This window comes from Phyllobates terribilis, unplaced genomic scaffold (assembly GCF_046119375.1).
Source record: "Phyllobates terribilis strain yellow unplaced genomic scaffold, ASM4611937v1 Scaffold_13__5_contigs__length_258822181, whole genome shotgun sequence".
Lineage (NCBI taxonomy): Eukaryota > Metazoa > Chordata > Amphibia > Anura > Dendrobatidae > Phyllobates > Phyllobates terribilis.
In genome coordinates this window covers 137,584,421-137,656,509 of record NW_027362773.1, presented here as the reverse complement: position 1 = coordinate 137,656,509, position 72,089 = coordinate 137,584,421, and positions in this window count along the sequence as shown.

The window sequence follows — 72,089 nt, the reverse complement described above, 5'->3', positions numbered from 1 at the left end:
CATGGGATTACCCTGTATTCCCACCGTGTGAAGGACAGGCGCTCCGTGACGTTCAATCCCTTGCCCCACTACAACTGGGCGGAGACGCAAGACAGTGATCCTGCAGTCCGTTTGGTGAAGGAAATGCTGACCCAGGCCGATGCCAGTCTTGACCCAGACGCTCCGGAGGAGACCAAGCAACTGTGGAAGGAGAAAAGTAAGCTGTTCCTCTACAGGGAGAAGCTGTGTCGGAGAATGGTTAACTCTCGAACACATGAGTTGACCTGGCAGGTAGTGGTCCCAAGACGAGACGCGGCTATGATTCTGGAGGCATACCACAATGGAGCGGGGCATTTCGGATGGAAGAAGCTGGAGTTTTTGTTGCGTGAACGGTTCTACTGGGTAGGCATGAGAGGAGCCATCGAGAGGCGGTGCAGAGACTGTGGCCCGTGCCACCTGAGAAGAAAGGACCGTGCCAGCCAGAAGACTCCCTTGCAGCCCATCATCACCAGACAGCCACTGGAACTGGTAGCCCTGGACCATGTGAAGCTGGCTCCAAGCAGATCAGGGTATGTCTACGCCCTCACAGTCGTAGATCATTACTCCCGGTTCCTGGTGGTGGTCCCGGTCAAGGACTTAACGGCTCAAACAGCAGCTAGAGCCTTCCAGCAGCACTTCTGCCGTCCACACGGGTACCCGGACCAAGTGCTGACAGACCAAGGGCCAGCCTTCGAAGCGGAAGTCTTCCAGGAGTTCTGCAACCTGTATGGCTGCACGAAGATAAGAACAACGCCCTATCACCCACAAACTAATGGACTCTGCGAGAAGATGAACCAGGTGGTGATAGACCTCCTGAAAATATTGCCCCTGGAAGAACGTAGTCTGTGGCCTGAGAAGCTGCCTGATCTGGTGGACCTATACAACCACATCCCTGTAGGTTCTACCAACTGTACCCCGGCTTACCTAATGAGAGCGAGACCTGGTAAGCTGCCTATCGACCTGGATATGGGAGTCCTGACGCCCGAGGACACCTCGCCAGAGGCAGACTGGGATACAGGACGGCAGCAGCAGTATCGGAAAGTGCAGGAGAGCGTGGAGCAAAGTCTGTCTCAAGCTAGAGAAAGGCAAGAGAGGGCTTATAATCAGTATGCTCCCGCTGTTCCCCTGGTACCTGGAGAGCAGGTCTTGAAGAGGAAAAGACGGCTCCACAAGTTGGACGACCAGTGGGAGAAGGACCCGTACACCGTGCTGCCATCAAGCCATGAGAACCCAAAGGTTTGCGTGATTAGTAAGGATGGAGGAGAAACCACAGCCGTTGTCTCCAGAGACCACCTGAAGAAGTGTCCCGAGCAGTTGCAAAACCCTGAAGAAGATCAAGAAAACCCTCGACCCGCAGAGGAAAGGGAAGAAATGATCAGGACTGTACTCGGAGACTTTCCCCGGTCTTGGACACAAGTAAACGGTGCTGTCGTGGTACCCGTCCTCACCTTTCTCCAGCCAGCCCCGTAAGTGCCTACAGAGGAATCGGTAGAGCTGGAAGAGCAGCCGGCCCAAGAGGCAGAAGAGTCCATGCCAGCAGTACAGGAGGAACAACCCTCTGCTAGTAGTGAGCCTGCCGTGCCCCTAGTGAGCCAAAGAGTGCGCAGAAAGCTGCCCAGCTTGCCATAACACCTCCTACACCCCGTAGTGCAGAACCAGTGAGTGAGCTCCGTAGGTCCACTTGGGTTACCAGAGGCCAGATGCCCGTACGTTGGAGAATCTAAGTTGACTAATTGCTTTAACTATTTTATGTTTACCTGTTTTGTTGTAGCCGTTGCTAATTATGTTTTTTCAGTTACAGATTTCTTTATATGGACTGACAGGTTATGGACAGTGAGTAACCGGAATTCTTTGTATATATGTTTGGAGCGTAACCCAGGAATGGACTAAGACTGCTAAAGACTCGGGGTAGGACAGACCCCCCACCTGGTTACGGCTCCCTGTTCTTTGGTGAAATGGACACCTTTATTGTTTCAGAAAATGCACCCGGTTGCGGACACGCCGTGACCATCTAATGTATTTTATTGTTATTGTTATACCCTGTTATGTTTTTCAAAAATATGTTTAGTCCGGGAGTACTAAATTTCACTAGGGGGGAATGTGGCACCCCAGGGGTCTGGTTTCCACAGTAATAGCAATATTACGTCTGAGAGCAAGTGGGAGGTCTCCTGGTCAGGAACCCTAAGCATACCACACCTCCTGCCCAGTCCTGGGAGGGGAAGAACTTCCCCTATATAAAACTGGGGCTAAGGCAGGGTTAGTGAGTTAAGAAGGAGAGTGAAGAAGAAGAAGAGGAGTTCCAGACTGAGACGGAGTCTGGTCTGGACACGCAGAAACAGGGACAGAGAGACATCAGGAGCTCTGTAGGAGCCAAGGAGAAGTGCCAGAGGCTGGAGCTGTGCAGAGCTCGCTCTGGGAGAAGGTACTAAAACCGGACACAGGAGTCCGAGGCTGTGGGGACTAAGATATACCCAGCAGCAGAATCCATCCGGCAGGGGATTCCAGGTCCTCTGGCCATAAAAGCCCGGAGGCTCAGTCACAACGAAGGGACCAGCACCGCCATCCCGGAGCGGAGGCTAACAGGAGGCCCCAGGTCACCAGCCATACGGGTGAGCACCATACGGTATACCCAGGGACGTGGGCTACTTGTAACCGCCAAAAGCAGGGTAGCCAGGAAGGGTACAGACTAACGGGAAGGCCTACAACTCCACCTGGCCAGGGAAACTCCGGCTTACTCGCAGACTAACCAGGTCCCAACTACTAGCCAGTACTCCCGGGAGGGTCTGCCTTGTACCATCAGTAAAGACCCTGAACTGTACCTTCACGTCTCCGTGCTTTCTTGTCGCATCATCCGTACTGGGACATCCACACCATCACTCCCATCATCATCCCCGCACCTGCTGCCCTGAGGCTATACCTCTCCCGTTGGGGGTTATTTCATCTTCGCTGCATACACATAACATCAGCCTCAGCGGACTGTTTGGCAGCGGCGGTCTCGTACCGCAATCAACGGGTGGCGTAGTCATAACAACATTACAAATAGACTGCCGTCAGTTTGACCACCCTGGGCACGGACCGGGTCCCCGCCACTCGGAGACTACAACCCCCATCGGATCCGGCTCCCGGTATTCCGCCGCGCACATATGCGCTGCACTACAGCACTGGCCCAGGGGGCGCGTCAGTTGCACTCACTGCATACCCTATAACTGAATAGCAGACCCGCTCCTTTCTAATGGGAACACGTTGTACTCATTAATGTGGCCAGCTCTATGTGTCTTTAAATTGTTATTGGGGTTTTTCCTAAATTTGGGCAGCCCTTGCAGTCACAGCATGGGCATTACAACTATAGGAGACCCGCTCCTTTTTAATGGGATGATTTTTTTACTGAGACCCTCCTCTATGTCTCTTCAAAGGGATATTGGGTTGCGTCCAAATTTTTGGCAGCCCTTGCAGTCACTGCATACACAATAACAGTATAGGAGACCCACTCGTTAATAATGGGAACAATAAAGCATAGCCAGTTGATGACGCTCTAACAATAGCGAGGACTTATAAGAATAGAAAGGACCGTCTGATGGCCCTATAAAAATAGGTTTTTTGACTTTCAGAGTCCCTCCATCATAAATGAAATGTGTCTGATGATGTGTCACACACCACATGACCAGATAAGGTTATAAAATGTTAAAATGACATTTCCTGGTGAATGCATTTGTCTTGGTTGAAAGCAATGCACAAGTGCAAAAACGCATCAAAAACAAAAAAAAGTATTTTTGTTTTTGCATATTTATTTTGCCTTATACATAAGTCATTACCCTGGAAAGGATGTTCCTTAACATATTTCCCAGGAAAATCCATTTTGGTTTTGCTTTCGTATGTTTTATTTTGAGTCCGTAAAAGTGGCGTAATACCTCTTACATCATTATTAACAGAATTGACCTGGTAGTCAGAAATGCTTCCAGGGTTCTTCCTCATGTTGTTCCCATGTCATTTGAGCACTGTTCCCACCGATTTGGGCAACTTTTAGGCCCTCTGCAGACCGCTGGGGGGAGCCGCTGGTAAAATGCTTGAGTTTCCCATAGACTTACATTGGGCTCGTTACTCGGACTGAGCACTCGAGCATTCCAATTTGCTCGACTCGAACAACGAGTACCCGAGCATTTTACTGCTCGCTCATCACTATTCTCTACGCCTTTGAGGTCCTGCCCTACCGCTAGCGTTTTGTCAGAGCAGGTTTTTAGTGCTGCTGGTGGAATTATAACTTGACAGGTGCATATGTAAGGGTGTGACCGAATGGTCATGTTCCTCCCCTCTGCTGTCTGCACATTATAAAATGCTCTGTTGAATATATATTGATGATCATTCATGTGACAATTGACAGACATGTTAGTTATAGGGATAGTACATGATAGGTATAAGTAGTATAGAGGTGGGCACTTTAACATATAGGTATGTTGTTTAGTCAGGAAATAGTTAAAGCATTAGGAGCTGCTCCAGTGTGGGAGGAGCAGGACAGTAGGGACTGAAGGAAGTGACTGTGTGAGGGCAATGGCTGCAGGATCAGGGAGGCAGTAATAGCATGGCCGGCTCAGCAGCAGAGATCCGTTGGTCTGTAAATCTGACACAGACTTTCCCGTACAGTGTCCATTTTAGGACATGATCAGATATCAAAATCAAACATCAGATTGATGTCAGTTTGAGGCTAAATACCTTGTCTGAGTACTGATTTTGATAAGTGATTCTGACAAATGATTCTGACAAGTGATTTTGATGAGTGATTCTGACAAGTGATTTTGACGAGTGATTTTGATGAGTGATTCTGACAAGTGATTTTGACGAGTGATTCTGACAAGTGATTTTGACAAGTGATTTTGATGAGTGATTCTGACAAGTAATTTTGACAGTTATTCTGATGAGTGATTCTGACAAGTGATTCTGACAAATGATTCTGACAAGTGACTTTTACAACTGTAATAATAAAAAAAAAAAAAAAAAAAGGTAACTGTTCGCTGATGGGACTTGAACCCAAAACTCTGTGTCCCAAAGCCAGTGCATTAACCACTGAGCTATAAACTCAGTTGTAAAAACCTATGAGTTCTATTTGGTTATATGGTTTTCAGTGCAAACTTGTCTAAAACTCATTGGGACTTATGCACAGACTGCAAGCAAGCCAAATTCAAATGATGTTTGATTTTGATGTGTGAGTTTGATGTATGACTGTCTTCAAACATCAGAATCACAATGACTTTTAGTCACCCTGAGTATTTTCATGGTTGATCTCATAAGACAAGAAAAGCTATTAGTTAGTTTCACTTGACTGGAAAGCTTAATGGTAAGGCATCAGTCTCTGAAACTTTGTGTGCTTAGTAGCCATAATAAAAGAAAAATCTTATTCCTATCAGGATTTGAACTCTTAACACTGTAGTTTCAGAAGCTGATTCCTTACCATTAGGCTATCCAATCAAGTAATACTAACTAGTGTTGAGCGAGCATGCTCGACACTGCTCGGTACTCACCCGAGCATCTCACTACTCGGGATGTTCGGCGAGCACCGAGCATTTCCGGGTTCCTCTTGCAGGAGCTAGGGTCTCCGCCCTGCATGTTTGGCGCTCTTTACAGAGCCAATGAACATGCAGGGATTGCCAGCCAGTCACTGGAATGCCGCAGCCATGTTGTTTGTGGGCATTACAGTGATTGGCTGGCCGCACAGCGTCATCTCGAGTATTTAAGACCGGGCGCCGCCATCTTGAACACAGTTGCCCGCATCAGACAGTGTAGGGTCAGTGCTGCTGAGTTAGGGAGAGATATATAGTGGGAAATAGGTAGTGTAGGGTCTCTAAAGCCTGCCAAATCAAACAAACAGTCCTTCTCAGGACTAATATCCATCCCAGATATCAGGCAGGCAAGCTATAAAGGAGACGCAGTGGTTATACCAACAAACAGTGTATTACAGTCCTGTGTGCTCCTGCTGGTCAAATTGCTAGACTTATCCCCCGGTCTCAGGGGCCAGGAAAAATCCTTTTTTTTTTTCATCTAAATCTTGTATTTTTTTTCCCTCAGTCAGCCTGTACAAATACACGTCTTATTAACCTATTGATATCCCCTCCTCCAGCCAAAAAAAAAAATTCAGTGTGTCTGTGACTGTTCAGACACCAAAATATCTGTTTTAAAAGATTCTGGTGTAGGCCACATAACTATAACTGTGGTTTTGCAGTTCCACACTTCAAATCTCTGTATTATCCAGCTTTTGGCCTTTTTTCCATAAAAAAGCAGTAATAGTGTCTCCCTGACTGTTCAGACACAAATATATCAGTTTAAAAGATTCTGGTGTAGGCCAGATAACTAGAACTGTGGTTTTGCAGTTCCACGGTTCAAATCTCAGTATTATCCAGCTTTTGCCCTTTTTTCCGTAAAATAAAACAGTAATATTGTCTCCCTGACTGTTCAGACACAAATATATCTGTTTAAAAGATTCTGGAGTAGGCTGTACGGTAACATCCCTGCCGGCGTGCTTGCATGGCTTACCATCTCCCACCATGCAAGACCGCAATCTTACCTTTCAGGCGAGGCTGCACACTTTTGCTCCAGTACCCGTTGCTTGTATGTCTCTTGTCTGCTGGCTTAGGGCGTCGGCGCTGTTGCTTTCTGATTCTTTAAGCTACAGTGTGCGTAGTCCTAATGCGTCCCCAGCCTATTGCTGTGAGTCACTGGATACTTAAACCTCCTCCACCAGTAGGAGGTGCCTGAGCAACACTTTCTTAAAGTCTATTCTGTGCAACTGTGAGTTTCCAGGTCCTGTCCTGACTCTAGTCGGTCTGCCACCCTGGGGGCTGAGTACCCAGGGCCTCTACCTGTGCCTGTGTCTTCTAGTCAGTTTCTGCCACCCTGGGGGTTGAGTTCCCAGGCTCGTTCCTGTATCTTGTTCCTGGTTCAGATCCTGTCTGAACAGTTTCCTAGTCCTTTACTTGTTTGTCTCTATGTCTGTATCTTCCCTCTTTCCTGCAGTATCTGAACCTGCACCTAACTCCAACTCGTTGTCTCTGTACTTCTATTTTGAGTATTGTGTTCACTCTCTACTTCATTGTAAGTACCTTGTGTGTATCTCGTTCTGCTCGTTCTGTTTCCCTCCCTGCTCTGCTTTCTCATCGCATCTGCGGTTTTGCTCTGCTTTCTCACCGCATCTGCGGTTTTGCCCTGCTTTGCTTGTACACCGCATCTGCGGGTTTTGCTCTGCTTTGCTTGTTCACCGCATCTGTGGTTTTGCTCTGCTTTGCTTGTTCACCGCATCTGCGGGTTTTTCTCTGCTTTGCTTGTTCACCACATATGCGGTTTTGCTCTGCTTTGCTTGTTTACCGCATCTGTGGTTATTGCTCTGCTTTGCTTGTTCACCGCATCTGAGGGTTTTGCCCTGCTTTGCTTGTTCACCGCATCTGGGGGTTTTGCTCTGCTTTGCTTGTTCACCGCATCTGCGGGTTTTGCTCCGTTCTGCTTGTCTACCGCACCTGCGGCTCTGTTCCTGTATCCCAGTTTGTACTGGTCCCTCTGCTCGATTCCTCCCTGGTTCACGGAGTCGACTGAGCCTCCGTGTGACCTTGGTTGGATCGGGTTGATACTTAGTTACGCCCCTCCAGGTACTCCTCGATTCATGGTACAGTGGGATCACTAATCACGCTCACGCTAGTCTGCCCGGGCTTGTGCGTAACAGTTTGCTCAGGCCATGGTTCCCGTTGAGCCCCACGGCCCTTCGCTCTCAGAGACATTTGAATCCTTGTCTGGCGAATATGTGCATTAAGGAAAATTTATTTTGCATGCTGAGGCCCAGGTGATTTACGCACCAGCCCAAATGGATCTATCAGCACTCGTTCCTGCGGATCCACCACGGTACTATGGGGATCCAAAACGAAGCCGTGCATTTGTGGAGCAATGCATGCTGCATTTCAAATTCTATGCTCACTATTTTTCTACCGATCTGGTTAAAGTAGCATTCATAATGTCCTACTGTCGAGATCACTCACTATGATTTATAGGAGGATCGATATTTCTTGGGGAGAGACAAGGCGAACCTCAAATATGGCGGGCAACCAGAAAGTAGACACAGACACAATGCTGTATGTTTCAATCTCGAGAGAGCCCCAGGAGCGTCCGTCCAACAGGATGCTGTCCCATTCTTTATATAGTAAAATATAGGGTCTGTACAGACATGCGTAAAAGGCTTCTTCTGTTATACATTAGTGAAATTGCTACACGTACGCACATTATATACCAAGAACATCTGGATCTTTAGCTGAAATATGTGAGCATGATAATGCCATATAAGGCATTGTAAGCATCGAGTCTTTTATTAACTCATTCTAATCCTCTCATTCCCCCCTTTGACATCTTCATCCATCGAGCAAGTAAGCAAAAGGCTGTGTCCTCTGGTTGTGGCTGATAGCAGGACGTTCCCTAGGTACTATCTCAGACCGACGAGTTGCCTGAGGGAGAACAGGTATCTTCTTTTACCATCTCCATCCCCCGGGTACTTATCCCGCGTCCACTCTCAGAAGAGCCCTTCCCATCCAGATGTGATGGTGAGATGTCAACCTCGGAAACAGAGAGAGAAAAAAAGTTTATTTATAATATAGTTTATCGTTGAACTTACGCATTGTCTTTCTCATGTGCCTGTATGTACATATGTTAACACAGGTGAGGATAACTATAAGGATCACTAGTATCACTATCGGATAACAAAATGCCAAAAGTATCTGTTTTCCTGTAGGTGACCACCCTAAAAAGATATCATACCAATGGTGTTCAGTTTCAGATTTTATGGCCGAAGCTAAAGATATCAATTTTCCTTTTTCTATATATGCAGTAAGCAAGCTTGTTTGTAATGTATGATTATATATTTGAACATGTTTGCGTACATGTTCAGAATCCTTTAAAAGACCCTGTAGTGGGGTAAGATCAAAAGTATGCCCTGTTACTTCTTGGAATGCACTTAAATTCAACTGGTACCCTATCTCCAATACAACATCTGGCTCTAATAAAAATGTTTCATTCTTCCAGTCTAACACATGTAAGTCCTTGATACATCCTGCAAAGGGAGCAGTCCTACCTAGTGGACGCAAAGTGTCATCATTATTGGTGATAAGGCACACATGTTGTGTTCCTATTTCTATAAACCTGTTACCTACAGTAACTGGAGTCCTCAGTAATTTGCACATATTTGAGGTATGTTGTAATAAACAAGGTTCATACTGCTGCGTACCTTCTCCACAGACCAGTCCTTTATTCGTATGAGTACACAAGGACAAGTCATGTATTTGGTTCATGGAATCAATATATTTACCATAGATTTGAGGATACCAGAATTCAGCTTGACCTTCAATTTTGTCTACCACCACCGGGAGCACAAAGATTTTACACATTATTTTCGTTTTGTTCGGCTTTAGGTGGTAAACCCCAAAGTTTCCTACATAGTATTTCTCTGTGCATTCTACAGCAGTTCCTGTAGTAGTAAACCAGACATCACTGGTACCTAGGTTGAAATACTTCTCCCATACTTTATAGTTTCCTGTCATCAGCTGGGTTTGGGCCTTGGTTTTTTGAATATGGTAATACAGCATATCAAATCCACACTGAGTTTGGTTTAATACATAACTCATATTTTCCCACAATGCTAAACTTTCCAGTATACTTCTATTAAACATATCATTCAAGTGATCTTCTATTTTTAACGGGATTTCATGCATAGATATACTGGTGGGTAGCCATCTTCCCGTAATTTTAACGGCTTCTGAAAGATCAGATCCTGCTCTACTCCATTTATTATTCATTATCTCCATCTGAGCTGAATTTAGCACTCCCATCCCTGTCCCCACCCCTCCCAAGAGGGTGTCATACCATGCTCTTTTTACCCTCTTATTCCAACACCTAGGGAGTTCAGGAAAGGTGAGATTAAAAATAATTTTTACTTTCTGTTGAGTTGTAGACACATTAGTACATGTGTTAGGGACTGGGATTAGGCAAGAATTTGTAAATGTGGGCCGCTGAGGTTTGTATATAAATATGCCAAAAGTCACCCAAGACCAATTATCTTTTGTCTGATTAGTACAAAGGTATGAACCTTCTTTCGTCAATGATGTATAGTTCGAAGAATTGGACCACTTTATCCAATCTAAACCAGTTGGAGGGTTTTGTCCATTGAGGAAGAGAGGGAGGGTATAAGGTCCCTTTCCTTCTTCAATATTCAATTTATAACAAGCAACGGCCGTGACATTAGGGTGATGAGAAAAGGTTACGTTTACTGTGTCCTGAATTACTACCAAATATCGAGCTGGTCTTACTAAATAAAGGGACACATTTCCTGAGAAAGTAATATTTCCAAGCACACAGTGCTGGTTCGTGGGACAAGTATAATTATCCTGTCTCCTTTCCTCGGTACTATTCCTTATTCCATAGGGAACCTGTGTCCTGGAAAGTGGCCTTATCTTATACCCTGGTGTCCAAGCAATAGACAGGCAGTAACTCAAAATAACACACAAAATTCTAAACAGTAGAGCAGGATTCATTTTACTTTCTTGCAATGGCTAGCATGTATCCACGTGGGTCTTCCTTCAAGCTTAACTGAAGTAGGCGTTGTCAGCAACACTTGATAAGGACCCTGGAATCGTGGCTGGAGAGTTCTCCTGGTGTGAATTTTCACATAGACTTGGTCTCCAGGTTTCAACGAATGGGTTCCTTCAATGCTGTCTGGATCTGGAATGGAAGAGAGAACTAGAGAATGCATGTGAGTTAATTGTTTCTGTAACCCTTGCACATAGCTAGCTAGTCCTTCAGCATTGAGCACTAGTTGTTGTGGAAAATACAGTCCAGTATTAGGTGGTCTACCAAACAGAATCTCGAAAGGTGACAACTTTAGCCTTCCTCTAGGGGTGTTTCTGACTGAAAATAAGGCAAGAGGCAGGCAGTCAGGCCAAGATTTCCCTGTCTCTTCCATTGCTTTCTGGATTTTTAGTTTTAACGTTCCATTCATTCGCTCTACCTTTCCTGAACTTTGAGGATGATATGGTGTATGTGTGGCACCCCAGGGGTCTGGTTTTCCACAGTAATGTAATGTTATGTCTGAGAGCAGGTGGGAGGTCCTTTGGTCAGGGATCCTGTGCATGCCACACCTCCTGCCCAGTCTTGGGAGGGGAAGAACTTCCCCTGTATAAACCCGGGGCTGAGGCAGGGTGAGTCAGACGAGGAGAGTGGAGACAAGAAGCAGCATAGGAAACAGCAGAGTTACAAGGAGTCAGGGGCTGGCAGCTACAGAGCTCGCCCTGACTAAGAAGATTCTTTACCGGACCCGGAGTCCGAGGCTGTGGGGACTAACTCCTACCCAGCAGCAGAATCCGTCAGGCAGGGGATTTCAGGTCCTCTGGCCCAGAAGCCCGAAGGCACGGTCACACGCGTGGGACCAGCACCGCCATCGTGGAGCGGAAGCCATTAGAAGGCCCCGAGTCACCGGCCATACGGGTGAGCACCACACGGTACACTCAGGGACGTGGGCTACTTACATCAGCTTCTAGCAAGGTAGCCAGAAGAGTACAGTCAGTTTGGGAGGCCTACAACTACGCCTGGCCAGGGGAGATCCCATCTGCTCAAAGACTGACCAGGCCCCGTTTGCTAGCAAGTACTCCGGGAGGGTCTGTCGTTGTTACCAGTAAAGACCCTGAACTACACCGTACCGTCTCTGAGTGGTTCCTGCTACCCCCATCATCCACGTCGGCTGCCCTGAGGCCATACCCCTCCCGTTGGGGGTTATACTATCACGCTGCACAATCCTACCACCAGCCTCAGCGGTCTGCCCTGCAGCAGCAGCTTCCTGGCTGCACTCAACGGGTGGCGTAGTCATCAACTATTTACTACTAATAGACTGCCGTCTAGTTTGACTCCCTGGGCACGGACCGGGTCACCGCCACGAGATTACAACCCTCCACGGATCCGGCTCCGGGTAAGCTCCCGCGTGCGCACCGCAGCGCGACACAGGCCCAGGGGCGCGTCAACTTTGGCGTAGTCGGCAGGATTTCGTGCGCGCAACCACCGGGTACTGCGTGCCTGAAAAGCAAAGACTGTTCAAACTTACCAGTGGTGAAGGTTTCCCGCCATCCGGCGCCATCTTCTACCTTCTTCCCGCCATCCGCGAAGTTTTCCCGCCATCCGGCGCCATCTTCGACCTTCTTCCCGCCATCCGTGGAGTTTTCCCGCCATTGGACGCCATCTTGAGGACGCCGCGCGGGAAGAAGAGGGGCGTGGACTCCGAAAGCGCGCGAGAACTGAAGCCCCGCCTCACGTCCGGACGTTGCGTAAGGTCCTGGAAGGAGCCCAGCAGACGCCGACGTCACAGGAGCGCGACGGAAGGTCCTCAACCCTGACGATCCACTGCGGAGCCGCGGCCTACGGAAGAGGATCATCGCAAGGTAGGCCACGGTCCACTAGGGGGGAGGAAGATGTCGGATACGGAGGAGAGCTTCACTGCCTCAACCCCCGCCAGCGCTACCGCTGCTGCAGTTATGCCCTTCACCATGCCCTATATCCCGGGAGCAGCTTGGCTGCCCCAGTACTCAGGGGAGTCACATACCCTGCATGACTTTAGAGAAAAGCTGGATAGCCTCTTCCAGGTGTACCCCCTCACAGAAGAGCAAAAAGTGAGCATCCTGGTGGCCCAACTAACCGGGGCAGCCAAAAGGGAAGTAAAATCCTGGCCACCTGGGAGGAAGACTGTCGCAGGGATACTAACCCGGCTGAAGGACACCTTTGATACCCGCACCTCAGCCGAGATTAAGCTTAGATTCTACGGGTGCAAGCAGCGAGCGCATGAGAGTATAAGGGACTATGCACTAAACCTACAAGAGGCCCTGAGGGCCATAAAGCAGACCGACCCTGATGGGGTGGGAAACGAGGACAGGCTATTGACTGAACAATTTATAGAGGGTTTATATTGCAATGCCCACCGAACCCAGTTGCGGGCAATGGCCTTACAGGATCCCCATCTGGACTTTGCACAGTTCAAGGATAGAGCTATCCGGGTGCTCCGAGAACCAGCACCGGGTGGCGTTGTTACCCACAGGCGCCCAGCTATCACTTACCACCAGGAGTCGGCGCCCTTGTCGGCAGGGCCTGTGGGAGCTGATGCGCAGGCATTGGACAATGACCCGGCTCCAGACCTACGCCATCAGGTCCAAGAGCTAGCTAAGAGCGTTGCTGCGCTAACCCGAACTGTGCAGTCTTTACAGGTTTCCACCCCAGGGAAGATCCAGCTGGCATCCGGACCGGAGGACATCCCGTGGCGTCGACCAAGGAGGACCCCACCGGCCAGAGGAAGACCCAGTGACCGATACAGCGAGGACGGACGACCCATCTGCCGCCGCTGCAATCAACCCGGACATATGGAAAGGTACTGTTCTTTAAACGGGCACAACCTGGGGTAGAGGGCCAACCCCCAGGAAAAAGATCACCAGGCCCATCGAACTGGCGCGACAGATATGTGGGAGGACGTCCAGTCTTGCCTGTGGTACTGGATGGCATTCCCATGAGTGCCCTACTGGATACCGGGTCACAGGTTCCCACCATCCCGTACGTGCTCTTCAAGCAGTACTGGAATGACTCGGATATTACCCGCTACCTTGACGACGACTTGAGTATCATCGCCAGCAATGGTCAGCCCGTGCCACAGATCGGATTTAAAGAGGTGACCCTCAAAATCGGTAGAGTCGAACTGGCCGCACAGGGACTGATCTTTGTAGATATTGATATACATGAGAGTCACCCAAAAATAACTCTAGGAACTAACGTAATTGAAAATTGTCTTGCAGAGGTGATTTTCCTTTTACAGCAGGTTGCCAAGAACGCCAGCTCCGGCGAGCAGCGGGTGCTCCAGAAAGAGATCCGGGCACTGATGCAACGGCAACAAGTGGAACTCTCCGGCGGTGAGATTGGTAGCGTAAGAATGTGTGACCCTTTTCCTATTGCCATGCCCCCAAAAAGTGAAATGATGATTTGGTGCCGGGCAGCTATTGGTCTGAGAGGTAGAGATTACCAGGCAATGGTAGAACCAGTTTACTCAGACAGTAGGCCCACCATTTTGACAGCACGGGGGGTGGTCAATGTACGCCATGGGAGGGTGCCCATTCGCATAATAAATATCGGGGAGAGGGAAGTGTACCTGCCCCGGTATGCCACGCTAGCCAAATTATATACCACTAATCAAAATTCTATACAATCTGTGGAACCCTTGCCTCCATCTCACCCGGAGGAAGGTAACGGCTCTAAGAAAGACATGGAGGACTGGTGTCAGCAACTACATTTGGGTACTGATTCCACTCCCTCACATCAGAAACAAGGAGTCTATCGGGTGGTTCAAGAGTATGAGAGAGTGTTTAGTAAACACCCGTTAGACTTCGGGCGAGTCAAGGGGGTAGAACACCGCATCCCCACGGGAGATCATCCTCCCATAAAAGAGAGGTATCGACCCGTACCCCCTGCACATTACCAACACGCCAAGGGGATGCTTAGAGACATGAAGGAGGCTGGGGTAATCCGGGATAGCTGTAGCCCCTGGGCAGCCCCACTAGTTTTAGTCAAAAAGAAAGACAACACCATGAGGATGTGTGTAGATTACCGGAAAATCAACCGTATCACACACAAGGATGCGTACCCCTTACCAAGGATAGAGGAGTCATTGGCTGCTTTAAGATCTGCTAACTTCTTCTCTACCTTGGATCTCACTAGCGGGTACTGGCAGGTTCCTGTAGCAGAGGCGGACCGGGAGAAGACCGCATTCACCACCCCGATGGGACTTAGCGAGTTCACCTGCATGCCGTTCGGACTCTGCAACGCCCCAGGAACCTTCCAACGATTAATGGAGTGCTGTCTGGGCCACAGAAACTTCGAGACGGTCCTGTTGTACCTGGACGATGTCATCGTATACTCCAAAACTTATGAGGACCACCTGAAACACCTGGCGGAGGTGTTCGAAGCTCTGGCGAGTTACGGCCTAAAGGTGAAACTCTCCAAGTGTCACCTCCTGAAACCAAAGGTGCAATACCTGGGACACGTGGTTAGCGCTGACGGAGTGGCTCCCGACCCCAATAAGATCACCGCAATTAAGGGATGGCCAAGACCCTCCAGCGTAAAAGAAGTGCGGCAGTTCCTAGGGTTGGTAGGCTACTACCGAAGGTTTATTCCCGGTTTCACCAAAAAGGCAGCGCCTATGCAGGACCTCCTGATAGGCCAGTCCCGAAAGGCCAAGAACCAGAAGCCGCCCTTCAAATGGGAAGAGCTAGAAGAAGAGTCCTTCCGCCAGCTGAAGATGGCCCTCACGGGGGATGAAATCTTGGCGTACCCGGACTATAGCCAGCCCTTCATCCTCTACACTGACGCCAGTAACATCGGGCTAGGAGCCGTACTGTCCCAGATTCAGCAGGGGAGAGAACGAGTAATCTCCTATGCCAGCCGAAAACTGCGACCCACCGAAAGGAACCCCGAGAATTACAGCTCATTTAAGCTAGAGTTCCTGGCCGTGGTATGGGCAGTCACCGAGCGCTTTAGGCATTACGTCGCTTCTTCCCGGTTCACCGTATACACGGATAACAACCCGTTGACACACCTGGACACGGCAAGACTCGGTGCCCTGGAGCAGAGGTGGATGGCCCGTCTGTCCAACTACGAGTTCACAATCAAATACCGGGCAGGACGCTCCAATACTAACGCGGATGCCCTGTCCAGGATGCCCAACCTGCCGGACGAAGGAGAAGATCCGGAGGGACTGGAAGAAGTTGAACTCCCTGCGTTCCACCGTCATGGGACTATCCAGTATTCCCACCGGGTAAGGGGTAAGCAGGCTGCTACGTTGAACCCCTTACCCCACTACAACTGGGCGGAAACGCAAGACAGCGACCCTGCCGTCCGACTGGTGAAGGAGATGCTGACTCGGCCGGAGGCTCGCCTTGAACCAGACGCTCCGGAGGAAGCCAAACAACTATGGGCGGAGAAGAGTCGACTATTCCTTTACAAGGGGAAGTTGTGCCGCAGAATGGTCAACTCCCGGACGCATGAACTACTCTGGCAAGTAGTGGTGCCACGAAGAGACGCAGCCATGGTGATGGAGGCATACCACGACGGAGCTGGACACTTCGGGTGGAAAAAGCTGGAGTTCCTGCTGCGCGAGCGGTTCCACTGGGTAGGCATGAGGGGAACCATCGAGAAGTGGTGCAGAGACTGTGGCCCGTGCAATCTGAGAAGGAAGGACCGGGCCAGCCAGAAGACTCTCCTGCAGTCCATCGTCACCCGGCAACCGTTGGAACTGGTAGCCTTGGATCATGTAAAACTGACCCCAAGCAGAAGTGGCTACGTCTACGCGTTAACCATCGTGGATCATTACTCCCGGTTCTTGGTTGTCGTCCCCGTCAAGGACTTAACGGCTCAAACAGCAGCTAGAGCCTTCCAGCAGCACTTCTGCCGTCCAAACGGGTACCCGGACCAAGTGCTGACGGACCAGGGACCTGCCTTTGAAGCGGAGGTCTTCCAGGAATTCTGCAATCTGTATGGCTGCCGGAAGATAAGGACGACACCCTACCATCCGCAAACTAATGGACTTTGTGAAAAAATGAACCAGGTGGTAATGGATCTTCTAAAAACATTGCCCCTGGAAGAACGCAGTCTGTGGCCTGAGAAGTTGCCCGATCTGGTGGACCTATACAACCACATCCCGGTAGGTTCCACCAACTGTACCCCGGCTTACCTAATGAGGGCGAGACCTGGTAAGTTACCTGTTGACCTGGAAATGGGAGTCCTGACACCTGAGGACACTTCACCAGAAACAGACTGGGACACAGAGAGGCAGCAGCAGTACCGGAGAGTACAAGAGAGCGTGGAGCGAAGTCTCTGTCAGGCTAGGGAAAGACAAGAGAAGACTTACAACCAGTATGCTCCCGCTGTTCCCCTGGTACCCGGAGAGCAGGTCTTGAAGAGGAAAAGACGGCTCCACAAGTTGGATGACCAGTGGGAGAAGGACCCGTACACTGTACTGCCCTCAAGCCACGAGAACCCGAAGGTCTGTACCATCAGTAAAGACGGAGGGGAAACCACAGCCATTGTATCCCGGGACCACCTGAAGAAGTGTCCCGAACAACTGAGGAACCCTGAAGAGGAACAAGAAGACCATCGACCCGTGGGAGAAAGGGAAGATATGGTTAGTACCGTGCTCGGGGACTTCCCTCGGTCTTGGACTCAAGTCAATGGTGCAGTTGTGGTACCCGTACTCACCTTCCTCCAACCATCATCCCAAGAACCTACGGAGCAACGGGTAGAGCTGGAAGAACAGCCGGTCCAGGAGGCAGAAGACTCCACACGAGTAGAACAGGAGAATCAACCCTCTGCTTATAGTGAGCCTGCCGTACCCCTAGTGAGACAAAGAGCCGGTAGACAGCTGCCCAGTTTACCCTTGACAGCTCCTACACCCTGTAGTTCAGGGCCAGACAGTCAGCTCCGTAGGTCCACTAGGGCCACTAGAGGCCAGTTACCCGCACGCTGGAGAATTTGAAGTGTAAAAATAGTTTTATTTATGTTTATCTGTGTATTGTTGCTTGTGTATAATTTTGTGTTTCCAGTTGTTTTTAGGAAACCTTGGTGGATTTACCGGGAATCCTTGTATATAGTTGGAGCGTAACCCAGGATGGACTAGAGACTGTTAAGGACTCGGGGTAGGACAGGCCCCTACCTGGTTACGTCTCCCTGTGTTGGTGAAATGGACACCTTGCTCTCTTCAGAGACTGCACCCGGTTGCGGACACGCCGTAACCATCTTTATATGTTTTCTTATTGTATTATTAATGTTTTTGCCTTGTTATGTTTTTCTAAATGTGTTTAGTCCCGGAGTACTAAATTTCACTAGGGGGGAATGTGGCACCCCAGGGGTCTGGTTTTCCACAGTAATGTAATGTTATGTCTGAGAGCAGGTGGGAGGTCCTTTGGTCAGGGATCCTGTGCATGCCACACCTCCTGCCCAGTCTTGGGAGGGGAAGAACTTCCCCTGTATAAACCCGGGGCTGAGGCAGGGTGAGTCAGACAAGGAGAGTGGAGACAAGAAGCAGCATAGGAAACAGCAGAGTTACAAGGAGTCAGGGGCTGGCAGCTACAGAGCTCGCCCTGACTAAGAAGATTCTTTACCGGACCCGGAGTCCGAGGCTGTGGGGACTAACTCCTACCCAGCAGCAGAATCCGTCAGGCAGGGGATTTCAGGTCCTCTGGCCCAGAAGCCCGAAGGCACGGTCACACGCGTGGGACCAGCACCGCCATCGTGGAGCGGAAGCCATTAGAAGGCCCCGAGTCACCGGCCATACGGGTGAGCACCACACGGTACACTCAGGGACGTGGGCTACTTACATCAGCTTCTAGCAAGGTAGCCAGAAGAGTACAGTCAGTTTGGGAGGCCTACAACTACGCCTGGCCAGGGGAGATCCCATCTGCTCAAAGACTGACCAGGCCCCGTTTGCTAGCAAGTACTCCGGGAGGGTCTGTCGTTATTACCAGTAAAGACCCTGAACTACACCGTACCGTCTCTGAGTGGTTCCTGCTACCCCCATCATCCACGTCGGCTGCCCTGAGGCCATACCCCTCCCGTTGGGGGTTATACTATCACGCTGCACAATCCTACCACCGGCCTCAGCGGTCTGCCCTGCAGCAGCAGCTTCCTGGCTGCACTCAACGGGTGGCGTAGTCATCAACCATCTACTGCTAGTACTTCGCCGCTCAGTTTGACTCCCTGGGCACGGACCGGGTCGCCGCCACGAGACTACAACCCTCAAGAGATCCGGCTCCGGGTAAGCTCCCGCGTGCGCATCGCAGCGCGACACAGGCCCAGGGGCGCGTCATATGGAACTCTTGTTGGATCCCCAACATTTGCATGATATTTCGCATGATTTCACCAGTAAAATGTGTACCTCTATCTGACTCAATAACCTCAGGTAACCCGTATCAAGGAATCAATTCTGTCATCAGTTTCCGGGCTGTGCCTTTGTCAGTAGCCGTTCTTACTGGATAGGCTTCTGGCCACCCTGAGAACATATCCACACACACGAGTACAAACTCGTAAGGACCACTTTTTGGAAGTTGAATGTAGTCTATCTGCAACCTCTGGAAAGGATATAATGGTTTTACATGGTGCCTGGAGGGGGTCTTTACTGTCTGTCCAGGGTTGTGTGCCAGGCATATAGCACATGCGGCACATACCTCTCGCACCATGGTTCCAAAACCAGGCGCTATCCAGTGTTTTGCCACCGTTTGAATCATAGCGTTTGCAGAAAGGTGTGTTGGGTGGTGGACCAAGTCTGCCATCGCAGGGTACAGTGCCCTAGGGAGACATATCAGTTGTCCCATTTGCCACATACCTTCAGTTTCTTCTGCCCCCATTTTCTTCCAGGTGTCCTTCTCTTCTATACTTACCGTCTGTTGTAGTTGTTTAAGTCTATCCATGGAATAATCTTCGCGTGATTCCTGTACCGTGTGGACCTGTTCTAAGGGTCTCAAAGCTGCCTCTTTTTCTGTTCTATCAGCTCTGTCATTTCCTCTGGATTCCTTGGTATCGAGTTTCGTATGTGCTGGTACCTTGATAATGGCTACTTCCTTTGTATTGTTTAAGCCATCTAAAATATCTTTAATTAATTGCGCATGTCTTACTGGCGATCCTGCTGCAGTAATATACCCTCTAGCTTTCCATATGGACCCAAAATCATGTGCTATGCCATGAGGATATCGAGAATCTGTGTATATATTTGCAGTTGCGTCTTTGGCGCATGTGAGAGCTTGTCTTAGCGCAACTAATTCGGCTTCCTGAGCCGAGCAACTAGGTGTCAGTGGACCTGCTTCTATTGTTTCATGTTCTGTGACCACAGCATAACCTGTGTGAAATTTGCCTTCAGCATCAGCATATCTACTTCCATCTACAAAAAATTCAAATCGTGGATTCTGTAGTGGGGTTTCATGAACATTAGGTAGTCCTGCTGTCTCCTGACTCATTAGTTCAAGACAATCATGATCATGTGTGTCTTTAAAAGTCAGGGGATTGTCTGTCGCTGCACCTCCGTCATCCCCCCCTTCAGACTCTGCAACTGGGATCAGTGTGGACAAGTTCAGAGTATGAAGCCGGGAAAAGGTAACATTTGGGGGCAGTAACAGTGCACATTGTAGCCTAAGTTGTCTTGCCATAGAAATATGTTTCGGATGAACCTGTGTCAGTATTCCATGAACATCATGTGTAGTAAGGATAATTAAAGGATTATCCAGAACTATTTCAGAGGCTTTGTCCAAAAGAAGGGAAACTGCTGCCACTACCCTAACACAAGATGGTGCACCTAGGGAAACAGAGTCTAGGCGGGCAGAGTAATATGCTACTGGCCTCAGTTTCTTGTCATGCTTTTGTGTAAGAACACCCGTAGCATGACCATGGACCTCAGCCACCATTAACTGGAAAGGATCAGTATAGTTTGGCAGGCCAAGAGCTGGAGATGAGACAATTGCCTGTTTCAGGTACTGAAAAGCTTGTAGTGCCGGTTCAGTGAGATGAAATGGCTCTACTTTGACACAATCATATAGTGGCTGCATGTTTTCACTGGCATGTATAACCCATTGTCTGCAATGAGAAATAATGCCTAAAAATGCCCTCAGCTGCTTATGGGTGGTAGGCGGATTCATGTGAATAATCGCCTGTATTCTTGTTGCAGTGAGATGCCGTTTTCCTTGTGAAATACAATGGCCTAGAAATACAATGGTAAGCTGGCAGACTTGAAGTTTGGCCTTATTTACCTTGCAGCCATTCTGTGCTAGATATGAAAGAAGGGAAAGGGTACTTCCCGTGGATACCTGTTCCGTTGGTGCGCACAAAAGTGAGTCGTCCACATACTGGAGGAGGACAACATCTTCCGGTGGTGGCCAGCCGGCTAATACTGAACTCAATGCCTGCGTATAAAGTGTCGGTGAATGCTGCATGCCTTGTGGTAGTCGGGTCCATGCAAATTGTTTACCTTTAAAGGTAAATGCAAACAAATGCCAACTGTCTGGGTGTAGTGGTACTGAAAAGAAGGCATTGGACAAATCTATAACTGTGAAAAATTTTGCTGAGCTAGGGATTTGGGCCAATAAAGTATGTGGATTTGGAACAACTGGAGTGAGTGGTTTCAAAATTTTATTGATTTCCCTTAAATCATGTACCATACGATATTTCACAATTTGTCCTGGTTCTGTTTTTTTCTTGACAGGGTACAATGGTGTATTAGCTTGAGATTTGATTTCTGTAAGGGCTCCATTAGCCACAAATTCAGTGATCTGTGATTGTATGGCCAACTCCTGTTGTGCACTGACTGGGTATTGTCTTAGTTGTGGTAAGACTGTTCCTGGAATAATTTCAATTTTTACCGGTGCAACTGGCAACAATCCTATATCAGTGTTACTCATTGCCCACAAGTGGGAGGGCAGTGTGGACAAATCAATTTTGAGACTCATTTGTTCGTTATCCAGGTCAACTTCCATAGCCTGGATCTGCATACATGCTTCCAGAATCTCATCACCGTCAGGGATGGTAAGGATTACTTGACCATCCTCAGTGAATTGAATGTTAGCGTGAATCTCACGGAGGAGATCTGCACCTAAAAGGCAGGTAGGAGCATGTTTGACGAACAAAAACTTGCTTACAAACATTTTTGGTCCGATTTTGACTGATAATGGATTACTGATAGGGATAATGGCCGCCAGCCCATCAAACCCAGAGGCCATAGTTGCATAGTCAGACAATTGTGTGCCTGGATCAGTGAGTGCCTTTTTGTTAATCACTGATGCAGTAGCTCCAGTGTCTACAAGAAAGGGGACATCTTTACCAGCTATTTTAACAGTTACCATTGGTTGTCGGGCATTTAACTGTAACTTAACGGCAGCTAGTCAGTTTGTATCGTCTGGAAATGGTACAGAGGGTGTCTGTCCTTTCTCTACGGCTCTGTCAGCTTTCTTTTTTCTGCATTCTCTCTGAAAATGTCCGGGCTTCTTGCAATAATGGCAGGTAAAAACTTTTCTCCTGGCACCGCCTTCCTGCACTGTAGAGACTTTTACAATTTTCCTTGACTCCTTCAAATCCATTTCCAAACCTTGTGCCTTTTGTCTGAGACCATGAGCATCAGGGGCTGATCTCCATTCAGGGGTACTACTTTTCAATCTGTCTTTCAGAGTGGGTAATAATCCTTCTACAAAGGATTTGGCCAGCAATCTCTGTACCCCTGGGTTATTAACATCAAGACCTTCATCTAGAAAGGATCCCTCTAATTGGTGGTAAAATTCAGTCACTGGTTGGCCGGGTAGTTGTGAAGTGGAAGTCATTGTTCCCCTCTGTCGTTGTTTATCTGTCATAAACTGTTGTAATAGGCGTATAAAAGGGACAGCGGACTCTCGGGTACGTACATTGCCTTGGGCTTCGTCATCTGGTCTTACATTGACCATGTGCTGTACTAACTCCTGGTACATGGAAAGGGAGAACTTAAGTCTACACAGTTCTTCCCCGTCCAGCCACGTAGCCCTATGCACTGCCATTATTTGTCCAATATATGCTGCAAATTGGGCGGGGTGACTAGTGGGGTCAGGTGCATTCGCTAACAATGCCATACATTCAGCAGGGGACCAGGGGGTGTAACGTTGGGTCTCAATGAGCCTAGTTTGCAGAATGCCTTGTTGGTCTGCTTCTCTAAAAGGCGTTCTGTGTGTCCTGACGGGTGCTAACATCGTATTCTGAAACCGGGGTGCACCACAAGCTAAACAGGTTTCTCTCCACTCGGAGTTTTGCTGACCACAATTTGTACATGTCCAACCTTCTGAACCTCCTACAGGGGGAGGTGCACTTAGCTGGGCCTGTGTTGGGAGTTCTCCTAATTCAGGGTAAAGTTTGTTTGGAGAGAAAGGCACAGCCAATGGGTTAGGATAGGGAGGAGGAGCAGGTATTGGAGGGCAATGTGAGGAGGATTCTGCAGTCTTCGGGTTAACTTTACAACACTTCCAAGTCTGATTTTTTTCCTGATATTCCCATCCCTCCTTTCTTGCCTGGTGGGAAATTTTCACCAGGGCTGTTACCTGATCCTGCCATCCATTATCCCTGGTTTTACCCAACTTACTTTCCTTAATGTCATCCCAAACATCGGGATCTAGCTGCTTCGCTCCCGTTATTCTAAATTCTTTAAGGATCTTTCCCAAATCTTTTGCCGCATCGCTTCCACATCTGTCACGGACTATGTCCTTCACTGTTCTTCCCTGATCCTTTATCTTTGTCTGTTCATTACCCATTCTTCTCTCGTCTGACTTCCTGCCCTAGGTAGCGTGTTGGGTTAGCTTTACTGGGGAGATTTATATAGATCTGACCCACTATACCTCGTTGCCTTCTTCCTAGGGAGCCAAAACGTTAAATGGGGTCTGTGTTCCTACTTTCCTAATGTGCTGCAAATACCTTACGGCTATCGCCCCAGCAAAGAGGAACATTCCAAGCAGACAAAGAACAAAGAACACAACTTCCATTAGCTTTCCCTTCCGTATCTTATCCCAGACTCATGTGGCGTCCTGGGCTCATGCTTTCACAACTCTTATCTGTCACGGAGGTTTATACGAAAAGGGTGTTGATTTAAGCTTAGGCGGTGACCTCCCCGAAAGGACGCAGTCACATGACCCAGTTAGGCAATATCACCACTCTTTGGCGCACACCTAATCCCGTGCAGTTTATTTTACTACTTTCTCATCACACATTCTGTCATACACATACGGTTTCGCCATTCATTTTACTAGCAGCGTAGTTGTTCGCACTTTCTCTAACCCGTTTTCCTACTGGTTCACAAGGACCCGAAATATAGGTACCTGCCTCTACTAGTCCTCCTACTAACACAAACCTGGACACGGCTTCAGACTATGGAGAGCAGATTAAAGAGAATAAACAAAAGTTTCTCTTACCTGGCCAGGTTTTATCTGCTGTCCACCGTCTCGACCGTGATCCTGTTTGTTCGTGTCACCGGGTGGGCTTGACAGGATACTCTGACTCGGGTCCCTGTTCGGTCGCCAGGAAAATGTCGAGATCACTCACTATGATTTATAGGAGGATCGATATTTCTTGGGGAGAGACAAGGCGAACCTCAAATATGGCGGGCAACCAGAAAGTAGACACAGACACAATGCTGTATGTTTCAATCTCGAGAGAGCCCCAGGAGCGTCCGTCCAACAGGATGCTGTCCCATTCTTTATATAGTAAAATATAGGGTCTGTACAGACATGCGTAAAAGGCTTCTTCTGTTATACTTTAGTGAAATTGCTACACGTACGCACATTATATACCAAGAACATCTGGATCTTTAGCTGAAATATGTGAGCATGATAATGCCATATAAGGCATTGTAAGCATCGAGTCTTTTATTAACTCATTCTAATCCTCTCACCTACCTAGCGGGTGATGCCTTGAAATGGATCACCCCCTATGGGAAGCATGGGATCCTATCATCTCTGACCTGCAGGCCTTCCTGGTGGCCTTTCTAGTGGTCTTCGATGACCCTAATCCTGAAGCTTCTGCTAAAGCTTCCCTTCTCAATATCCTGGAGCAGCCCCGATGGGTGATGTGTAGTGTTGCGCGAGCACTAAAATGCTCGGGTGCTCGAGGCTCGGGCCGAGCTCACCGTAATACTCGGGTGCTCGACCCGAGCAACGAGCCCAATGTTAGTCTATGGGAGACCCGAGCATTTTTGCGGCGGCACCCCCGGCAGTCTGTAGAAAGCCTAAAAAGTGCCCTAAACGATAGTGACAGTGCTCAAAAGACATGGGGACAGCATGGGCATCGCCCCAGGAAGCATTTCTGACCCCCAGGTCACTGCTGTCAACAACGTGGTCAGAGGTATTAAGCCACTTTTACGGGCTCACAAGAAAACGTTCAAAAACGATACTAAAAGTGCTTTCCTGTGAAATATGTTAAGGAACATCCTTTCCAGGGTAAAGACTTGTGTTATGTCTTGGGCTATGTTCACAAGTAGCATTTTTTATGCGTTTTTGCACTTTTGTATTGCTTTCAACCATGACAAATGCATTCACTGGAAAATGTCATTTTAACATTTTACAATCTTATCTGGCCATGTGCTGTGTAACACATGCATACAGTGCTGAAAAGACATGAGAACAGCATGTGGAAGACTCCTAGAAGCATCTCTGACACCCAGGTCACTGCCTAAAAGTGTGCCCATCAGAAGTGATCCTTGCCGCATCAGAAGATGCAGACTTGCAACTATCCCCGTGCAAGTTCTTATCCCAGAGCAGTGTTCAATTGTACCTCCCACATTCCTTGCAATGCAAGCGCAAGTATGCAGCCTGCCACCCACCCACCCCCAGGCTGCAATACAATACTGCTTGCTTGCTTGCACTTGAAATTGGGCCTTTTAGGCATGTGGAGGCAGACTCCGGCCACCATGTCATGGCTGCGTCGGCGGCCTGGTATCCATACTCAGTCTCCAGCCGCCCGGCGGCCGGGTGTCCACGGTCAGTCCCCAGCCACCAGTGGGCGGCCGGGTGTCCATAAACGGTCCCCAGCCGCCCCTATTTCTCTGCTGAACTTCCCCCACACTTTTCTTAGCCTGGCCTGCTTTAGGGCAGCATTGGACGAGCCCACCAGAGAACCAGACTCCTCCGGTGGGCCCTGGCTTCTCCATCAGGGGAGTTGAGAGTGCCAAGGTGAGGAGCATGATGATGATGATAGACGTTAGCATCTGCTTTATTTTCTAGGAATGAAAGCATAAGTGTGCAACCTGCCACCCACCCACCCCCAGGCTGCAATACCATACTGCTAGCTTGCACTTGAAATGGGGCCTTTTAGTTTGGAGGAGGCCAAAGCTGGCCACTACCTCATGGATGCTTCGGCAGCGAGGTATAGATACTCAGTTCCCAGCCGCCCGGCAGCCGGGTGTCCACGCTCTGTCCCCAGCCGCCAGGGGGCAGCCGGGTGTCCATACTCGGTCGCCAGCTGCCTGGGGGCGACCGGGTGTGCATAAACGGTCCCCAGCCGCCCCTATTTCTCCAATGAACTTCCCCCACACTTTTCTTAGCCTGGCCTGCTTTAGGGCAGCATTGGACGAGCCCACCAGAGAACCAGACTCCTCCGGTGGGCCCTGGCTTCACCATCAGGGGAGTTGAGAGTGCCAAGGTGAGGAGCATGATGATGATGATAGAAGTTAGCGTCTGCTTTGTCTTCTTGAAATGGAAGCGCATGTATGTAGTAGCGGCTAGGCCTGAGGTGGTCAGCGTTTTGACGCATATCCTACCTCCTCCAAGGATTGCTGGATGTTTTCCTGCTACTATCCCAGTTCTATGACTCCCTTTAAAACAAAGCTTCATGTGATGAATGATGGATGAGGTGATGGCAATGGAGAAAGAGCAGGAGGACCAGGGACCATTCACATCAATATCAGGCCAGTCAACCACACATGTCTTGTAGGATATGTTTCTGTACCAAAAGGAGCGGTTCGGCTACACAGTTGAAGGGCATGCAGTGAGTGCAATGCCTAACAAAAATTTTGAGGCACTCCAATGCCCCTTAGAAGTGACATGGAGGTCAGACGGCCTAACTAAACCATTTTTTCCATTTATCACAACTGGGTCTCCTGTGCACTGTTGGCCTAAGCAGTGAAAGGAAGGCTTTCCAAAAATTATGAGGAACTGCAATGCCCCTTGAAACAGACGTGGATAACAGCATACTAAAAACCTTCTACCCATTATTGGGGAGTGGGTCTCCCTTAGTGTTCATCTATGCATTGAAAAGAAAAAGCTGACTAAAATTAGGAGGAAATGCAATGCCAGTTGGAAGAATGGTGGAGGTCGCAGTGGAATAAAAAGACAATATCAATGCACCTTGGAAAAGTGGTGGAGGTTGCAGTAGCTTAACAAAACAGTTTTAATGCCCCTTGGAAGAGACGTGGAGGTCTCAGTGGAATAAAAAGACAATATCAATGCCCCTGGGAAAAGTGGTGGAGGTCGCAGTAGCTTAACAAGACAGTTTTAATGCCCCTTGGAAGAGACATGGAGTTTGCAGTAGCTTAACAAGATGGTTTTAATGCCCCTTGGAAGAGACGTGGAGGTCGCAGTGGAATAAAAATACAATATTAATGCCCCTGGGAAAAGTGGTGGAGGTCGCAGTAGCTTAACAAGATGATTTTAATGCCCCTTGGAAGAGATGTGGAGGCTGCAGTAGCTTAACAAGACGGTTTAAATGCCCCTTGGAAGAGCCATGCAGTACAGCATCTTAAAAACATTATTCCCATTATTGGGGAGTGGGTCTCCCATAGTCTTTGCCTATGCCTACCAAGCAAAAGCTGCCAAAAATTAGGACGGAGGAACTTGCAGTGCTGGCAAACAAGAGCCATGCAGTACAGCATCTAAAAACATTATTCCCATTATTGGGGTGTGGGTCTCCCATAGTCTTTGCCTATGCCTTCCAAGCAAAAGCTGCCAAAAATTAGAACAGAGGAACTTGCAAAGCTGGCAACATGGACCAATGTCACCCTGGTATTATAGTGGTGGTGGAGGCTGAGAATAAGGAGAAGAGCAAAATACAGCAGAAATGAGGAAGCGTATATGTAGCACCCCGAGGGCTCGGCTGCTACAGGGGTATTGCACCTCAGACCAGAGGTGTGATATTCCACTCCCGGGTAAGGATGGAGTGTGGACCAGGACTCGGTAGGCTGCATGCACCACACACACCCCTTTTCCGAGGGACAGCTCAACGGTGCTCCCACAGAAGTGCAGGCACGACAGCTTCTGTCCCTGGCTGGAGTGGGGCGGGGAAAGGAAAACCCAGTGGTGTAGGAGCAGATAGGGGTGGGTCTTTGGGCATAGGTAGGAGCCCATTGGTTGCTAGTCACCTGGGCTCGGGTGTCAGAAGGAGGTATATAAGGTGGGCACCATCTTAGAACAGTGTTCATTTCAGTCAGGAGGAGAAGAGAGAAGGAGCTCAGCCAGGAGGGCTGACAGGGAGCTGAGGCTCAGTCTGGGCCCAGCTCCAGAGGCAGGCCTGGAGTGGAGGCCAGAAGCAGCAGAAAGAGAGAGGAGAAGGAACGGAAAGGAAAGTAAGAAAGGAACTGGAACAGAGGAGAAAGGAAGCAAGGAACACAGAGAAAGGCCCAGAGACACGAAGGCAGAAGGAACCCCATATGCCCAGAGGAGATACAGCGTGAAGGGTTGGCAGAGCAGGGAACAGGAACCCAAATTGGTGGAGGCGACTAATCCTCAGCCAAAACCGGAGGTTGTGACCACATCTTGGTGCGACCCCTCACTACATCCACCAGGAAAGCATACCACATAGGGTCAGGGAAAACGGGGAGAGGTTTCGCCAACAGAAGGCCCGAGGAAGCTGGACAAAGGTGGGTCACTGGTCGGGATGGCCAGAGAAAGGAAAGAGAAGGGAGTTCTGTGCCACGCTCTGGAATTGCCTGGGAGTTGGTCGAGTCCCTTGTCTGGTGGACGCAGCATGACTTGGGCGGTCCTAACTGCGCACAAGTGACCTGATAAAGAACTGTGAGTAAAGCATTGAAAACTGCAACAGCACGTCTCTGTGATTCCTCGTCGCACCAGCACCATTGGTACTGGGACGCTCACACCATCACTCCCATCATCATCTCACATTAGCTGCCCTAAGGCAATACTTCTCCCGTGGGGAGTTATCCCATTCTGGGCTGCGCATACAACATCAGCCTCAGCGGTCTGCAGCGCAGCGGCGGTCCCCACTGACCGCAATCCACTGGTGGCGTAGTCGGACATTTGTTACAACATTAAGACTGCCACTGGTTTGACCACCCTGGGCACGGACCGGGTCGGCGCCACGGAGACTACAACCCCCAACATCCCACCAGCGATCCGGCTCCGGGTATCCCCCTGCACAGCACAGGCCCAGGGGGCGCGTCATATACCCATGTGTGGGTGTGAAGCGCTGCATGGGAATACACCTCCTTAACTAACACAGTGGATTTGACTTTATGTTACTCTGCTGTCATTTGGTGGTGATGAGAAGTCTGGCCCAATCCAGCCCTTGTTCATTTTGATAAGGGTCAGCTTGTCAGCATTGTCAGTTGACAGACGAGTGCGCTTATCTGTTATAATTCCCCCAGTGGCACTAAAAACACTCTCTGATAACACGCTAGGGCAGGCCAGTACCCACCAGGCCGTACAGAACGAGTTCATTCCAAGTATCCAGCTTGGACACCCAAAAATTAAAAGGCACAGAGGAACCACGGAGGATGCTGGTACGGTTGGCAAGGTACTCCCTCACCATCTTTTGAAACTTTCCACTCTTGTGAGAGTACCCCGCGCCTCAGGGCCTGTAAGCTGGGCGGGTCTCAGAAAACTGTCCAGAACGTTGAAAGTGTTCCCCTGCCTCTGCTGGATTGAAGTTGTGTCTCTCTCGCCTGTAAGCCTTGGTTGGGCAACGAACTGTGACCTCTGCCGCTAGCGTGTTCAGATGGGAATTTTTTTAACAGTTCTGCAGCAAGGGCCTTGTGGTATTGCCCCATTTTTGTAGACCTCTCCACCTCAGGAATAAGAGAGTGAAAGTTCTCCTTGTAGCGGGGGTCTAAAAGTGTCACCAACCAGTAATGATTGTTACCCAACATTTTGACAACGCGAGGGTCACGGTTAAGGCAGCGTAACATAAAGTTAGCCATGCGTGCCAGACTGGTAACGGGCAAGACTTCCGTGTCCTCACCAAGATGATGACTGACCATGCTCTCCTCCTCCTCCCCCCTGTCCTCAAGCCACCCACGCTGAACCGACGGTATGACAGTTGTACAGGTACTACCGTCTACAGCGCATGATACCAGCTCCTGTTCTTCCTCCTCCTCCTCTCCCTCATTGTCCCCCAATGCACATTGGGATGAGATGAGGCTGGACTGTGTGTAATCGCCCACTACGGCTTCTTGATCCAACTCATCATACTCTGGCTGCAATGCCTCCTCTTTAATTCTCTGCAGAGAGCGTTGCAAAAGACAGACAAGTGGGATGCTGATGCTAATGATGGCATCATCGCCACTCACCATCTTGGTGGACTCCTCAAAGTTTGTCAGGATGGTACATATGTCAAACATTCAGGTCCACTCCTGAGGTCTTGTGTGTGGAGTCTGACCTGAATTTTAACTGCCTTGTTGCAGCTGGTACTCCACAACTGCTCTCTTCTGCTCACAAATCCTTTGCAACATGTGGAGGGTAGAGTTCCAACGTGTGGGGACATTACACACCAGTCGGTGTGCCGGAAGCTGCAAATGCTGCTGCAACACAGCAAGGGCGGCAGAAGCTGTAGCCGACTTGCGAAAATGAGCTGACAGGCGGCGTACTTTGACGAGCAGATCTGGCAACTCGGGGTAAGATTTAAGAAACCGATGAGCCACGATGTTAAGCACATGAGCCAGGGATGGTACGTGTGTGATCTCGCCTCGCCTCAGAGCTGCCACCAGGTTACGGCCATTGTCACACACGACCATGCCTGGATGTAGGTTCAGCGGTCTCAGCCACAGATCTGCCTGCTCTTTCACAGGTGTCCACAACTCACAAGCAGTGTGAGGTTTATCACCTAAGATTATGAGTTTCTGCACAGCCTATTGCCGCTTGGCTGAGGCAGTACTGCAGTACTTCCAGCTTGTAACTGATGTGGTGATATCTGAGATGGATGCTGAACATGAGAAGGAGGAGGAGTATGATGCGTTCGAGCTGTACACTGTGGGGGCAACTCTGACTGACATAGGGCCCGCAATCCTCGGTGTGGGGAGGATGTGTTCCGTCCCAAGGTTCGACTGGTCCCGGCTTCCACTATGTTTACCCAGTGTGCCGTCAGGGAGATGTACCGTCCCTGGCCACAAGCACTTGTCCACGTGTCCATTGTCAGGTGGACTCTCCCAGTAACTGCGTTGTTGAGGGCACGGCAGATGTTTTGGGACACGTGCTTGTGTAGTGCGGGGATGGCACATTGGGCAAAATAGTGTCGGCTGGGGACCGAGTACCGAGGGACGGCCACCGCCATAAGGTTGCGGAAGGATTGCGTCTCCACCATCCTAAAAGGCAGCATTTCCAACGCAAGCAGTTGTGAAATGTGCGAATTTAGGACTGTGGCTTGTGGGGCGTTAGCTGCGAATTTCCGCTTTCATTCAAAGCTCTGGGATATGGAGAATTGAACGCAGCGGTGGGATGTGGATGTGGACATTGATGCTGTTTCTTGAGAAACTGCCATAACAAGTGAAGACTGAGAGGAGGGGGCATCTTTGCATGCAGTATGGACAGGGGATTGCCTTGCATGCACAACAGGGAGTTCTATCACACTCACAACAGCGGAAGAAGCAGTGGTGATACTCGCTGACACTGGTCGTGGACCCTGGGGTTCGCCCCACAAAGTCGGGTGCTTTGCTGCCATGTGCCTGATCATGCTGGTGGTGGTCAGGCTGGTAGTTTTGTCACCCCTGCTGATGCTGGCATGGCAAGTGGTACAAATGGCCTTTTTGGGGTTATCAGCAGAGTCTTTAAAAAAATTCCAGACTCTGGAAGACCTACCGGTTGTACTGGCAGCGTCCCTCGTGTTGGTGTTACGGGGAACTGTTGCCCGTCATCTGTGTGCGGCCACCACACTGCTTCTTCCTGCCTGTTGGGGTACTCTGCCTCCCTCCCCCTGTGTGCTGCTGGCCTCGCTCTGCGTGTCCTCCTGCCACGTTGGGTCAGTTATTAGATCATCCACCACCTCCTCCTCTTCCACTTGCGCACCACGATCCTCCTCCTCACTTCGTGGCAATTGTGTCGCGTCATCGTCCACCTCTTGCGACAAATTGCCAGTGTCGACTTCCTGTGGCTGTGGCTGTTAAAAAATTTGGGCATCGCTACATGGGATCTCCTCTTCCACCACTTCAAGCGGAGCAGGCGAGGGCCACAAATATGGAAATGGACCAGTGAACAGCTCTTCAGAGTGTCCAACTGTGGGATCAGTTGCAATCTGACGACACTCGGCATGGTGGGAGGAAGGAGCATCAGGATGAGGAGGAGTATGCGGTCGAGACTCAGGGCTACTAAAACTTGACCGTGTGGAAGACAGACCGGAGGTGGTGGTGCTCAGGTAACTGGAAGTATTATCTGCTATCCAATTAATAACCTGTTCACACTGATCAGTTCGCAATAATGGTGTTGTAGTTTGCGTCCTTAGCAATTCGGTCAAGAAGTGGGAGAGAGAATATGTGGCTGTTGGTTGTGGCACATTTTCACCTTGGCCACGGCCCCATCCTCTACACGCACCATCACCAGAACGTCCAGTTCCACGTCCCTTGTCAGGCGACTTGCCCATTGTAAATGAAGTGAAATAACTTACACTCGCACTATCAATGGAAAAAGGGTAATTAAAAGATTAGAACCGTGGAAGAGGAAAACCACAGTTCTATTTGTCTGGCCTACACCAGAATATTTTAAACAGATATATTTGTGACTGAACAGACAGGGAGACACTCAAACTGTTTTTTTACGGCAAAAAATGCCAAAAACAGGATAATACAGAGATTTGACCCATGGAACTGCAAAACCACAGTTCTTTTTTTCTGGCTTACACTAGACTCTTTGAAACAGATATATTGGTGTCTGACCAGTCAGGGAGACACTATTAAAGTTTTTTTTTACGGCAAAAATGCCAAAAGCAGGATAATACAGAGATTTGACCCGTGAAACTGCAAAACCACAGTTATAGTTATGTGGCATACACCAGATTCTTTTAAACAGATATATTGGTGTCTGACCCATCAGGGAGACACTATTACAGTTTTTTTTTATGGAAAAAAATGGCAAAAGCAGGATAATACAGAGATTTGACCAGTGGAACTGCAAAATCACAGTTATAGTTACAGTATGTGGCGTACACCAGACTCTTTTAAACAGATATATTGGTGTCTGACCAGTCAGGGAGACATTATTACAGGTTTTTTTTATGGCAAAAAATGCCAAAAGCAGGATAATACAGAGATTTGACCCGTGGAACTGCAAAACCACAGTTATAGTTATGTGGCGTACACCAGACTCTTTTAAACAGATATATTGGTGTTTGACCAGTCAGGGAGACACTATTACAGTTTTTTTAACGGCAAAAAATGCCAAAAGCAGGATAATACAGAGCTTTGACTCGTGGAACTGCAAAACCACAGTTATAGTTATGTGGCGTACACCAGACTCTTTTAAACAGATATATTGGTGTCTGACCAGTCAGGGAGACACTATTACAGGTTTTTTTTACGGCAAAAAATGCCCAAAGCAGGATAATACAGAGATTTGACCTGTAAAACTGCAAAACCACAGTTATAGTCATGTGGCGTACACCAGACTCTTTTAAACAGATATATTGGTGTTTGACCAGTCAGGAAGACACTATTACAGTTTTTTTTATAGCAAAAAATGCCAAAAACAGGATAATATAGAGATTTAACCCATGGAACTGCAAAACCACCGTTCTATTTTTCTGGCCTACACCAGACTCTTTTAAACAGATATATTGGTGTCTGAACTGTCAGGGAGACACTATTACTGTTTTTTTTTACGGCAAAAAATGCAAAAAGTAGGATAATATAGAGATTTGACCCGTGGAACTGCAAAACCACAGTTATAGTAATGTGACGTACACCAGACTCTTTTAAACAGATATATTGGTGTCTGACTAGTCAGGGAGATACTATTACAGTTTTTTTACGGCAAAAAATGCCAAAAACAGGATAATACAGAGATTTGACCTGTGGATCTGCAAAACAACAGTTCTATTTTTCTGGCCTACACCAGACTCTTTTAAACAGATATATTGGTGTCTGAACAGTCACAGACACACTCAATTTTTTTTTTCGTGGGGAAAAATACCAAAAGGTTAATAAGAAGTGTATTTGGACAGTCTGACTGGGGAAAAAAAAATACAGGATTTAGATGGAAAAAAAAAAAATTTCCTGGCCCCTGAGACCGGGAGATAAGTCTAGCAATTTGACCAACAGGAGAACACAGGACTGTAATGCAGCATTTGCTGGTATAAGCACTGCATCTCCTATACAGCCTACCTGCCTGTCTGCCTGTCTGATATCTGGGATGGATATTAGTCCTGAGAAGGACTGTTTGTTTGATTTGGCAGCCTTTAGAGACCCTACACTACCTATCTTGCACTATATAGCTCTCCCTAACTCAGCAGCACTGACCCCACACTGGCTGATCCGGGCGACTGTGTCCAAGATGGCGGCACCCAGTTTTAAATACTTGAGGTGACGCTGTGTGGCCAGCTAATCACTGTAATGCCCACAAGCAACATGGCTGCGGCATTCCAGTTACTGGCTGGCAATCCCTGCATGTTCGTTGACTCTGTAAAGAGCGCCAAACGTGCAGGGCGGAGACCCGAGCTCCCGCCCGAGTAACCCGGAAATGCTCGGTGCTCGCCGAACATCCCGAGTAGCATGATGCTCGGGCGAGTAACGAGCAGTGTCGAGCATGCTCACTCAACACTAGTGATGTGTGTAGGTAGCCTACCAGTTCTCCAGCCTGAAGAGACTGCTGCCCACACAGAATCAACACAGAATGACAATGCTCTACAGAATACTTCCCTTCCCAACCGCAAGAGGCAGTCCAAACGTGCAAGGCGTAGTGGTAAACCGTCACGCAAGGTTCTGTCCTTCCAAACACCTTCTGTTCCCTGGCCTGTAGAGGCAGCTGTCTGCACAGAATCCATGAAGGATGACTATGTTCGTCAGGCAAAGCAGAGGCCAGAACTCAGTCACAAAATCGGATTGCGGTCCCCTGACGGTATTTGTCCAGCGAAGGTTGGAGAATCCCAAGACATTAGGCCTGTAGGAGAGACTGCCCTTGGCATTGGTGTTTCCTCTCCACAGATGACCATGACTGTCTCCGTGGCAAGTGAAGGCCTCAGATTAACCGGAAGATTTGGGCTTAAAGCCTTGAAGAGTCGGTGTCTGATTCCCGTCCGACAACTCCAGAAGCCGGTTTGGGCATTGTCAGCGGAAGGACGAGCCCTACTCCGAAACAGTCAAAATCTGTCTGTACAAATTAAGCTCCAGATTGGAGCATTACACATGAAGAAGTTCACATTCCAGGTGCTGTCTGGTTTACCCACAGGTCGTCCATAGCTGAGAGATCTAGTGCCCGCTCTGGTGTGGAGATCCTGCATGGTGTTTCCTGGGGGACTGCTGAGGTGCAAGGGGTGTCCAGTCCCCATATCTTCAGGACAGTCAGCAGTTTCTTCTTCTTCTTCACCAGATATGCTAGTCGCTGACTCGCTGTGCACTGAAGTCTCCGAAGGAAGGGAGGCGGAGGCATTGTCCCCACACAGTCTCGACGATTGTATCAATGATCTGGCTTTAAGCACCACCCCGCATCGCAGACGTGTCATCTCAGAAACCAGACTGAAGTTGGTCCCTAAGCAAGGATCCTCCATCTCTAACAAATCTGGCAATAAGTCCATCAAGGCCGTGGCTACCTCTAAGTTTCTGCACCCCTACAACCAGGCGGAGGACCTCCAGTTGCCTCCTGAATCCTCCAGGGTGCTATCTGATAACAAATGGAGAGAGACTTTTCTGCACCCTGTACCTGGTACTCGGCCAATTTAATCCAGTGAGCATGGCAAAGTGTACGTCAAGGCAGTGGTTACCCCCGATTCTCTGCATCCCTCCAACCAGGCGGAGGACTTCCAGTTGTCTCCTGAATCCCCCGGGGTGCTACCTGATAACAAATGGAGAGAGACTTTTTTGCACCTTATACCTGGTACTTCGCCCACGTCATCCAGTAAACTGGGCAAAGTGTACGTCAAGGCGGTGGTTACCCCCAAGTCTCTGCACCCCTCCAACCAGGCGGAGGACTTCCAGTTGTCTCCTGAATCCCCCGGGGTACTACCTAAGAAAGAGACTTTTTTGCACCCTGTACCTGGTACCATTTCATCAAGTAAGCTTGGCAAAGTGTACATCAAAGTGGTGGTTAACCTCGAGTCTCTGCACCCCTCCAACCTGTTGGAGGGCCTCCAGTTGTCCTGTGAATCCTTTGGGATACTACCCAATATTAACAAGTGGAGAGAAACTTTCCGGTGTCCTGTTCCTGGTACTTCACCCACTTCCTCTGTTGCTGAGGATGGCTCGATGGAAGGAAGCATCCTAGTCACCAAGATGGTGAGACCAGTTTCATTCCCTCTAGTGGACAGAAGAGGTAATCTTCTTGAAGAGTTGTCACGGGTGTGTCGCCACGAAGATCGTCGCGACTACACAGCCTGACTTCTCGCAGCTGAGTTTTTGGTGCCTTGTGTTTTTTGGCAGTCAGGGAGTTAATTCTCTCCCTCTGTGCTTGACGAGGCTCAGCCTCGCCCAGCTGCAGTTAATGCTGCAGTATTGGGATTCCTTCAAATACCTGCTGGTCTGATAGGGAAGTTGTCGGTGAAAGCATTTCTTGCAGACCTTCAGAGCGGATCGTTGTTTGGTGGGGTTCGGAGCGAAGAGTATACGGTGTGGTTTCTTCCCTTCCTCCCTTTATCATTTATCTCCTAACCTGTTGTTGTTCCCTCTGTAATTGTGGTGTGAGTTTTTGTATGCAAGGTGGTTTTTGGTTTTCCCCTTGTACTGTCTCGTTTGTCTAGTACTGTGTTTTGGGCATTTTCTATCCTGTTCCCCATTGTTGTGATCGGGGTCCTTCTCAGGACTAGATTACTGAGGTTCAGGGATATTCAGGAGTTTAGGGTTACGCTGGCGGCCAGGACCTCTGTACCATTAACAGTACCTCCAGGTTGAGGGATTAGTCAGGGCCCCCATTTAGGGTCAGCTCAGGCCCCTGACCTCCTGTACATTGAGACAGCGTGACAAGAGTAGGATCGGCCTCCAAATTCTCTGCAGGAAATCCTTGCTGGCTTGAAGAAGAGGGGGCGTAGAGTGGGGGTACTGTAACATCCCTGGCGGTGTGCTTGCATGGCTTACCATCTCCCACCATGCAAGACCGCAATCTTACCTTTCAGGCCAGGCTGCACACTTTTGCTCCAGTACCTGCTGTTTGTATGTCTCTTGTCTGCTGGCTTAGGGCGTCGGCGCTGTTGCTTTCTGATTCTTAAAGCTACAGTGTGCTCAGTTCTAATGCGTCCCCATCCTATTGCTGTGAGTCACTGGATGATTAAACCTCCTCCACCCTGTAGGAGGTGCCTGAGCAATACTTTCTGACAGTCTGTTCTGTGCAACTGTGAGTTTCCAGGTCCTCTCCTGACTCTAGTCTGTCTGCCACCCTGGGGGCTGAGTACCCAGGGCGTCTACCTGTACCTGTGACTTCTAGTTAGTTTCTGCCACCCTAGGGGATGAGTTCCCAGGCTCGTTCCTGTATCTTGTTCCTGGTTCAGATCCTGTCTGAACAGTATCCTAGTCCATTACTTGTTTGTCTCTATGTCTGTATCTTCCTGCAGTATCTGAACCTGCACCTAACTCCAATTCGTTGTCTCTGTACTTCTGTTTGTGAGTCTTGTGTCCACTCGCTACTTCATTGTAAGTACCTTGTGTGTATCTGGTTCTGCTCGTTCTGTTTCCCTCCCTCTGTATCTAACTCCTGTGTTCCAGCTATCTTCTTGTGTTTTCCAGTCTGTTCCATGTGAACAGAGTCCTGTCCTATCTACCGCATCTGAGGGTTATGCTTTTCTCTGCTTGCTCACCGAACCTGCGGTTTTGCTCTGCTTTGCTTGTTCACCGCATCTGCGGTTTTGCTCTGCTTTGCTTGTTCACCGAATCTGTGGTTTTGCTCTGCTTTCCTTGTTCACCGCATCTGCGGGTTTTGCTCCGCTCTGCTTGTCTACCGTACCTGTGGCTCTGTTCCTGCATCCCAGTCTGTACTGGTCCCTATCCTGCCTACATTCCTACTTGCCTGTACCCGTCTGTCTGCAAGTCAGCCGTGCCTCCCTGTGCCCAACTGTCTGCATGCCAGCCGTGCCTTCCAGTGCCCACCTGTCTGCATACCAGCTGTGACTATCAATATCCACCTGTCTGCATACCAGCTGTGCCTGCCAGTACCCACCAGTCAGTATGCCAGTTTAACCTGCCTGTTCCTGCATTCCCCAGTGTGGGTCAACAGCTGTGATTGGGGTATGACCTGGAGTAGCACCTGGTCCGTCTGCTTGGTTCCTCCCTGGTCCACAGAGTCGACTGAGCCGCCATGTGACCTTGGTCGGATTGGGTTGATACTTAGTTACGCCCCTCCAGGCACTCCTCGGTTCATGGTACAGTGGGATCACTAATCACGCTCACGCTAGTCTGCCCGGGCGTGTGCGTAACATAGGCCACATAACTATAACTGTGGTTTTGCAGTTCCATGGTTCAAATCTCTGTATTATCCAGCTTTTGGCCTTTTTTCCATAAAAAAACAGTAATAGTGTCTCCCTGACTGTTCAGACACAAATATATCTGTTTGAAAGATTCTGGTGTAGGCCAGATAACTAGAACTGTGGTTTTGAAGTTCCACAGTTCAAGTCTCTATATTATCCAGCTTTTGGCCTTTTTTCCGTAAAAAAAACAATAATAGTGTCTCGCTGACTGTTCAGACACAAATATATCTGTTTAAAAGATTCTGGTGTATGCCAGATACCTAGAAGTGTGATTTTGAAGTTCCACGTTCAAATCTCAGTATTATCCAGCTTTTGGCCTTTTTTCCGTAAAAAAAAACAGTAATAGTGTCTCGCTGACTGTTCAGACACAAATATATCTGATTAAAAGATTTTGGTGTAGGACAGATAACTAGAACTTAGGTTTTCCTCTTCCACGGTTCTAATCTCCTTTTTCTTACCCTTTTTCCATTGATAGTGCGAGTGTAAGCTATTTTACTTCATTTACAGTGGGCAAGGCGCGTGGCAAGGGACATGAAACTGGACGTTCTGGTGTTGGTATGTGTAGAGGATGGGGCCGTGGCCAAGGTGAAAATGTGCCACAACCAACAGCCACATCTTCTCGCTCCCACTTCTTGACCGAATTACTAGGGAAGCACACTACAACACCAGTATTGCGAACTGATCAGTGTGAACAGTTATTAATTGGATAGCAGATAATACTTCCAGTTACCTGGGCACCAGCACTTCCGATCTGTCTTCCACACGGTGAAGTTTTAGTAGCCGTGAGTCTCGACCGCATACTCCTCCTCACCCTGATGCTCCTTCCTCTCACCAGGCTGAGTGTCGTCAGACAGCAACTGATCCCACAGTTGGACACTCTGAAGTGCTGTTCACTGGTCCATTTCCATATATGTGCCCTTCGCCTGCTCCGCTTGAAGTGGTGGAAGAGGAGATCCCATGTAGCGATGCCCTAATATTTGAACAGCCACGGCCACAGGAAGTCGACACTGGCACTTTGTCACAAGAGGTGGACGATGACGAGACACAATTGCCACGAACTGAGGAGGAGGATCGTGGTGCACAAGTGGAAGAGGAGGAGGTGGTGGATGATCTAGTAACTGATCCAATGTGGCAGGAGGACACGCAGAGCGAGGCCAGCAGCACACAGGGGGAGGGAGGCAGAGTACCCCAACAGGCAGGAAGAAGAAGTGTGGTGGCCGCACACAGATGACGGGCAACAGTTCCCCGTTTCACCAACACGAGGGACGTTGCCAGTACAACCGGTAGGTCTTCCAGAGTCTGGAATTTTTTTAAAGACTCTGCTGATAACGCTAAAAAGGCCATTTGTACCACTTGCCATGACAGCATCAGCAGGGATGACAAAACTACCAGCCTGACCACCACCAGCATGATCAGGTACATGTCAGCAAAGCACCCGACTTTGTGGGGTGAACCCCAGGGTCCACGACCAGTGTCAGCGGGTGTTTCCACTGCTTCTTCCGCTATTGTGCATGTAAGAGAACCCCCTATTGTGTGTGCAAGGCAATCCCCTGTCCATACTGCATGCAAAGATGCCCCCTCCTCTCAGTCTTCACTTGTTATGGCAGTTTCTCAAGAAACAGCATCAAAGTCAACGTCCACGTCCCACCGCAACGTTCAATTGTCCATATCCCAGAGCTTTGAACGAAAGCGCAAATTCGCAGCCAACGCCCCACAGGCCACAGTCCTAAATTTGCACATTTCACGACTGCTTGCAATGGAAATGCTGCCTTTTACGCTGGTGGAGACGGAATCCTTCTGCAACCTTATGGCGGTGGCCGTCCCTCGGTACTCGGTCCCCAGCCGACACTATTTTGCCCGGTGTGCCATCCCCGCACTACACAAGCACGTGTCCCAAAATATCTGCCGTGCCCTCAACAACACATTTACTGGGAGAGTCCACCTGACAACGGACAAGTGGAAAAGTGCTTGTGGCCAGGGACAGTACATCTCCCTGACGGCACACTGGGTAAAAATAGTGGAAGCCGGGACCCAGTCGGACCTTGGGACGGAACACATCCTCCCCACACCGAGGATTGCGGGCCCTATGTCAGTCAGAGTTGCCCCCACAGTGTACAGCTCCTGCGCATCATCCTCCTCCTCATGTTCAGCCTCCATCTCAGATATCACCACATCAGTTACAAGCTGGAAGCATTGCAGTACTGCCTCAGCCAAGCGGCAGCAGGCTGTGCTGAAACTCATAAGCTTAGGTGATAAACCTCACACTGCTTGTGAGTTGTGGACAGCTGTGAAAGAGCAGGCATATCTGTGCCTGAGACTGCTGAACCTACATCCAGGCATGGTTGTGTGTGACAATGGCCGTAACCTGGTGGCGGCTCTGAGGCGAGGTGAGATCACACATATACTATGCCTGGCTCATGTGCTTAACCTCGTGGTTCAGCGGTTTCTTAAATTGTACCCCGAGTTGCCAGATCTGCTCATCAAAGTACGCCACCTGTCAGCTCAGTTTCGGAAGTCGGCTACAGCTTCCGCCGCCCTTGCTGTGTTGCAGCAGCGTTTGCAGCTTCCGGCACACCGACTGGTGTGTGATGTCTCCACACGTTGGAACTCTACCCTCCACATGTTGCAAAGGATTTGTGAGCAGAAGAGAGCAGTTGTGGAGAACCAGCTGCAACAAGGCCGTCGATATTAAGGTCAGACTCCACACATAAGACCTCTGGAGTGGACCTGGATGTCTGACATATGTACCATCCTGACAAACTTTGAGGAGTCCACCAAGATGGTGAGGTGGCGATGACACCATCATTAGCGTCAGCATCCCACTTGCTTGTCTTTTGCAATGCTCTCTGCAGAGAATTAAAGAGGAGGCATTGCAGCCAGAGTATGATGAGATGGATCAAGAAGCCATAACGGGCGATTAAACACAGACCAGCCTCATCTCATCCCAACATGCATTGGGGGACAATGAGGGAGTGGAGGAGGAGGAGGAGGAGGAAGAACAGGAGCTGGTATCATGCGCTGTAGACGGTAGTACCTGTACAACTGTCATACCGTCGGTTCAGCGTGGGTGACCTGAGAACAAGGTGGAGGAGGAGGAGGAGGAGGAGAGCATGGTCAGTTGTCATCTTGGTGAGGACACGGAAGTCCTGCCCTTTACCAGTCTAGCACGCATGGTTGACTTTATGTTACGCTGCCTTAACCGTGACCCTCGCGTTGTCAAAATGTTGGGTGACAGTCATTACTGGTTGGTGACAGTTTTAGACCCCGCTACAAGTAGAACTTTCACTCTCTTATTCCTGAGGTGGAGAGGTCTACAAAAATGGGGCAGTACCAGAAGGCCCTTGCTGCAGAACTGTTAAAAAAATTCCCATCTGAACACGCTAGCGGCAGAGGTCACAGTTCGTTGCCCAGCCAATGCGTACAGGCGAGAGAGACACAACTCCAATCCAGCAGAGGCAGGGGAACACTGTCAACTTTCTGGGACAGTTTACTGAGACCCGCCCAGTTACAGGCCCTGAGGCGCGGGGTACTCTCACAAGGAGTGGAACGTTTCAAAGAATGGTGAGGGAGTACCTTGCCGACCGTACCAGCATCCTCCATGATTCCTCTGTGCCTTTTAATTATTGGGTATCCAAGCTGGACACTTGGAATGAACCCACTCTGTACGCCTTGGAGTTCCTTGTCTGCCCTTCCGCTAGCCTGTTATCGGAGCATGTTTTTAGTGCCGCTGGGGGAATTATAACTGATAAGCGCACTCGCCTGTCAACTGACAATGCTTACAAGCGAACCTTATCAAAATGAACAAGGGCTGGATTGGGCCAGACTTCTCATCACCACCAAATGACAGCAGGGTAACATATAGTCAAATCCACTGTGTTATTTCGGGAGGTGTATTCCCATGCACCGCTTCACACCCACACATGGGTATACGCTTCCTCATTTCGGATGTATTTTGCTCTAATTCTTATCCTCAGCCTCCACCACCACTATACCACCAGGGTAACCGTGGTCCGTGTTGCCAGCATTGCAAGTTCCTCCGTCCTAATTTTTGGAAGCTTTTGCTTGAAAGGCACAGGCAAAGACTAGGGGAGACCCACTCCCCAATAATGGGAATAATGTTTTTAATATGCTGTACTGCATGGTTCTTGTTTGCCAGCATTGCAAGTTTCTCCATCCTAATTTTTGGCAGCTTTTGCTTGGAAGGCATAGGCAAAGACTATGGGAGACCAACTCCCCAATAATGGGAATAATGTTTTTAATATGCTGTACTGCATGGTTCTTGTAAGGGGCATGAAAACAGTCTTGTTAAGCTACTGTGACCTCCACATTTCTTCCAAGGGGCATTAAAACCATCTTGTTAAGCTACTGTGACCTCCACCACTCTTCCAAGGGCATTGATATTCTCTTTTTATTCGACTGCGACCTCCACCACTTTTCCAAGTGGCATTAAAACTGTCTTGTTAAGCTACTGTGATCTCCACGTCTCTTCCAAGGGGCATTAAAACCGTTCATTAAGCTACTGTGTACTCCACGTCTTTTCCAAGGGGCATTAAAACTGTCTTGTTAAGCTACTGTGACCTACACCACTCTTCCAAGGGGCATTGATCTTGTCTTTTTATTCCACTGCGACCTCCACCACTCTTCCAAGGGGCATTAAAACTGTCTTGTTAAGCTACTGTGACCTCCACGTCTCTTCCAAGGGGCATTAAAACCATCTTATTAAGCTACTGTGACCTCCACCAATCTTCCAAGGGGCATTAAAAAACCATCTTGTTAAGCTACTGCGACCTCCACCACTCTTCCAAGGGGCATTAAAACCATCTTGTTAAGCTACTGTGACCTCCACCACTCTTCCAAGGGGCATTAAAACTGTCTTGTGAAGCTACTGTGACATCCACCACTCTTCCAAGGGGCATTAAAACTGTCTTGTTAAGCTACTGTGACCTCCACGTCTCTTCCAAGGGGCATTAAAACCGTCTTGTTAAGCTACTGTGACATCCACCACTTTTCCAAAGGTCACTGATATTGTATTTTTATTCCTCTGCGACCTCCACCACTCTTCCAATGGGCATTAAAACTGTCTTGTTAAGCTACTGTGACCGCTACGTCTCTTCCAAGGGGCATTAAAACTGTCTTATTAAGCTACTGTGACCTCCACCACTCTTCCAAGGGGCATTGATATTGTCTTTTTATTCCACTGCGACCTCCACCACTCTTCAAAGGGGCATTAAAACCGTCTTGTTAAGCTACTGTTATCTCCATGTCTCTTCCAAGGGGCATTAAAACCATCTTATTAAGCTACTGTGAACTCCACGTCTTTTCCAAAGGGCATTAAAACTGTCTTGTTAAGCTACTGTGACATACACCACTCTGCTAAGGTTCATTGATATTGTCTTTTTATTCCACTGAGACCTCCACCACTCTTCCAAGGGGTATTAAAACAGTCTTGTTAAGCTACTGTGACCTCCCACATTCTTCCAAGGAGCATTAAAACCGTCTTTTTATTTTACTGCAACATCCACGTCTCTTCCAAGGGGCATTAAAACTGTCTTGTTAAGCTATTGTGACCTCCACGTCTCTTCCAAGGGGCATTAAAACCATCTTGTTAAGCACCTGTCACCTTCATTCTTCCAATGGGCATTAAAATTGTCTTGTTAAGCTACTGTGACCTCCAACATTCTTCCAAGGGGCATTAAAACTGTCTTGTTAAGCTACTGTAACCTCCACCACTCTTCAAAGGGGCATTAAAACCATCTTATTAAGCTACTCTGACCTTCACGTCTCTTCCAAGGGGCATTAAAACCGTCTTTTTAAGCTACTGTGACCTCCATATCTCTTCCAAGGGGCATTGATATTGTTTTTTTATTCCACTGCAACCTCCACCACTCTTCCAAGGGGCATTAAAACTGTCTTGTTAAGCTACTGTGACCTCCACGTCTCTTCCAAGGGGCATTAAAACGATCTTGTTAAGCTACTGTGACCTCCACCACTCTTCCAAGGGGCATTAAAACTGTCTTGTTAAGCTACTGTGACCTCCACCACTCTTCCAAGGGGCATTAAAAAACCATCTTGTTAAGCTACTTCGACCTCCACCACTCTTCCAAGGGGCATTGTAACCATCTTGTTAAGCTACTGTGACCTCCACCACTCTTGCAAGGGGCATTAAAACTGTCTTGTTAAGCTACTGTGACATCCACCACTCTTCCAAGGGGCATTAAAACTGTCTTGTTAAGCTACTGTGACCTCCAAAACTCTTCTAAGGGGCATTAAAACGGTCTTGTTAAGCTACTGTGACCTCAACGTCTCTTCCAAGGGGCTTTAAAACCGTCTTGTTAAGCTACTGTGACCTCTACGTCTCTTCCAAGGGGCATTAAAACTGTCTTGTTTAGCTACTGTGACCTCCACCACTCTTCCAAGGGGCATTGATATTGTCTTTTTATTCCACTGCAACCTCCAAGACTCTTCCAAGGGGCATTAAAACTGTCTTGTTAAGCTACTGTGACCTCTACGTCTCCTCGAAGGGGCATTAAAACTGTCTTATTAAGCTACTGTGACCTACACCACTCTTCCAAGGGGCATTAAAACCATCTTGCTAAGCTACTGTGTCCTCCACCACTCTTCCAAGGGGCATTAAAACCGTCTTTTTATTCCACTGCGACATCCACATCTCTTCCAAGGGGCATTAAAACCATCTTGTTAAGCTACTGTGTCCTCCACAACTCTTCCAAGGGGCATTAAAACCGTCTTTTTATTCCACTGCGACATCCACATCTCTTCCAAGGGGCATTAAAACCGTCTTGTTAAGCTACTGTGACCTCAACGTCTCTTCCTAGGGGCATTAAAACCATCTTTTTAAGCTACTGTGACCTCCACATCTCTTCCAAGGGGTATTAAAACCGTCTTGTTAAGCTATTGTGACCTCCACCACTCTTCCAAGGGGCTTTGATATTTTCTTTTTATTCCACTGCGACCTCCACCACTTTTTCAAGTGGCATTAAAACTGTCTTGCTAAGCTACGGTGACCTCCACCATTCTTCCAAGGGGCATTGATATTGTCTTTTTATTCCACTGCGACCTCCACCACTCTTCCAAGGGGCATTAAAACCGTCTTGTTAAGCTACTGTGACCTCCACCACTCTTCCAAGGGGCATTAAGACTGTCTTGTTAAGCTACGGTGACCTCCACCACTCCTCCAAGGGGCATAAAATTGTTTGTTTAGCTACTGTGACCTCCACGTCTCTTCCAAGGGGCTTTAAAACCATCTTGTTAAGCTACTGTGACCACCACATTTCTTAAAAAGGGGCATTAAAAGCTTCTTGTTAAGCTCCTGTGACCACCACCACTCTTCCAAGGGGCATTGATATTGTCTTTTTATTCCACAGCGACCTCCACCACTCTTAACAGAGACATTAAAACTGTATTGTTAAGCTACTGTGACCTCTACGTCTCTTCCAAGGGGCATTAAAACTGTCTTGTTAAGGTACGGTGACCTCCACCACTCTTCCAAGGGTCATTGTTATTGTCTTTTTATCCCACTGCGACCTCCAACACTCTTCCAAGATGCATTAAAACCGTCTTTTTAAGCCACTGTGACCTCCATGTCTCTTCCAAGGGGCTTTAAAACCATCTTGTTAAGCTACTGTGACTTCCACGTCTCTTCCAAGGGGTATTAAAACCTTCTTGTGAAGCTACTGTGACGTCCACCACTCTTCCAAGGGGCATTGATATTGTCTTTTTATTCCACTGCGAACTCCACCACTCTTCCAAGGGGCATTAAAACTGTCTTGTTATGCTTCTGTGACCTCTACGTCTCTTCCAAGGGGCATTAAAACTGTCTTGTTAAGCTACTGTGACCCCCACCACTCTTCCAAGGGGCATTGATATTGTTTTTTTATTCAACTGCGACATTCACCACTCTTCCAAGGTGCATTAAAACTGTCTTGTTAAGCTACTGTGACCTCCACGTCTCTTCCAAGGGGCATTAAAACAGTCTTTTTATTCCACTTGGACCTCCACGTCTCTTCCAAGGGGCATTAAAACCGTCTTTTTAAGCTCCTGTGACCTTCACCACTCTTCCAATGAGCATTAAAATTGTCTTGTTAAGCTACTGTGACCTCCAACACTCTTCCAAGGGGCATTAAAACTGTCTTGTTTAGCTACTGTGACCTCCACCATTCTTCAAGGGGGCATTAAAACCGTCTTGTTAAGCTACTGTGACCTCCACCACTCTTCCAAGGGTCATTGATATTGTCTTTTTATCCCACTGCGACCTCCTCCACTCTTCCAAGGTGCATTAAAACCGTCTTGTTAAGCTACTGTGACCTCCACGTCTCTTCCAAGGGGCATTAAAAAAGTCTTGCTAAGCTACTGTGAACTCCACCACTCTTACAAGGGGTATTGATTTTCTCTTTTTATTCCACTGCGACCTCCACCACTCTTCCAAGTGGCATTTAAACTGCCTTGTTAAGCTACTGTGCCCTCCACGTCTCTTCCAAAGGGCATTAAAACCGTCTTGTTAAGCTACTGTGAACTCCTAGTCTCTTCCAAGCGGCATTAAAAATATCGTGTTAAGCTACTGTGACCTCCACCACTCTTCCAAGGGGCATTGATATAGTCTTTTTATTCCACTGCATCCTCCATCACTTTTCCAAGGGGCATTAAAACTGTCTTGTTAAGCTACTGTGACCTCCACGTCTCCTCCAAGGGGCATTAAAACCATCTTGTTAAGCTACTGTTACCTCCACAACTCTAACAAGGGGCATTAAAACCACCTTTTTAAACTACTGTGACCTCCACCACTCCTCCAAGGGGCATTTATATTATCTTTTTATTCCAATGCAACCTCCACCACTCTTACAAGGGGCATTAATCCTGACTTGTTAAGCTACTGTGACTTCTACGTCTCTTCCAAGCGGCATTAAAACTGTCTTGTTGAATAGCAGGTGGTTTTAAATGACATCGAGAAACGCCTTACCGCGGCTGTCAGGTACACATGAATTGGCCAATTTATGCGCTAAGATTTCGCATTTATTTACAGCGGTAATGCTATTCATTTTCCATACTTCATATTTACATGCGCTAAAAAAACTTTTTTCAAAAATGTTTCATTTATTTCTATTTTTTACAGCAGTTATGCTATTCATATTTCATATTTCATATCTATATACTCAGTGTTACAGTGTCCACTCTTCAAAGGGGCATTAAAACCGTATTGTTAAGCTACTGTGACCTCCACCACTCTTCCAAGGGGTATTAAAACTGTCTTGTTAAGCTACTGTGACCTCCATGTCTCTTCCAAAAGGCATTAAAACCGTCTTGTTAAGCTACAGTGACCTCAACATCTCTTCCAAGGGGCATTAAAACCGTCTTGCTAAGCTTCTGTGACCTCCACCACTCTTCCAAGGGGCATTGATATTCTCTTTTAATTCCACTGCGACCTCCACCAGTCTTCCAAGTGGCAATAAAACTGTCTTTTTAAGCAACTGTGCCCTCAATGTCTCTTCCAAGGGGCATTAAAACCATCTTGTTAAGCTACTGTTACCTCCACCACTCTTCCAAGGGGTCATTAAAACCGTCTTGTTAAGCAACTGGGACCTCCACCACTCTTCCAATGGGCATTGCTATTGTCTTTTTATTCTACTGCAACCTCCACCACTCTTTCAAGGGGCATTAAACCTGTCTTGTTAAGCTGCTGTGACTTCTACGTCTCTTCCAAGGGGCATTAAAACTGTCTTGTTAAGCTACTATGACCTCCACGTCTCTTCCAAGGGGCATTAAAACCATCTTGTTAAGCTACTATGACCTCCACCACTCTTCCAAGGGGAATTAAAACCGTGTTGTTAAGCTACTGTGACCTCCACCACTCTTCCAAGGGGCATTAAAACCGTCTTTTTATTCTACTGCGACATCCACGTCTCTTCCAAGGGGCATTAAATCCGTCTTTTTAAGCTACTGTGACCTAAACGTCTCTTCCAATGGGCATTAAAATTGTCTTGTTAAGCTACTGTGACCTCCAACATTCTTCCAAGGGTCATTAAAACTGTCTTGTTAAGCTACTGTAACCTCCACCACTCTTCAAAGGGGCATTAAAACCATCTTGTTAAGCTAATGTGACCTCCACTACTCTTCCAAGGGATATTAAAACTGTCTTGTTAAGCTCCTCTGACCTCCACGTCTCTTCCAAGGGGCATTAAAACCGTCTTTTTAAGCTACTGTGACCTCCATATCTCTTCCAAGGGGCATTGATATTGTCTTTTTATTCCACTGCGACCTCCACAACACTTCCAAGGGGCATTAAAACCATCTTGTTAAGCTATTGTGACCTCCACCACTCTTCCAAGGGGCTTTAAAACTGTCTTGTTAAGCTACTGTGACCTCCACCACTCTTCCAAGGGGCATTAAAACTGTCTTGTTAAGCTACTGTGACCTCCAAAACTCTTCTAAGGGGCATTAAAACGGTCTTGTTAAGCTACTGTGACCTCCACGTCTCTTCCAAGGGGCTTTAAAACCGTCTTGTTAAGCTACTGTGACCTCTACGTCTCTTCCAAGGGGCAATAAAACTGTCTTGTTAAGCTACTGTGACCTCCACCACTCTTCCAAGGGGCATTGATATTGTCTTTTTATTCCACTGTGACCACCACCACTCTTCCAAGGGGAATTAAAACTGTCTTGTTAAGCTACTGTGACCTCTACGTCTCTTCCAAGGGGCATTAAAACTGTATTTTTAAGCTACTATGACCTCCACCACTCTCCAAGGGGCATTGATATTGTCTTTTTATTCCACTGCAACCTCCACCACACTTCCAAGGGGCATTAAAACCTGTCTTGTTAAGCTTCTGTGACTTCTACGTCTCTTCCAAGCGGTATTAAAACTGTCTTGTTAAGCTACTGTGACTGCCACGTCTCTTCCAAGGGGCATTAAAACCATATGGTTAAGCTACTGTGACCTCCAGCACTCTTCCAAGGGGCATTAAAACAGTCTTTTTAAGTTACTGTGACCTCCACCACTCTTCCAAGTGGCATTAAAAATCCATCTTGTTAAACTACTTCGACCTCCAGCACTCTTTCAAGGGGCATTAAAGCCATCTTGTTAAGCTACTGTGACCTCTACCACTCTTCCAAGGGGCATTAAAACTGTCTTGTTAAGTTACTGTGCCCTCCACCACTCTTCCAAGGGGCATTAAAACTGTCTTGGTAAGCTACTGTGACCTCCAAAACTCTTCTAACTGGAACAAAAACCGTCTTGTTAAGCTATTGTGACCTCCACGTCTCTTCCAAAGGGCTTTAAAACCATCTTGTTAAGCTACTGTGACCTCTATATCTCTTCCAAGGGGCATTGATATTGTCTTTTTTTCCACTGCGACCTCCACCACTCTTCCAAGGGGCATTACAACTGTCTTGTTAAGCTACTGTGACCTCTACGTCTCTTCCAAGGGGCATTAAAACTGTCTTATTAAGCTACTGTGACCTCCACCACCCTTTCAAGGGGCATTGATATTGTCTTTTTATTCCACTGCAACCTCCACCACTCTTTCAAGGGGCATTAAACCTGTCTTGTTAAGCTTCTGTGACTTCTACGTCTCTTCCAAGGGGTATTAAAACTGTCTTGTTAAGCTACTGTGACCGCCACGTCTCTTCCAAGGGGCATTAAAACCATCTTGTTAAGCTACTGAGACCTCCACCACTCTTCCAAGGGGCAAAAAAAACATCTTGTTAAGTTACTGTGAGCTCCACCACTCTTCCAAGTGACATTAAAAAAACATTTGGTTAAACTACTTTGACCTCCAGCACTCTTGGAAGGGGCATTAAAACCATCTTGTTAAGCTACAGTGACCTCTACCACTCTTCCAATGGGCATTAAAACTGTCTTGTGAAGCTACTGTGCCCTCCACCACTCTTGCAAGGGGCATTAAAACTGTCTTGGTAAGATACTGTGACCTCCAAAACTCTTCTAACTGGAATAAAAACCGTCTTGTTAAGCTATTGTGACCTCCACGTCTCTTCCAAAGGGCTTTAAAACCGTCTTGTTAAGCTACTATGACCTCTATATCTCTTCCAAGGGGCATTGATAATGTCTTTTTTTCCATTGCGACCTCCACCACTCTTCCAAGGGGCATTAAAACTGTCTTGTTAAGCTACTGTGACCTCTACGTCTCTTCCAAGGGGCATTAAAACTGTCTTATTAAGCTACTGTGACCTCCACCACCCTTTCAAGGGGCATTGATATTGTCTTTTTATTCCACTGTGACCTCCACGTCTCTTCCAAGGGGAATAAAAACCATCTTGTTAAGCTACTGTGACCTCCACCACTCTTCCAATAGCTATTAAAACTGTCTTTTTAAGCTACTGTGACCTCCAGCACTCTTCCAGGTGGCATTAAAACCGTCTTGTTAAGGTACTGTGACCTCCAGCACTTTTCCAAGGGGCATTAAAACTGTCTTGTTAAGCTACTGTGACCTCCAACACTCTTCCAAGGGGTATTAAAACTGTCTTGTTAAGCTACTGTGACCTCCACGTCTCTTCCAAAAGACATTAAAACTGTCTTTGTTAAGCTTCTGTGACCTCCACCACTCTTCCAAGGGGCATTGATATTCTCTTTTTATTCCACTGCGACCTCCACCACTTTTCCAAGGGGCATTAAAACCATCTTGTTAAGCAATTGTGACCTCCACCACTCTTCCAAGGGCATTGATATTGTCTTTTTATTCCACTGCAACCTCCACCACTCTTCCAAGGTGCATTAAACCTGTCTTGTTAAGGTACTGTGACTTCTACGTCTCTTCCAAGGGGCATTAAAACTGTCTTGTTAAGCTAATGTGACGTCCACCACTTTTCCAAGCGGCATTAAAACTGTATTGTTTAGCTACTGTGACCTCCACCACTCTTCCAAGCGGCATTGAAACTGTCTTGTTAAGCTACTGTGACCTCTACGTCTCTACCAAGGGGCATTAAAACTGTCTTGTTAAGCTACTGTGACCTCCACCCCTCTTCCAAGGGGCATTGATATTGCCTTTTTATTCCACTGCGACCTCCACCACTCTTGCAAGGGGCATTAAAACCGTCTTGTTAAGCTACTGTGACCTCCACGTCTCTTCCAAGGGGCATTAAAACCGTCTTGTTAAGCTCCTGTGACCTTCACCACTCTTCCAATTGGCATTAAAATTGCCTTGTTAAGCTACTGTAACCTCCACCACTCTTCAAAGGGGCATTAAAACCATCTTATTAAGGTAATGTGACCTCCCCTACTCTTCCAAGTGGTATTAAAAATGCTTGTTAAGCTACTGTGACCTCCACGTCTCTTCCAAGGGGCATTAGAACCGTCTTTTTAAGCTACTGTGTCCTCCTCATCTCTTCCAAGGGGCATTAAAACCGTCTTGTTAAGCTATTATGACCTCCACCACTCTTCCAAGGGGTATTTATATTGTCTTTTTATTCCTCTGCGACCTCTACCACTCTTTCATGTGGCATTAAAACTGTCTTGTTAAGCTACGGTGACCTTCACCATTCATCCAAGGGGCATTGATATTGCCTTTTTATTCCACTGCGACCTCCACCACTCTTCCATGGGGCATTAATACTGTTTTGTTAAGCTACCATGACCTCCAGGTCTCTTCCAAGGGGCTTTAAAACCGTTTTGGTAAGCTACTGTGACCTCTATGTCTCTTAAAAAGGGACATTAAAACCTTCTAGTTAAGCTACTGTGACCTCCACCACTCTTCCAGTGGGCATTGATGTTTTTTTATTCCACTGCGACCTCCACCACTCTTCCCAGTTGCATTAAAACTGTATTGTTAAGCTACTGTGACCTCTACGTCTCTTCCAAGGGGCATTAAAACTGTCTTGATAGGGTACTGTGACCTCCACCACTCTTCCACGGGGCAGTGATATTGTCTATTTATTCCACTGCGACCTCCTCCACTCTTCCAAGGTGCATTAAAACCATCTTGTTAAGCTACTGTGACCTCCATGTCTCTTCCAAGGGGCATTAATACTGTCTTTTTATTCCACTTCGACCTCCACGTCTCTTCCAAGGGGCATTAAAACCGTCTTGTTAAGCAACTGTGACCTCCACGTCTCTTCCAAGGCACATTAAAAAAGTCTTGTTAAGCTCCTGTGACCTTCACCACTCTTCCAATGGGCTTTAAAATTGTCTTGTTAAGCTACTGTGACCTCCAACACTCTTCCAAGGGGCATTAAAACTGTCTTGTTTAGCTACTCTGACCTCCACCACTCTTCAAAGGGGCATTAAAACCATCTTGTTAAGCTACTGTGACCTCCATCACTCTTCCAAGAGTTATTAAAATTGTCTTGTTAAGCTACTGTGACCACCACGTCTCTTACACGGGGCATTAAAACCGTCTTGTTAAGTTACTGTTACCCCCACATCTCTTCCATGGGACATTAAAACCGTTTTGCTAAGCTACTGTGACCTCCACCACTCTTCCAAGGGGCATTGATATCTTCTTTTTATTCCACTGCGACCTCCACCTCCAAGGGGCATTAAAACCGTCTTGTTAAGCTACTGTGAACTCCACTTCTCTTCCAATCGGAATTAAACCTGTCTTGTTAAGCTACTCTTCCAAGGGGCATTGATATTGTCTTTTTATTCCACTGCGACCTCCACCACTTTTCCAAGGGGCATTAAAACTGTCTTGTTAAGATACTGTGGCCTCCACTTCTCTTCCAAGGGGCATTAAAACCATCTTGTTAAGCTACTGTTACCTCCACCACTCTTCCAAGGGGCATTAAAACCATCTTGCTAAGCTACTGTGACCTCCACCACTCTTCCAAGGGGCATTGATATTGTCATTTTATTCCACTGCAACCTCCACCACTCTTCCAAGGGGCATTAAACCTGTCGTGTTAAGCTACTGTGACTTCTACGTCTCTTCCAAGGGGCATTAAAACTGTCTTGTTAAGCTACTGCGACCTCCACCACTATTGTAAGGGGCCTTGATATTGTATTTTTATTCCACTACGACCTCCACCACTTTTCCAAGGGGCATTAAAACCGTCTTGTTAAGCTTCTGCGACCTCCACCTCTCTTCCAAGGGGCATTAAAACTATCTTGTTAAGCTACTGTGACCTCCAACACTCTTCCAAGGGGCATTAAAACTGTCTGTTAAGCTACTGTGACCTCCACCACTCTTCCAAGAGGTATTTATATTGTCTTTTTATTCATCTGCGACCTCCACCACTCTTTCAAGTGGCATTAAAAGTGTTTTGTTAAGCTACGGTGACCTTCACCATTCCTCCAAGGGGCATTGATATTGTCTTTTTATTCCACTGCGACCTCCCCCACTCTTCCAAGGGGCATTAAAACTGTCTTGTTAAGCTACTGTGACCTCCACCACTCTTCCAAGGGGCATTAAAACCGTCTTGTTAAGCTACTGTGACCTCCACCACTCTTCCAAGGAGCATTAAAACTGTTTTGTTAAGCTACTATGACCTCCAGGTCTCTTCCAAGGGCCTTTAAAACCGTCTTGGTAAGCTACTGTGACCTCTATGTCTCTTAAAAAGGGACATTAAAACCTTCTTGTTAAGCTACTGTGACCTCCACCACTCTTCCAATGGGCATTGATATTGTCTTTTTATTCCACTGCGACCTCCACCACTTTTCCCAGGGGCATTAAAACTGTATTGTTATGCTACTGTGACCTCTACGTCTCTTCCAAGGGGCATTAAAACTGTCTTGTTAAGGTTCTGTGACCTCCACCACTCTTCCACGGGGCAGTGATATTGTCTATTTATTCCACTGCGACCTCCTCCACTCTTCCAAGGTGCATTAAAACCGTCTTGTTAAGCTACTGTGACCTCCACGTCTCTTCCAAGGGACATTAAAACTGTCTTTTTATTCCACTTCGACCTCCACGTCTCTTCCAAGGGGCATTAAAACCGTCTTGTTAAGCAACTGTAACCTCCACGTCTCTTCCAAGGGGCATGAAAACTGTCTTGCTAAGCTACTGTGACCTCCACCACTCTTCCAAGAGGCATTGATATTCTCTTTTTATTCCACTGCGACCTCCACCACTCTTCCAAGTGGCATTAAAACCGCCTTGTTAAGCTACTGTGACATCCACCACGCTTCCAAGGGGCATTAAAACTGTCTTGTTAAGCTACTGTGACCTCCATGTCTCTTCCAAGGGGCTTTAAAACTGTTTTGTTAAGCTACTGTGAGCTCCACGTCTCTTGCAAGGGGCATTAAAACCTTCTTGTTAAGCTACTGTGACGTCCACGACTCTTCCAAGCGGCATTAAAACTGTCTTGTTAAGCTACTGTGAAATCCACCACTCTTGCAAGGGGCATTGATATTGTCTTTTTATTCCACTATTACCTCCACCACTTTTCCAAGGGGCATTAAACTGTCTCGTTAAGCTACTGTGACCTCCACTACTCTTCCAAGGGGCATTAAAACCAACTTGTTAAGCTACTGAGACCTCCACCACTCTTCCAAGGGGCATTGATATTGTCTTTTTATTCCACTGCGACCTCCACCACTCTTCCAAGTTGCATTAAAACTGTCTTGTTAAGCTACTGTGACCTCCATGTCTCTTCCAAGGGGCTTTAAAACTGTCTTGTTAAGCTACTGTGAACTCCACGTCTCTTCCAATCGGCATTAAAACTTCTTATTAAGCTACTGTGACCTCCACCACTCTTCCAAGGGGCATTGATATTTTCATTTTATTCTACTGCCACCTCCACCACTCTTCCAAGTGGCATTAAACCTGTCGTGTTAAGCTATAGTGACTTCTACGTCTCTTCGAAGGGGCATTAAAACTGTCTTGTTAAGCTACTGCGACCTCCACCACTATTGTAAGGGGCCTTGATATTGTATTTTTATTCCACTACGACCTCCACCACTCTTCTAAGGGGCATTAAAACCGTCTTGTTAAGCTTCTGCGACCTCCACCTCTCTTCCAAGGGACATTAAACCCATCTTGTTAAGCTACTGTGATCTCCACCACTCTTCCAAGGGGCATTAAAACCGTCTTGTTAAGCTACTGTGACCTCCACCACTCTTCCAAGAAGCATTAAAACTGTTTTGTTAAGCTACTATGACCTCCAGGTCTCTTCCAAGGGGCTTTAAAACCATCTTGGTAAGCTACTGTGACCTCTATGTCTCTTAAAAAGGGACATTAAAACGTTCTTGTTAAGCTACTGTGACCTCCAGCACTCTTCCAATGGGCATTGATATTGTCTTTTTATTCCACTGCGACCTCCAACACTTTTCCCAGGGGCATTAAAACTGTATTGTTAAGCTACTGTGACCTCTACGTCTCTTCCAAGGGACATTAAAACTGTCTTGTTAAGGTACTGTGACCTCCACCACTCTTCAAAGCGGAAGTGATATTGTCTATTTATTCCACTGCGACCTCCTCCACTCTTCCAAGGTGCATTAAAACCGTCTTGTTAAGCTACTGTGACCTCCACGTCTCTTCCAAGGGGTATTAAAACTGTCTTTTTATTCCACTTCGACCTCCACGTCTCTTCCAAGGGGCATTAAAACCATCTTGTTAAGCAACTGTGACCTCCACGTCTCTTCCAAGGCGCATTAAAATCGTCTTGTTAAGCTCCTGTGACCTTCACCACTCTTCCAATGGGCATTAAAATTGTCTTGTTAAGCTACTGTGACCTCCAACACTCTTCCAAGGGGCATTAAAACTGTCTTGTTTTGCTACTGTGACCTCCACCACTCTTCAAAGGGGCATTAAAACCGTCCTGTTAAGCTACTGTGACCTCCACCACTCTTCCAAGGGGTATTAAAACTGTCTTGTTAATCTACTGTGACCTCCACGTCTCTTCCAAGGGGCATGGATATTCTCTATTTATTCCACTGCGACCTCCACCACTCTTCCAAGTGGCATTAAAACTGTCTTGTTAAGCTACTGTGCCCTCCACGTCTCTTCCAAGGGGCATTAAAACCGTCTTGTTAAGCTACTGTGAACTCCACGTCTCTTCCAATCGGCATTAAAACTTCTTGTTAAGCTACTGTGACCTCCACCACTCTTCCAAAGGGCATTGATATTGTCATTTTATTCCACTGCAACCTCCACCACTCTTCCAAGGGGTATTAAACCTGTCGTGTTATGCTACTGTGACTTCTACGTCTCTTCCAAGGGGCATTAAAACTGTCTTGCTAAGCTACTGCGACCTCCACCACTATTGTAAGGGGCCTTAATATTGTATTTTTATTATACTACGACCTCCACCACTCTTCCAAGGGGCATTAAAACCATCTTGTTAAGCTTCTGCGACCTCCACCTCTCTTCCAAGGGGCATTAAAACCATCTTGATAAGCTACTGTGACCTCCACCACTCGTCCAGTTGGCATTAAAACCATTTTGTTATGCTACTGTGACCTCCACCTCTCTTCCAAGGGGAATTAAAACTGTCTGTTAATCTACGGTGACCTCCACGTCTCTTCCAAGGGGCTTTAAATCCATCTTGTTAAGCTACTGGGATCTCTATGTCTCTTCCATGGGGCATAAAAAACCTTCTTGTTAAGCTACTATGACATCCACCACTCTTCCAAGGGGCATTGATATAGTCTTTTTATTCCACTGCGACCTCCACCACTCTTCCAAGGGGCACTAAAACTGTATTGTTAAGCTTCTGTGACCTCTACGTCTCTTCCAAGGGTCATTAAAACTGTCTTGTTAAGCTACTGTGACCTCCACCACTCTTCAAAGGGGCATTGATATTGTCTTTTTATTCCACTGCGACCTCCTCCACTCTTCCAAGGTGCATTAAAACCGTCTTATTAAGCTACTGTGACCTCCACGTCTCTTCCAAGGGGCATTAAAACCGTCTTTTTATTCCACTTCGACCTCCACGTCTCTTCCAAGGGGCATTAAAATCGTCTTGTTAAGCTTCTGTGACTTTCACCACTCTTCCAATGGGCATTAAAATTGTCTTGTTAAGCTAGTGTGTCCTCCAACACTCTTCCAATGGGCACTAAAACTGTCTTGTTTTGCTACTGTGACCTCCACCACTCTTCAAAGGGGCATTAAAACCGTCTTGTTAAGCTACTGTGACCTCCACCACTCTTCCAAGGGGTATTAAAACTGTCTTGTTAAGCTACTGTGACCTCCACGTCTCTTACATGGGGCATTAAAACCGTCTTGTTAAGCTACTGTGACCCCCACATCTCTTCCAAGGGGTATTAAAACTGTCTTGCTAAGGTACTGTGACCTCCACAACTCTTCCAAGGGGCATTGATATTCTCTTTTTATTCCACTGCGACCTCCACCACTCTTCCAAGTGGCATTAAAACTGTCTTGTTAAGCTACTGTGCCCTCCACGTCTCTTCCAAGGGGCATTAAAACCGTCTTGTTAAGCTGCTGTGAACTCCACGTCTCTTCCAATCGGCATTAAAACTTCTTGTTAAGCTACTGTGACCTCCACCACTCTTCCAAGGGGCATTGATATTGTCATTTTATTCCACTGCAACCTCCACCACTCTTCCAAGGGGCATTAAACCTGTCGTGTTAAGCTACTGTGACTTCTACGTCTCTTCCAAGGGGCATTAAAACTGTCTTATTAAGCTACTGCGACCTCCACCACTATTGTAAGGGGCCTTGATATTGTATTTTTATTCCACTACGACATCCACCATTCTTCCAAGGGGCATTAAAACCGTCTTGTTAAGCTTCTGCGACCTCCATCTCTCTTACAGGGGGCATTAAAACCATCTTGTTAAGCTACTGTGACCTCCACCACTCTTCCAGGTGGCATTAAAACCATTTTGTTATGGTACTGTGACCTCCACCACTCTTCCAAGGGGCATTGAAACTGTCTGTTAATCTACGGTGACCTCCACGTCTCTTCCAAGGGGCTTTAAATCCATCTTGTTAAGCTACTGGGATCTCTATGTCTCTTCCAAGGGGCATAAAAAACCTTCTTGTTAAGCTACTATGACAACCACCACTCTTCCAAGAGGCATTGATATTGTCTTTTTATTCCACTGCGACCTCCACCAATCTTCCAAGGGGCACTAAAACTGTCTTGTTAAGCTTCTGTGACCTCTACGTCTCTTCCAAGGGTCATTAAAACTGTCTTGTTAAGCTACTGTGACCTCCACCACTATGAAAAGGGGCATTGATATTGTCTTTTTATTCCACTGCGACCTCCTCCACTCTTCCAAGGTGCATTAAAACCATCTTGTTAAGCTACTGTGACCTCCACGTCTCTTCCTAGGGGCATTAAAACCGTCTTTTTATTCCACTTCGACCTCCACGTCTCTTCCAAGGGGCATTAAAACCATATTGTTAAGCTACTATGACCTCCACGACTCTTCAAAGGCGCTATAAAACCGTCTTGTTAAGCTACTGTGACCTTCACCACTCTTCCAATGGGCATTAAACTTGTATTGTTAAGCTACTGTGAACTCCAACCCTTTTCCAAGTGGCATTAAAACTGTCTTGTTTAGCTACTGTGACTTCCACCACTCTTCAAAGGGTCATTAAAACCGTCTTGTTAAGCTACTGCGACCTCCACCACTATTGTAAGGGGCCTTGATATTGTATTTTTATTCCACTACGACCTCCACCACTCTTCTAAGGGGCATTAAAACAGTCTTGTTAAGCTTCTGCGACCTCCACCTCTCTTGCAAGGGGCATTAAACCCATCTAGTTAAGCTACTGTGATCTCCACCACTCTTCCAAGGGGCATTAAAACCGTCTTGTTAAGCTACTGTGACCTCCACCACTCTTCCAAGAAGCATTAAAACTGTTTTGTTAAGCTACTATGACCTCCAGGTCTCTTCCAAGGGGCTTTAAAACCGTCTTGGTAAGCTACTCTGACCTCTATGTCTCTTAAAAAGGGACATTAAAACGTTCTTGTTAAGCTACTGTGACCTCCAGCACTCTTCCAACGGGCATTGATATTGTCTTTTTATTCCACTGCGACCTCCACCACTTTTCCCAGGGGCATTAAAACTGTATTGTTAAGCTACTGTGACCTCTAGGTCTCTTCCAAGGGACATTAAAACTGTCTTGTTAAGGTACTGTGACCTCCACCACTCTTCCACGCGGAAGTGATATTGTCTATTTATTCCACTGCGACCTCCTCCACTCTTCCAAGGTGCATTAAAACCGTCTTGTTAAGCTACTGTGACCTCCACGTCTCTTCCAAGTGGTATTAAAACTGTCTTTTTATTCCACTTCGACCTCCACGTCTCTTCCAAGGGGCACTAAAACCATCTTGTTAAGCAACTGTGACCTCCACGTCTCTTCCAAGGCGCATTAAAATCGTCTTGTTAAGCTCCTGTGACCTTCACCACTCTTCCAAGGGGCATTAAAACTGTCTTGTTAAGCTACTGTTACCTCCACCACTCTTCCAAGGGACATTAAAACCATCTTGTTAAGCTACTGCGACGTCCACCAGTATTCCAAGGGGCATTGATATTGTATTTTTATTCCACTGTGACCTCCACCACTCTTCCAAGGGGCATTAAAACCGTCTTGTTAGCTACTGTGACCTCCACCACTCTTCCAAGGGTCATTAAAACCGTCTTGTTAAACTTCTGCGACCTCCCCAACTCTTCCAAGGGGCATTAAAACCATCTTGTTAAGCTATTGTGACCTCCACCACTCTTCCAAGGGACATTAAAACTGTCTTGTTAAGCTACTGTGACCTCCACCACTCTTCAAGGTGGCATTAAAACCGCCTTGTTAAGCTACTGTGATCACTATGTCTCTTCCATGGGGCATTAAAACCTTCTTGTTAAGCTACTGTGACGTCCACCACTCTTCCAAGGGGCATTGATATTGTCTTTTTATTCCACTGCGACCTCCACCAATCTTCCAAGGGGCACTAAAACTGTCTTGTTAAACTTCTGTGACCTCTACGTCTCTTCCAAGGGTCATTAAAACTGTATTGTAAAGCTACTGTGACCTCCACCACTCTTCCAAGGGGCATTAAAACCGTCTTGTTAGCTACTGTGACCTCCACCACTCTTCCAAGGGTCATTAAAACCGTCTTGTTAAACTTCTGCGACCTCCCCAACTCTTCCAAGGGGCATTAAAACCATCTTGTTAAGCTATTGTGACCTCCACCACTCTTCCAAGGGACATTAAAACTGTCTTGTTAAGCTACTGTGACCTCCACCACTCTTCAAGGTGGCATTAAAACCGCCTTCTTAAGCTACTGTGATCACTATGTCTCTTCCATGGGGCATTAAAACCTTCTTGTTAAGCTACTGTGACGTCCACCACTCTTCCAAGGGGCATTGATATTGTCTTTTTATTCCACTGCGACCTCCACCACTCTTCCAAGGGGCACTAAAACTGTCTTGTTAAACTTCTGTGACCTCTACGTCTCTTCCAAGGGTCATTAAAACTGTCTTGTAAAGCTACTGTGACCTCCACCACTCTTCCAAGGGGCATTAAAACCGTCTTGTTAGCTACTGTGACCTCCACCACTCTTCCAAGGGTCATTAAAACCGTCTTGTTAAACTTCTGCGACCTCCCCAACTCTTCCAAGGGGCATTAAAACCATCTTGTTAAGCTATTGTGACCTCCACCACTCTTCCAAGGGACATTAAAACTGTCTTGTTAAGCTACTGTGACCTCCACCACTCTTCAAGGTGGCATTAAAACCGCCTTGTTAAGCTACTGTGATCACTATGTCTCTTCCATGGGGCATTAAAACCTTCTTGTTAAGCTACTGTGACGTCCACCACTCTTCCAAGGGGCATTGATATTGTCTTTTTATTCCACTGCGACCTCCACCAATCTTCCAAGGGGCACTAAAACTGTCTTGTTAAACTTCTGTGACCTCTACGTCTCTTCCAAGGGTCATTAAAACTGTCTTGTAAAGCTACTGTGACCTCCACCACTCTTCAAAGGGGCATTGATATTGTCTTTTTATTCCACTGCGACCTCCACCACTCTTCCAAGGGGTATTAAACCAGTCTTGTTAAGCTACTGTGACTGCTACGTCTCTTCCAAGGGGCATTCAAACTGACTTGTTAAGCTACTGTGAGCTCCACGTCTCTTGCAAGGGACATTAAAACCTTCTTGTTATGCTACTGTGACGTCCACGACTCTTCCAAGCGGCATTAAAACTGTCTTGTTAATCTACTGTGAAATCCACCACTCTTCCAAGGGGCATTGAAATTGTCTTTTTATTCCACTGCGACCTCCACCTCTCTTCTAAGGGGCATTAAAACTGTCTTGTTAAGCAACTGTGACCTATACGTCTCTTCCAAGGGGCATTAAAACTGTCTTGTTAAACTACTGTTACCTCCACCACTCTTCCAAGGGACATTAAAACCATCTTGTTAAGCTACTGCGACCTCCACCAGTATTCCAAGGGGCACTGATATTGTATTTTTATTCCACTGCGTCCTCCACCACTCTTCCAAGGGACATTAAAACCGTCTTGTTAGCTACTGTGACCTCCACCACTCTTCCAAGGGGCATTAAAACCGTCTTGTTAAACTTCTGCGACCTCCACCACTCTTCCAAGGGGCATTAAAACCATCTTGATAAGCTACTGTGACCTCCAACACTCTTCCAAGGGGCATTAAAACTGTCTTGTTAAGCTACTGTGACCTCCACCACTCTTCAAGGTGGCATTAAAACCGCCTTGTTAAGCTACTGTGACCTCCACCACGCTTCCAAGGGGCATTAAAACTGTCTTGTTAAGCTACTGTGACCTCCATGTCTATTCCAAGGGGCTTTAAAACTGTTTTGTTAAGCTACTGTGAGCTCCACGTCTCTTGCAAGGGACATTAAAACCTTCTTGTTATGCTACTGTGACGTCCACGACTCTTTCAAGCGGCATTAAAACTGTCTTGTTAAGCTACTGTGAAATCCACCACTCTTCCAAGGGGCATTGATATTGTCTTTTTATTCCACTACGACCTCCACCACTTTTCCAAGGGGCATTAAAACTGTCTCGTTAAGCTAATGTGACCTCCACTACTCTTTCAAGGGGCATTAAAACCAACTTGTTAAGCTACTGAGACCTCCACCACTCTTCCAAGGGGCATTGATATTCTCTTTTTATTCCACTGCGACCTCCACCACTCTTACAAGTTGCATTAAAACTGTCTTGTTAAGCTACTGTGACCTCCATGTCTCTTCCAAGGGGCTTTAAAATCGTCTTGTTAAGCTACATTGACCTCCATGTCTCTTCCATGAGGCATTAAAACCGTCTTGTTAAGCTACTGTGACCTCCAACACTTTTCTAAGTGGCATTGATATTGTATTTTTATTCCACTGCGACCTCCACGTCTCTTCCAAGGGGCATTAAAACTGTCTTGCTAAGCTACTGTGACCTATACGTCTCTTCCAAGGGGCATTAAAACTGTATTGTTAAGCTACTGTGACCTCCACCACTCTTCCAGGGGTCATTGATATTGTCTTTTTATTCCACTGCGACCTCTACCACTCTTGCAAGGTGCATTAAAACTGTCTTGTTAAGCTAATGTGACCTCCATGTCTCTTCTAAGGGGCATTAAAACCGTCTTGTTAAGCTACTGCGACCTCCACCACTCTTCCAAGTGGCATGTAAACCACCTTTTTAAGCTACTGTGACCTCCACCACTCTTCCAAGGGTCATTAAAACCATCTTGTTAAGCTAATGTGACCTCCAACACTCTTCCAAGGGGCATTAAAACTGTCTTGTAAAGCTACTGAAACCTCCACGTCTCTTCCAAGCGGCATTAAAACCTTTTTGTTAAGCTACCGTGACCTCCACCACTCTTCCAAGGGGCATTGATATTGTCTCTTTATTCCACTGCGACCTCCACCACTTTTTCCAGGGCATTAAAACTGTATTGTTAAGCTACTGTGACCTCCACCACTCTTCCAAGGGGCATTAGAACTGTCTTCTAAAGCTACTGCGAACTCCACCACTCTTCCAAGGGGCATTAAAACCGTCTTTTTAAGTTTCTATGACCTCCAGCACTCTTCCAAGGGGCATTAAAACTGTCTTTTTAAGCTACTGTGACCTCCATGTCTATTCCAAGGGGCATTAAATCCTTCTTCTTAAGCTATGTGAGCTCCACCACTCTTCCAGGGGGCATTGATATTGTCTTTTTATTCCACTGCGACCTCCACCACTCTTCCCAGGGGCATTAAAACTGTATTGTTAAGCTACTGTGACATCTATATGTAACGGGTCTGGGAGGCGGAACCTCTGAGCAACTATACAAGGGGGCGGTCCTTGTAAGGAAGCGGGTGGCGCCCAGGGAAGACGGGCAGGTAGTCACAGCAAGTGACAGGGACAGTCTCTGGGTAAACGGGCAGGTGGTCACGGCAAGTGACCGGGACAGTCTCTGGGTAAACGGGCAGGTGGTCACGGCAAGTGACCGGGACAGTCTCTGGGTAAACGGGCAGGTGGTCACGGCAAGTGACCGGGACAGTCTCTGGGTAAACGGGCATGGGGTCACAGCAAGTGACCGGGACAGTCTCTTGACAGGCGGGTGGTCACGGCAAGTGACGGCAGAGCCTCCAGGTAGGCTAGCAGGCTGGTAGCAGGTGGACGCTCCCAGGTGAGCGAGCAAGAGTCTCTGGACAGGCAGGTGGTCACAGCACGTGACGGCAGAGCCTCCAGGTAGGCTAACAGGCAGGTAGCAGGTGAGCGCTCCCAGGTGAGCGGGCAAGAGTCTCTGGACAGGCAGGTGGTCACAGCACGTGACGGCAGAGCCTCCAGGTAGGCTAGCAGACAGGTAGCAGGTGAGCGCTCCCAGGTGAGCGGGCAAGAGTCTCTGGACAGGCAGGTGGTCACAGCACGTGACGGCAGAGCCTCCAGGCAGGCTAGCAGACAGGTAGCAGATGTGCGCTCCCAGGTGAGCGGGCAGACGGATGCATAGACAGACTGGCAGGGCTGGTAGGCAGACTGTCGGACCGCAGGAATAGTAGCAGGTAGACACGAGTCAGGCAGGTATCAGACAGGAAACTGGCAGGTAACTGGCAGGTAACTGGCAGGTAACTGGAAACGGGACCTGAGGGCTGAAGCAGAGTGATGAACTGTGCTACAACATTGCTCGGGCACCTCCATTTTGGAGGAGGTGCCTTATATATGGTGAAGTCCTCCGGCCATTGGCCGGGGACTCCTTAGGATGGCGTGCGCTGCCAGCAGAGCGGGAGGAAGACGCCGGGCACGGAGTGGAGAGGTGAGGGGAACAGCATCCCTGCCTAGCAGGAGGCAGGGACGCCGACGCTACACTATGTCTCTTCCAAGGGGCTTTAAAACCATCTTGTTAAGCTACTGTGACCTCTACGTCTCTTCCAAGGGGAATTAAAACCATCTTGTTAAGCTACTGTCACCTCCACCACTCTTCCAAGGGGCATTGAAATTGTCTTTTTATTCCAATGCGACCTCCACCTCTCTTCTAAGGGGCATTAAAACTGTCTTGTTAAGCGACTGTGACCTATACGTCTCTTCCAAGGGGCATTAAAACTGTCTTGTTAAGCTTCTGTGACCTCCACCTCTCTTCCAAGGGGTATTGATATTGTCTTTTTATTCCACTGCGACCTCCACCACTCTTCCAAGGTGCATTAAAAATGTATTGTTAAGCTACTGTGCCCTCCACGTCTCTTCCCAGGGGCATTAAAACCGTCTTCTTAAGCTACTGTGAACTCCAGGTCTCTTCCAAGGGGCATTAAAACCTTCTTGTTAAGCTAATGTGACGTCCAACATTCTTCCTAGGGGCATTGATATTGTCTTTTTATTCCACTGTGACCTCCACCACTCTTCCAAGAGGCATTTAAACTGTCTTGTTCAGCTACTGTGACCTACACGTCTCTTCCAAGGTGCATTAAAACCGTCCTTTTATTCCACTGCGACATCCACGTCTCTTCCAAAGGGCATTAAAACTGTCTTGTTAAGCTACTGAGACCTCCCCGTGTCCTCCAAGGGGCATTAAAACGGTCTTGTTAAGCTCCTGTGACCTCCACCACTCTTCAAAGGGGCATTAAAACCATCTTGTTAAGCTACTGTGACCTCCACCACTCTTCTAAGGGGCATTGATATTGTCTTTTTATTCCACTGCGACCTCCACCTTTCTTCCAAGGGGCATTAAAACTCTCTTGTTAAGCTACTGTGACCTCTACATCTCTTCCAATGGGCATTAAAACTGTCTTGTTAAGCTACTGTGACCTCCACAAATCTTCCAAGTTTCATTGATATTGTCTTTTTATTCCGGTGCGACCTCCAACACTCTTCCAAGGTGCATTAAAACCTTCTTGTTAAGCTACTGTGACCTCCACGTCTCTTCAAAGGGGGCATTAAAACCGTCTTGTTAAGCTACTGCGACCTCCACCACTCTTCCAAGGGGCATTAAAACCATCTTGTTAAGCTACTGTGACCTCCACCACTCTTCCAAGGGGCATTACAAATGTCTTGTTAAGCTAATGTGACCTCCACCACTCTTCCAAAGGCCATTAAAACTGTCTTGTTAAGCTTTTTGACCTCCACCACTCTTCGAAGGGGCATTGATATTGTCTTTTTATTCCACTGCGACCTCAACCACTCTTCCCAGGGGCATTAAAACTGTATTGTTAAGCTACTGTGACCTCTACGTCTCTTCCAAGGGGCATTAAAACCATCTTGTTAAGCTACTGTGACCTCCACTACTCTTCCAAGGCGTATTAAAACTGTCTTGTTAAGCTACTGTGACCTCCACATATCTTCCAAGGGGCATTAAAACCAAGTTGTTAAGCTACTGAGACCTCCACCACTCTTCCAAGGGGCATTGATATTCTCTTTTTATTCCACTGCGACCTCCACCACTCTTCCAAGTTGCATTAAAACTGTCTTGTTAAGCTACTGTGACCTCCATGTCTCTTCCTAAGGGCTTTAAAACCGTCTTGTTAAGCTACTGTGACCTCCATGTCTATTCCAAGGAGCATTAAAACCGTCTTGTTCAGATACTGTGACCTCCACCACTCTTCCAGTGGTCATTGATATTGTCTTTTTATTCCAATGCGACCTCCAACACTCTTGCAAGGTGCATTAAAACCGTTTTATTAAGCTAATGTGACCTCTATGTCTCTTCTAAGGGGCATTAAAACCGTCTTGTTAAACTACTGCGACCTCCACCACTCTTCCAAGTGGCATGTAAACCACCTTTTTAAGCTACTGTGACCTCCACCACTCTTCAAAGGGGCATTAGAACTGTCTTGTTAAGCTACTGTGACCTCCACCACTCTTCCAAGGGTCAGTAAAACCGTCTTGTTAAGTTAATGTGACCCCAACACTCTTCCAAGGGGCATTAAAACTGTCTTGTAAAGCTACTGAAACCTCCACGTCTATCCAAGCGGCATTAAAACCTTTTTGTTAAGCTACCGTGACCTCCACCACTCTTCCAAGGGGCATTGATATTGTCTCTTTATTCCACTGCGACCTCCACCACTCTTCCAAGGGGCATTAGAACTGTCTTCTTAAGCTACTGCGAACTCCACCAATCTTCCAAAGGGCATTAAAACCATCTTTTTAAGTTTCTATGACCTCCAGCACTCTTCCAATGGGCATTAAAACTGTCTTTTTAAGCTACTGTGACCTCCATGTCTATTGCGAGGGGCATTAAATCCTTCTTCTTAAGCTATGTGAGCTCCACTACTCTTCCAGGGGGCATTGATATTGTGTTTTTATTCCACTTCGACCTCCACCACTCTTCCCAGGGGCATTAAAACTGTATTGTTAAGCTACTGTGACATCTACGTCTCTTCCAAGGGGCTTTAAAACCATCTTGTTAAGCTACTGTGACCTCTACGTCTCTTCCAAGAGGAATTAAAACCGTCTTGTTAAGCTACTGTGACCTCCACCACTCTTCCAAGGTGCATTAAAACCGTCCTTTTATTCCACTGCGACATCCACGTCTCTTCCAAAGGGCATTAAAACAGTCTTGTTAAGCTACTGAGACCTCCCCGTATCCTCCAAGGGGCATTAAAACGGTCTTGTTAAGCTCCTGTGACCTTCACCACTCTTCCACTAGGCATTAAAATTGTCTTGATAAGCTACTGTGATCTCCAACATTCTTCCAAGGGGCATTAAAACTCTCTTGCTAAGCTACTGTGACCTCCACCACTCTTGAAAGGGGCATTAAAACCATCTTGTTAAGCTACTGTGACCTCCACCACTCTTCCAAGGGGCATTGGTATTCTCTTTTTATTCCACTGCGACCTCCACCACTCTTCCAAGTGGCATTAAAACTGTCTTGTTAAGCTACTGTGACCTCCACCTCTCTTTCAAGGGGCTTTAATATCGTCTTGTTAAGCTACTGCGAAGTCCACGTCTCTTCCAAGGGGCATTAAAACCATCTTGTTATGCTACTGTGACCTCCACCACTCTTCTAAGGGGCATTGATATTGTCTTTTTATTCCACTGCGACCTCCACGTTTCTTCCAAGGGGCATTAAAACTGTCTTGTTAATCTTCTGTGACCTCTACATCTCTTGCTAGGGGCATTAAAACTGTCTTGTTAAGCTACTGTGACCTCTACCAATCTTCTAAGGGTCATTGATATTGTCTTTTTATTCCGGTGCGACCTCCAACACTCTTACAAGGTGCATTAAAACCTTCTTGTTAAGCTACTGTGACCTCCATGTCTCTTCCAAGGGGCATTACAACTGTCTTGTTAAGCTACTGTGACCTCCACCACTCTTCGAAGAGGCATTGATATTGTATTTTTATTCCACTGCGAACTCAACCACTCTTCACAGGGGCATTAAAACTGTATTGTTAAGCTACTGTGACCTCTACGTCTCTTCCAACGGGCATTAAAACCATCTTGTTAAGCTACTGTGACCTCCACCACTCTTTCAAGGGGCATGAAACTGTCTTGTTAAGCTACTGTGACCTCCACCACTCTTCCAAGGGGCATTAAAACCATCTTGTTAAGCTACTGTGACCTCCACCCCTCTTCCAAGGGCCATTAAAACTGTCTTGTTAAGCTACTGTGACCTCCACGTCTCTTCCAATAGGCATTAAATCCTCCTTGTTAAGCTACTGTGACCTCCACCACTCTTCCAGGAGGCATTGACATTGTCTTTTTATTCCACTGCGACCTCCACCACTCTTCCCAGGGGCATTAAAACTTTATTGTTAAGCTACTGTGACCTCTATGTCTCTTTCAAGGGGCTTTAAAACCGTCTTGTTAAGCTAGTGTGACCTCTACGTCTCTTCAAAGGGGCAATAAATCCGTCTTTTTAAACTACTGTGACCTCCACCACTCTTCCAAGGGGTATTGATATTGTCTTTTTATTCCACTGTGACCTCCACCACTCTTCCAAGGGGAATTAATACTGTCTTGTTAAGCAACTGTGACCTCCACCACTCTTCCAAGGGGCATTGATATTGTCTTTTTATTCCACTGCGACCTCCACCACTCTTCCAAGGGGTATTAAAACCATCTTGTTAAGCTACTGTGACCTCCACCACTCTTCTAAGGGGCATTAAAACCGTCTTAATAAGCTACTGGGACCTCCACCACTCTTCCAAGGGGCATTAAAACTGTCTTGTTAAGCTACTGCGACCGCCACATCTCTTCCAGGAGGCATTGATATTGTCTTTTTATTCCACTGCGACCTCCACCACTCTTCCCAGGGGCATTAAATCCTCCTTGTAAAGCTACTGTGACCTCCACCACTCTTCCAGGAGGCATTGATATTGTCGTTTTATTCCACTGCGACCTCCACCACTCTTCCCAGGGGCATTAAAACTGTATTGTTAAGCTACTGTGACCTCTATGTCTCTTTCAAGGGGCTTTAAAACCGTCTTGTTAAGCTAGTGTGACCTCTACGTCTCTTCCAAGGGGCATTAAATCAGTCTTTTTAAACTACTGTGACCTCCACCACTCTTCCAAGGGGTATTGATATTGTCTTTTTATTCCACTGTGACCTCCACCACTCTTCCAAGGGGCATTAATACTGTCTTGTTATGCAACTTTGACCTCCACCACTCTTCCAAGGGTCATTGATATTGTCTTTTTATTCCACTGCGACCTCCACCACTCTTCCAAGGGGCATTAAAACCATCTTGTTAAGCTACTGTGACCTCCACCACTCTTCCAAGGGGCATTAAAACCATCTTAATAAGCTACTGCAACCTCCACCACTCTTCCAAGGGGCATTAAAACCATCTTGTTAAGCTACTGTGACCTCCACCCCTCTTCCAATAAGCATTAAAACTGTCTTGTTAAGCTACTGTGACCTCCACCACTCCTCTAAGGGGCATTAAAACTGTCTTGTTAAGCTACTGTGACCTCCTCCACTCTTCCATGGGGCATTAAAACCGTCTTGTTAAGCTACAGTGACCTCCACGTCTCTTCCAAGAGGCATTAAAACCTTCTTATTAACCTATTGTGACCTCCACCACTCTTCCAGGGGGCATTGATATTGTCTTTTTATTCCACTGCGACCTCCACCACTCTCCCCAGGGGCATTAAAACTGTATAGTTAAGCTACTGTGACCACCATGTCTCTACCAAGGGGCATTAAAACTGTCTTCTTAAGCTACTGTGACCTCAACCACTCTTCCAAGGGGCATTGATATTGTCTTTTTATTCCACTGCGACCTCCACCACTCTACCAAGGTGCATTAAAACCATCTTGTTAAGCTACTGTGACCTCCACCAATCTTCAAAGGTGCATTAAAACCATCTTGTTAAGCTACTGTCACCTCCACCACTCTTCCAAGGGGTATTAAAACTGTCTTGTTAAGCTACTGTGACTTCCACGTCTCTTCCAAGTGGCATTAAAACCATCTTGTTAAGCTGCTGTGACCTCCACCACTCTTCCAAGGGGCATTGATATTCGCTTTTTATTCCACTGCGTCCTCCACCACTCTTCCAAGTGGCATTAAAACTGTCTCTTTAAGCTACTCTGACCTCCACGTCTTTTCCAAGGGGCATTAAAACTGTATTGTTAAGCTACTGTGAACTTAATGTCTCTTCTAAGGTGCATTAAAACTGTCTTGTAAAGCTACTGTGAACTTCACCACTCTTGCAAGGGGCATTGATATTGTCTTTTTATTCCACTGCGACCTCCACCACTTTTCCAAGGTTCATTAAAACTGTCTTGTTAAGCTACTGTGACCTCCACATCTCTTCTAAGGTGCATTAAAACCATCTTGTTAAGCTACTGTGACTTCCACCACTCTTCCAAGGGGCATTAAAACTATATTGTTAAGCTACTGTGACCTCCACCACTCTTCCAAGGGGTATTAAAACTGTCTTGTTAAGCTACTGTGACCTCCACATCTCTTCCAAGGGGCATTAAAACCATCTTGTTAAGCTACTGTGACCTCCACCAATCTTCAAAGGTGCATTAAAACCCTCTTGTTAAGCTACTGTGACCTCCACCACTCTTCCAAGGGGTATTAAAACTGTCTTGTAAAGCTACTGTGAACTCCATGTCTCTTCTAAGGTGCATTAAAACTGTCTTGTAAAGATACTGTGACCTTCACCACTCTTGCAAGGGGCATTGATATTGTCTTTTTATTCCACTGCGACCTCCACCACTTTTCCAATTGGCATTAAAACTGTCTTGTTAAGCTACTGTGACCTCCACATCTCTTCCAAGGTGCATTAAAACCATCTTGTTATGGTACTGTGACTTCCACCACTCTTCCAAGGGGTATTAAAACTGTCTTGTTAAGCTACTGTGACCTCCACATCTCTTCCAAGGGGCATTAAAACCATCTTGTTAAGCTATTGTGACCTCCACCACTCTTCCGAGGGGCATTGATTTTGTCTTTTTATGCCACTGCGACCTCCACCACTCTTCCAAGGGACATTAAAACTGTCTTGTTAAGCTACTGTGACCTTCACCACTTTTTCAAGGGGCATGAAAACCATCTTGTTATACCACGCTGAGCTCCACAGCTCTTCCAAGGGGCATTGAAATGTAATGTTTAATTACCTCTAACCTCCACGTCTCTTCCAACGGGCATTGCATTTCCTCCTAATTTTAGTCAGCTTTTGCTTTGCAATGCATAGTCAAACACTAAGACAGACCCACTCCCTAATAATGAGTAGAAGGTTTTTGGTATGCTGTAATCCACGTCTGTTTCAAGGGGCATTGCAGTTACTCATAATTTTTGGAAAGCCTTCCATTCACTGCTTAGGCCAACAGTGTACAGGAGACCTAGTTGCTATAAATGGAAAAAATGGTTTAGCTAAGGCCCTCTGACCTCCATGTCACTTCCAAGGGGCATTGGAGTGCCTCGAAATTTTTGGTACGCACTACACTCACTGTATGCCCTATAACTGTGTAGTCGAACCGCTCCTTTTGGTACAGAAACATATCCTACAAGACATGTGTGGTTGACTGGCCTGATTTTGGTGTGAATGGTCCTTGTTCCTTCTGCTCTTTCTCCTTTGCCACCACTAGAGATGAGCGGTGTTCGACTAGAACTGTTCGCCAATCTCAAATTCGAGCTGTTTTGGGCGGTGTTCGAGTTGTTCGACGAACCCGAACGATTTGCAAAAAATTCGGCTGTTCGAGGTTATGTTCGATAACTGTTCGTGCACCAAAAGCGTGTCCTGCATGTCTGGCGCTATTTAGAGCACCAATCATGCAGGGATTGTCTGCCACTCACTGTAATGCCACAGCCATGGTGGTTGTGGCATTACAGTGATTGCCCAAATCGATGGGAACAGTGTTCACAGTGAAACATGAAAAGCCGGCAATTCAGCAGCGGCATACACCGGTACCCGACAATTTA